This window comes from Dreissena polymorpha, chromosome 2 (assembly GCF_020536995.1).
Source record: "Dreissena polymorpha isolate Duluth1 chromosome 2, UMN_Dpol_1.0, whole genome shotgun sequence".
NCBI lineage: Eukaryota > Metazoa > Mollusca > Bivalvia > Myida > Dreissenidae > Dreissena > Dreissena polymorpha.
In genome coordinates, this window is record NC_068356.1 from 147324886 (window position 1) to 147396974 (window position 72089).

Here is a 72089-nt window from a genome sequence, read left to right on the forward strand (position 1 = left end):
ACGTTTCTCTGTACATCAGTTGCATACCTCATGATCAAAAATGACGGACAGTAAAGAACAGAAATAACTTTGTTGACCATAATGGCAAATAGTAATAACATTAATATTCTTTCAACGTCTTCTCCTCCTCAAGTGCTTGGCAGATTTGTACATAACATAGTTGGCCCACTTTCACAGTAGATCACCAGAGTTCAGTTTTCAACATTCATCATCAGGTGATTTTTGTTAAGGCCATATATTTTGTTTAACCTTCAACTTTATTTTTTAAACCTAGCGGCTCATCACACAAGCACAAAAACATGTTGTGTACAATCAAATCATTTAATCAATTATAAAAATGGGTGTATTTTTTTAATAATAGAAAAGCATGTAAGGCTTTTGTCTAAATTATTACATGGGAGATGTTTGTTTCAAGACCAATCTCGTGTTTATATATTTTAGTGGTAACTCTCCTTAGACCTTGCTGAAATATTAGCTGTAGCGGTACATGTATTACTTGGTGAGCATGTTTACAATATGAAACAATGCTCCTCTTTTAAGACACTAATTACTGAATCTACCCAGAGCAGCTTTTTTGGCAAACGGGTTTAATGAATGTGTATGAAGTGTTGTCCCCGATTAGCCTGTGCAGTTTTCTTAGAGCGCAACTCATTTCTTTTCAGGAATTCCCAACCACATCTATCCTCAAACAATTCATCATCTATAGATCACCATGGCCTCAGAAATGTAAGACAACCCGATGGGTTGCGCAGACTTGGAGTACACCTCACACAAACAGAACAACAGAACATCCTGGTTTGAGTTGAAGAGCGTTGTCAAGGATACTCGGAAAGTCATCACATCGATTGCAAGTCGGGCACCATCATCATTCACATTCAAGACTCAAGAAACGCCGTCAGGGCCCATAACAAGGTTAGTGCTGTAGTGTTTTCAGCATTTTAGTGGTTAATATTTGTCTGGTAAAAGTTTTATCTGGTAAATAGTAAATGGCATATATAATAAAATGAAAATGTAGTGTTTCTGTTTCTTATCAAATTCGTGTCAACTCTCAGGGCTTTTCACCTTTATATAACAGGAGCCGAAATTTGGCCCCTTCCCAATCGAAAAAAAGGTCATTTTTCCCAAAATTGCTAGAGGAATTTCCCAAATTGTAAAAAAAAATGTTGTGTCTTTTTTTTTACTTGGACATATTGGGCATCTCCCGAATTGAAAGCAATGTGTCTCTTAATACTTCTGCACAATGAAAAGACCCTGTTCCAAAACCTTTTTAGAACACGGTATTCCCAAAATGAGCAGTTATCGCGCATGAAATTCCCAATTTGAAAGGCCCCTGGCCTCTTCCCAATATCCTGATGAAAAGCCCTAACTCTGCTTACTTACGAATAAACATTAAAGAAATTGTAATTAATGATAAGCATATACAATCAAATTAAATTTTAGGGTTTCAGTTTCATTTTTTATATCCATTCAGCCGACTTACGAATTAGCATTGATTATACATGTATACCAAAGAGAATATGTATTGCATGGTTTTGCTACTGATTATTGGAAAACATTCTGGTGAGAACAACTACAATCAAATTCATGGAACAAGTGAAAAATGGAAAACATATCATATACCAAAATTTATCTCATGTGGTTCCTTGTTTCTCACGTAATACAGACATGAAGAATATTATTATCATGAAACATGTTCAACTTTTTAAGCATTTTCATTGGCTGTTATATATAGGACTGACCAATAGCTTGACATTACTCTGACACAATAGTGTCACATCATTGTGTCTGGTCATGGTTTCAGGTCAGTGAACAAATAAAGAATCACCTTGTTTTCATACAAATATTTTGTTGTTGTTCAAAAGTAGGTGATAATAAAATGTGTTGTTTATTGATACAATTATATATAGAAAAGCTCGCCTTGGACATTAATTGACAAATAGGCAGGAAGTTCAAACTTCCAGAGTTCAAAGTCAATGAATGCTCTGAAGTTGAGCCTCATTTTGGAAAAATGGGCTAAATGCATGTGTGTAAAGTGTTGTTCCAGATTAGCATGTGCAGTCTGCACAGGCTTATCAGGGACAACATTTTACGCCTTAACCACATTTTTGCTATAAAGAGTCATTCTTTAAATTTTAACCAAAAATACCCTAACAGTGGACAATGTCTACTCTGATTAGACTCTGCAGACTGCATAGGCTAATCTGAAAGGATACTATACGCATATGCATTACACCCCGCCATCCCAGAGCCTGGTTCAACTGTTACCAATTTCAGACTGTACTTCCTGGGTATACCTGAGAGGCAGCGGGAGTCCACAGTGATGTATGAAAACGTTCCACTGGAGCCATCATCCATCACGCCTCTACTGGAGTGGTGTCCCTTGCTGGAGACGTCAAACGCGAGCCTGGCTGGTAATGCCAACATGTCCAAAGAGGAACAGTTGATGAGGGAGAGGAAGAGGTGGGAAGTGAACCATTATGAACTTAAATTGAGTCAAATGATCTTTAAAATGTTCTTAATATGCCAGTGTTAGAGCACTAGAATATTAAAAACACTTTAAATGTGAGGTGCATGACGAGCATGTTTGCAAAATTTGATAATCACATAAACATGGTTTAACGATTTTCAATATGAAATACAAGGCATACACAATTTGTTTAAGTTCATTTAAGTATTAATGTTTCATTCCTATCCCTGGTATGGAAATGGGTTGTGTGTTCTGTATTACAGGCTGGGTGTATATGGGATCACATCGTTTGAAGTCACAGACGAGAGGCGGTTACTGTTCCCAGCAGGCAATTCCCTCAACACATGCACAGACAGTAACCTGGCTGTAGGTAGATTATAGCACATAGGGGAGACAACCAGGCATAGAGCTTATAGGGGCAGACAACTTTCAAATATAGCACATACAGGAAGACATTTGGAAGAATATAACAAATAGCGGCAGATAACTGTGACATATTGGATATAGGGGCAGACAACTGTAGCATATGTACTAGGGTTTCGTTTATTAATCAACAAACACAAAGTCTTGTGAAATAATTCACATGGGTAAATACACTTTTCTGTATTTACAGGTTATCCAGTAGAATTCAATTGATGTTATAACTGTGAAACTAGATATTGATATAACTGGACAGATTTGATTGCCTGCTGACCTAAAATGGCATAATACAAATGTACACTGTCAAAAAGTGAAACAGCTAGTCCAAAGAAAAACAAGTATTTTTTATGTGATGTGATAGTCTGTAAACTAGATTGAACTCCATATTACAGAAATTTCAGCAGCAAAGATACCCTTAAGTTAAACATTATAGTAATAAAAAACTAACTACAGCTTTGTAAATCTTTCAGATTTAAATTGTCATGGAATAGTATCCACTTCTCATACTAAGGAACTCAAAATAAGCATGTTCTTAATACTGAAATTTGATTTATTCAGCTGTAAAAAGAAAACATTGTTTTTGCACATGACAAAACAGAGAAAAATAATCACACTTTTTTTCTAGCCAACCAAAACATAAAAAACACTGCATTTAGTAAAGCATGTGCTAGTGAAAAAATACTTACGAATCAAAGTACATATAATTTGGTGTCTAAATACAGGACATAAAAAGGACAAAGTACTATTGTTTTTAGGAAATAACTCGTTGTGCCAATGTCCATTTATAGTATCTTTTAGCATATACATGTACACCGTACAATTAAGTGGACAACTTGGGGTTCTATGACTAACAGATCCTATATATAAACTGTAATGTAATCTGCTTTTATCAATAAGTTATCTTGATATTTATATTGTGTAATCTTGACATTGGTAGTAAGTAATCTTGACATTGTATGTAACTAAGAAATTAAAAGTGTCATCCTCTAAAGGGTGTTTATTTGGGATAATGCGACAAGCCCTACCTGATTGATTCTACCAAGAAATTGTGCTTAGTTTAGTTTAAACCTATTTATTTTAGCTTGATTGCATTAAAAGTATTTACTACTTATTTGAAACGCTCTTGATACTGTTTCCTGGTACTAGAACCAGTACTTTGTGTCTATGGGGGAGATCTAAGGAACGATTCCATTGTATCGATTGAACCTGTCGCAAGGCGGACACCATATCCATTACACCATGGCGATCCACTGGTCAGGCTTAAACATTTGTTTTGCAAAGCTCACAAACAAGACATTTTTGTTAAACCTCTCAGTCTGTCTTTTCGGCTACAAACTATTTCATAGATCTGTCTTTTCAGCTACATACTATTTCATAGATAGCTTCTTTCAACCAGCTATTGTAAACAAGTTTATTTTTATCCCCGCCGAACAAAATTTCAGAGGGGATATAGTAATGATCCTGTCCGTCTGTCCGTCCGTCCAGCTGAAACTTTGTCCGGAGCATAACTCCAAATCTATTCAATGGATTTACTTTAAACTTAAAATATAAACAAATGGCAACAAGGAGAGGTGCAGTGACCAAGAACCATTACTCTATCTACCTTAGTTTTTGAATTATCTCCCCTTTTATATAACTTTAAAGTAAATTTTTGTCCGGAGCATAACTCTAAATATACTATAGGGATTAACTTGAGACTTGACATGTAAACATATGGCAACAGGAGAAGTGCAGTGACCAAGAACCACAACTCTATCTACCTTAGTTTTTAAATTATCTCCCCTTTTAAATAATTTTTAAGTAAATTTTTGTCCGGAGCATAACTCTAAATCTACTGAAGGGATTTACTTGAAACTTCAAATTTAAACAGATGGCAATTAGGAAAAGTGCAGTGACTAAGAACCATAACTCTATCTACTTTAGTGTTTGAATAATATCCCTTTATTTAATTTCAAAGTAAATTTTTGTCTAGAGCATAATGAATTATCTCCTTTTATTTGTTTTTACAAATATTATTCTTCTCTCTAAAACAAATGTTGTCATACAAGAAAACACATTTCGGCGGAGATTTGGCACTACTGTAACAAGCTCTTGATTCTCTAATTGTCACTGCTTATAAAGCTATAAGGGTGGTTGTGATGTGTATTGCTCTCATTGGACACAGTATATTGATGTTATCATCATTAATATATATATATATACTAGATCTAAAATCTCAAATATTTAAATAAATAAACCTACTTATCTATTCACACACTCAGATTTGTGATAAATCGAGAGGCAATCAAGCCAAAATAAATAGGTTACACATAGCTTACTATTAATCAGATAGATTTCAACAAGTAGAAGGGGAATTTAAGTTTATGAATATTAAAGCGTCAAAAAGTGACAGATGTTGTTAAATATTTTGATTCAAGGTCTTAATGAAACCTCAGGCTTTAAGCTACACTTACGTCAAAGTCATGTGCTGTGTGTGTCAGGTACACAGGATATTGGTGGGACCCTGTATGTAGAGACGGACGAACATACAGGATACTCTATGAGGAAGTGAATGACTCTGAAGTGGATATTGTACAGGTAAACAGAAAGCATATTGTTTTAAATGATATGTGGAAGATATTTAGACAATTACGTAAGGATGAGCTATTTAGTTTGCCTGTTGCTTATTATTAGCTTGGCTGTTTTCGGAGAAAACCCGAGGTATTGTCATAGCCAGCTCGTCGTCCGACGTCCGCCGTCCGCGTCCTGCTAAAACCTTAACATTTTTGTTAAGGTTTTGAACATTTGCTCTAAAATCAAAGTGCTTCAACCTAAAACTTTAAAAATTCATATGTAGCTGCACCTTGATGAGTTTTACATGCCACATCAATTTTTGGGTCACTAGGTCAAAGGTAAAGGTCACTGTGACCTCTACACACACAAAAATCTGTCAAGCTTTCATTAATTCAAAACTGCATCTGGAGCTGAGCACGGCACCCGTTATGCGTTGCTCTTGTATTATACATGCAATAATATCTGGTATGACATGACAACAAGCCATTTTAATCTCAACTAAATACCTTATATGAAATAATTCTGATAATGATGATCAGGAAGACACGGAAGTGACGATGGATAATTATATACTTTTAATAATTGAAATACTCATTAGATGACCATTCTAATTATTTGAGTAGTGTAAATGGTATTGGCCCGTGTAAAAAGGCATTTTCCATATCAGAATAACGTAAAATATTGATAAATGATAATGCTGTTTTGTTTGCCCCCAGATTTATCTGCCTCTGGATGACAAGGGAGTGGACGAGTACCGGTATCCACGTGCGGGTAAAACCAACGCTGACAGCTGTCTGAAGATGGCACAGTTCACTGTTGGAAATGATGGCAGGGTAGGCGACTTATTATATGTAATATTGTCTGGGAAGACCAGACTTCATGAATGTGCAGAAAGAGGCTAATCCTGGACGATTTATTTTCCCGTCTAGACTGGATTTTTGCTAAGAAAATACTGATATAAAATTATATGTTAAATACAATTAAAGCAGAAAGTGTCGTCCCTGATTAGCATGTGCTGAGTGTACAGGCTAATATTGGAGGACACTTTACACACATGCTTTAAGCCTTATTTTCCCAGTGCTTGGGTCGGTTCTTCTGTGCTGGGTTCACACAGCTGCTATTAAAACCTTAACTTGTGTCAAATACAGTGAGCTCCTTATCCATGTAACTTTGTTGTTTGAGGGACTGTTATGAAATAGTTTTGAGCCTTGCTTTGGGAAAACGGGGCTTAATGCTTCTGCGTAAAGAGTTGTCCCAGATTAGACTGTGCAGTCCCCACAGGCTTATTATAAACGACACTTTCCACCTAGGTTGGATTTTCATCTAAAAGAAATTTTATTTAAACCAAACACTCTATAAAAACGGAAAGTTACGTCCCTGATTAGCCTAAATAGACTGGTTATGTCTTCAGCCCAGAATCCGGCTCCATTGAAGAAAGTGAGTTTTGTGGATACAGACATGCAGCATACTGTAATGTGATCCAGATACCCGATTTATGGGGCATTTGTATGGCTTATTCCATTAAGCATTAAGTTGTTGGTATTCAGGTCTGGACAAATTGTCACAGTTGAGAAAAACGGAAAATTGTCTGCAACAATCCATGAACTTGAATTAAACTGCCTTATTTTCATAAATGTCAACTGATGTGATTTCTATATAAACTTGACAAATAGACCACACCAGGCATATCAAATAGCTGTAGATGACTTTTGCCGAAGAAAAATTAACAATTTCAAATTTGTTTTCTTCAAATCTTATTGTTTCCAATACGATTTATACATCAATGAGATATGTGTGTGCATGTTTACTCAGTGCTGTAGATTTGTTGAAGATATCTCTTGCTTAATGCATGTGCATTAAGGGTGGTCCTTGATTAGCCTGTGCAGTCTGCCAGGCTTATCAGTGACAACACCTTCAGCCTAGACTGAATGTTTGTGTTGTGTAGAATATACTTCTTTTGTACAAAAAAATCCTGAAAGTGGACAAGTGTTGTCTCGTTTTCAAGTGTGCGAACTTCAAAGGCTTATCTGGGAAGACACTTGACGCTCCTACAATTTCGCCCTGTTGTCCCAGACTAAGGCCCATTTACAAACCAGCCTTTGTCAAACATTTCATAATTCTGACTGTTCTGTATGTTTCAGTTTGAAGATGAAGTCATCATGCTGAGGTTGTTTGAGCCTCTGTCAAGTCTTTCAGTGGACACGGAGTACCTTGCCAGGTCAGGATGGACACCAGACTGAAACTTGTAGGTTACTTTGTCATATGAGCTGCGCTCTTGAAAGAAGGGGCTGAATGCATGTACGTAAAGTGTTGTCCCTGTCAAAAGGAAGGGGCTGAATGCATGTACGTAAAGTGTTGTCCCTGTCAAAAGGAAGGGGCTGAATGCATGTACGTAAAGTGTTGTCCCTGTCAAAAGGAAGGGGCTGAATGCATGTACGTAAAGTGTTGTCCCTGCGCTCTTGGAAGAAGGGGCTGAGTGCATGTACGTAAAGTGTTGTCCCTGTCAAAATTAAGGGGCTGAATGCATATACGTAAAGTGTTGTCCCTGCGCTCTTGGAAGAAGGGGCTGAATTCATATACGTAAAGTGTTGTCCCTGTCAAAAGGAAGGGGCTGAATGCATATACATAAAGTGTTGTCCCTGTCAAAAGGAATGGGCTGAATGCATATACGTTAAGTGTTGTCCCTGTCAATAGAAAGGTCTGAATGCATATACGTAAAGTGTTGTCCCTGTCAAAAGGAAGGGTCTGATGGCATATACTTAAAGTGTTGTCCCAGCGCTCTTGGAAGAAGGGGCTGAATGCATATATGTAAAGTGTTGTCCCGGTCAAAAGGAAGGGTCTGAATGCATATACGTAAAGTGTTGTCCCTGTGCTCTTGGAAGAAGGGGCTGAATGCGTATACGTAAAGTGTTGTCCCTATGCTCTTGGAAGAAGGGTCTGAATGCATATACGTAAAGTGTTGTCCCTGTGCTCTTGGAAGAAGGGTCTGAATGCATATACGTAAAGTGTTGTCCCTGTGCTCTTGGAAGAAGGGGCTGAATGCATATACGTAAAGTGTTGTCCCTGCGCTCTTGGAAGAAGGGGCAGAATGCATATACGTAAAGTGTTGTCCCTGCGCTCTTGGAAGAAGGGGCAGAATGCATATACGTAAAGTGTTGTCCCTGCGCTCTTAGAAGAATGGGCAGAATGCATATACGTAAAGTGTTGTCCCTGCGCTCTTGGAAGAAGGGGCTGAATGCATATACATAAAGTGTTGTCCCTGTCAAAAGGAAGGGGCTGAATGCATATACGTAAAGTGTTGTCCCTGTCAAAAGGAAGGGGCTGAATGCATATACGTAAAGTGTTGTCAAAAGGCAAACAGGCGACGACACTACTGTCTACTTTTTTAACGAAAATGTCCATAAAAGAGGAAAGTGTCTGCACAGGCTAATCTGGGAAGACACTTAAGGCACTTGCATTAATCCCTGTTTTCCCAGAGAACTACACTAACATTATTTCAATTTTAATATTAATGATATGACACACAGGTTTTCAATTACACATTTTTATTGACTGGCACCGCTCAGTTTTTGGTAGTTGGAAAACAATGCTTTTGTAAAGGGTTTGCTAAATAATAAGTGATTATTTTCAAACCAGTATACAGCATTAAAAATGAGGTAAATCTAGGCAAAGTATTATTCAACTATATGGTAAACTATTATCTGAAGTTATCAGAGTGAATATTATTGTTCTAACATTGATCAACATATTTCTGTCATGCATATTGCAATGTGCACTGTGTGTCTGCTGATTTCTTAAAAGTATTAATGCTTATATTTTTATCATAACATATGTGCAATAACTTTGCCAACAATTTCCTTCATGCATTTTGCAGTGCTTACTGATTTAAGAGCTTATATTTTTAGAACAATATATATAAAATAACATTGCCAACAATTTCTTCCATGCATTATAAAGTGTTAATAGTTTTTAATTGCATATATTTTGATCATAACATATTTTTAATAGAATTGCCAGAAATTATGGCCATGCATTGTGAAATGTCCACTGTAATGCTTATATTTTGGTCATAACATTTAGAGTTTACCACTGTGAACAATATTCTCCACACATTTTACAGTGTCCACTGTCAGATGTTGAATCGGGTCCAGACCAATCTCACCCTGTACCAGATCCCTCGAGAGTGTTTTGTCACAGACGCCCGGTACCAGCCTAGCTCACAGACACGGACAGACGCCCAGTATGAACCTGTCCCTCTGCCACCTGTACATGTCCTACTGGAGGAAACCTCCGACATCTGGGTCAATTTAGGTGAACTCATTGTAAAATTACAGAAAAGAGAGTGCACAATATTTTTTCAAAAAAATCATAATAAGGTTTTTTGTAGTAAATACTGTCAATTAATTTATATTGTAACAGCATGATAGTACATGAATTTCAAAAAACAGACTTTGTAGTGGACACATTACTTCATGGATTCTGATTTAAAAAAACAAAAGAGGAAATTTTGTTGGAAATATTCCATTCTGTCTGTTTTTAATGCGTGGATTGGTCACCTCACAAAATCCAATGTTTTGAGTTGAAGGCGTCGTCCATGATTAGCCTGTGCATTCCGCAACTGCTAATCAGGGAAAACACTTGCCACCTACTCTAGATTATTGTTAAAAACATTATTATTTTTAATGTAAAATTCCATAAAAGCAGAATTATTTGATTATCAGATTAGCCTGTGTTTAATCGTGAAAAACCCTTTACTCACACCCATATGCACACTGCACAGGCTAATCCGGGATAACACTTTGCACACATGCGTTGAGCCCCGTTTTCCTAAATGTTAAATCTCATACTTTAAATCTTCTGCACTTGTCGCAGATCACAGACATACTGCATTTCCTGCCGGCCAGGCCCGACTCTAGGGATGTAGAGTTTCTGTGGATGTCAGAGAGATCAGGATACCGGCATCTCTATCGGGTCAGTGCATCACTGACTCATCATGGACAGACTCAGCAAACAGGTAACTCAGGTTGGAGTTGTCGTTATTTTAGCCTGCTTTGGTAAAACAGGGCTTAATGTATGTGCCTTAAGTATTGTGCCATTTTTGCCTGTGCAGACAATACTTTCTGTTAATTTTTAGTTGAGACAAGACTTTCTTTACAATTTTTTTTATTCAAACGAAAAGTGTCCTCATTCTGAGAAGTTCACATGCTAATCCACGATGACACTTTAAAAAAGTGCATTAAACCTTCACAAGTGAGATGAAAAAACAAACATCTGATCAATGTTGTATTAAACAGTATTGATACAAGTACAATATAGTGGTGTCATATTGTCAACATTTCATGATGTCATTTGATATTTTCAGCCATTTGCTTTAGTTAAGTTTTGGATGTTGAAAAATGTCTATGTACCTGAAACATCTGCTGTATTTTTCAGTGTCCAAACATGGGTTGTGTAAGGAATAAATTTCTTTGATTACTTTATGTTTTAACTTGTATAAAAAGAAATATATTAAACGAGGAAACCATATCTGTATGCATGCATACAATTGGTTTATGAATTCAGAGAGTTGGATCAAAGACCGAATCAAATGTGTAAACACTACAATATGAAAAACTTGGTTATTTCACTAAAAAGTATAAACAGAATATTTAGAAGATGCATAACAATCTGAAATGCAGATTTTATGGAAAAAAAACAAGCATACTGATTCTGTCACAGCTGTAACTATGTATTTCCATGTTTTAAGTAACTTTCCCTGAAACACCGTGCTTTCACTGACTGTCACTTTAACTCTTATTTCCATGTTATCACTGATTGTCCCTTTAACAAGTATTTTATGTTTACACTGACTCTCCCTTTAACACTCATTTCTATGTAATAACTGACCTACCCTTATTCCCATGTTTTCACTGACTGTTCCTTTTACATGTTTTTCCATTCTATCACATACTTTGCCATTAACGCTTATTTCAATGTTATCCATGACTATCCTTTTAACCCACATTTCCCTTTTATTATCGATGACTATCCCTTTAACCAATATTTCCATGTTCTCACTGACAGTCCCCTAGACATTTTTTTCCATGTTTTAACTGTCTGTCCCTTTGACACTTATTTCCATGTTTTAACTGTCTGTCCTTTTGGCACTTATTTCCATGTTTTTACTCCCTGTCCCTTGACACTTGTTTCCATGTGCTTACTCAATGTCCATTTAACACCTATATCCATATTTTTAGTGACCGACCCTTTAACCCATATTTCCATATTTTCATTAACTGTCCTATTGCCATGTTTTCAGTGACCAACACTTCATACCATTTTCCATGTTTTTAGTGACTGACTCTTTAACCCATATTTCCATATTTTCAGTTACTGTTACTGTAACACTTATTTCCATGTTTTCATTGACCGACCCTTTAACCCATATTTCCATGTTTTCAGTTACTGTCCCTGAAACACGTATTTCCATGTTTTCACTGACTGACCCTTTAACCCATATTTTCCTGTTTTCGGTGACTGCCCCTTAAACCCTTATTTCCATGTTTTCGGTGACTGCCCCTTTAACCCATATTTCGATGTTTTCACTCACCGACCCTTTAACCCATATTTCCCTGATTTCAGTGATGTCCTGTGAGATTGAGGTCACACAGATCACCACTGGGGACTGGGAGGTGTCCTCTAAAGAGGTAGCAGTGTCTTAAAACTGTATATATTTGAACCTGTCTTATTATTGGGTTATACTGTTAATCATTATTTTTCTTGGGAAATTGATTTTTCGTTGATTTTATGGGTTGAAAGATGTTTAAATTTCACCCAAACAAAATGGGAAAATCGCCAATGCAAATTTCTCATTTTTGTCCGAAATCCAAGAATTTACAGGAACAAAATTGTACATGTCCACAAAAAAGTTATTTTTGAACAACCAGGAAATTTCAAGCCGAAAGATGTAAATCATTTTACAGTGTCTAGTTAACTAATATATTCAAGTTGTGTTTTTATTTTGTAAACTCAAATCGACTACTTGTTCACCTGTTTTTTTTCTTCCTAGTGACTATTTTGAACATGTTAATTTGAAAAAAGTCACCAATATTTGTTTACAAATCTTTTTCTGAAGAAGCTTTAAATTTGCTTCTGTTTTCATCTGCATGAGCGGTTTAATAATGCTCATTGGATCATTGTCGATCTGAACTGGCTTGAAGTCACCCAGGGGTGCCTAGAAGCCGATTCTTGTCACCCTAGGGTGACTTCAAGCAGATTCATGTAACCCTGGGGTGACATGAAGCCAATTTTAGTCACCCTGTCGGCTTGAAGTCACCCCAGGGTGACATGAATCGGCTTCTAGTCACCCCCGGATGACTTCAAGCCATTTCAGGTCGACAATGACCCGATGAGCTTTAATTATCCCTCCTCTCTGCTTTCAGATATGGGTGGACGAAACACGAGGTCTGGTCTACTTTCTTGCACTAAAGGACACTCCACTTGAAACACATCTGTATGTATTAGAATATAAACAACCCAGTATAATATTTACAGCGTTGGAGTTACTTTCTTTGATTTTTAAAAAATGCAAAAAGAAAGTCAAAAAAGAGATCCTACTGGCCCTTTGTTTAGCACAATGCTTTACCTTTAGTGATCCAAGGTCTCACTTGTTATCTCCACTAGGACTGATATTCCAAAGAGAAATCTGAGTTTCTATTTGGAACCACATGTTGTCAGCTTTTAAATTTATACAATATAAACCGTTATTATTATTTTTAACAATAATTGTGTTCAATGCATGTTTATTTCAATGGACATAAACACAACATAGCCACAAGAGTTTTGTTCAGATGCTCAGATTTAATTTTGAAAATAATAAATGAAATATGTTGATTTCAATTTACTGATATTTTAAGAATTGTAAATATTATCCCCACTATTGGAAAACAGAGCTTACTGCATGTGCATAAAAGTAGGACCCACATAAGCCTGTGCAGTCCACCCTGGCTTTTCAGGGATGATACCTTCCATTTTTGTGGTATTTTTTGCTTTTAGGAAATCTTTTCTGAGTGTAGGCAGACAGTGTTGTCCCAGATTTACCTGTGCAGTCTGCACAGGCTGATTTGGGACAACTTTTTACACACAAGCATTTAATCCCGTTTTCCCAGAACGAGTCTTATATGAAATTCAATGTGTCGTGTTCTGTGAAAGCTGATCATAATGCATGTCCGTATAGTGTCGTCCCAGATTAGCCTGTGCAGCCCGCACAGGCTAATCAGGGACGACACTTTCCGCCTAAACTTCATTTTCGGTAAGGAGGGACTTCCTTCAAACTAAAAATACCATTAAAGCGGAAAGTGTCTTCCCTGATTAGCCTGTGCAGACTGCACAGGCTAATCTTTGACGACACTTTACGCACATGAATTAAGCCCAGTTTTCTCAGAACAAGACACCAATAATCATTGTATTATTCCTTGCCAGGTATGTAGTATCCTACCAGACTCCAGGTCCTGTCTACAGACTCACAGAGCTGGGGTACACTCACAACGTCACACTGGATAAGGTGAGACAACACTTGCAAACATCAGGAGTTATATGAGTCATGCGCTGGAAAAAACTGTCATCCCAGATTAGCCTGTGCAGTTCTCAAAGGCTTATCCGCATTTATGGAAATCCAGTTGAGTCGAAAGTGTGGCCCCTGATAAGCCTAATCCGAGGATGACATTTTATGTACATGTATTAAGCCAAGTTTTCCCATGAGTTTTTAATACCTTGAGATATATTAAAATAATCCACATCTGGGTTCAAACACTAGACCTCCTGATCACATGCCAATTCCATAGCTAACCAACTATGCCATCCTTACCTTCTTAGATAATGCAGCATAATTGGTGGCATAGAAATATGTACAGTACAATAGAAAGTGAAGCACTTGTTGATATTGAGCTTTATCATATATAACATCATTAGCTCACCTGATTGCTCAGGTGAGCTTTTGTGATCGGTCTTTGTCCGTCGTATGTCCGCCCGTCCGTCCGTAAACATTTGCTTGTGAACACTCTAGAGGTCACATTTCTTGTCCCATCTTCATGAAACTTGGTCAGAAGCTTTGTCCCAATAAAATCTCGGCCAAGTTCGAAACTGGGTTGTGCCTGGTCAAAAACTAGGTCACTAGGTCAAAAAAACAAACTTTGTAAACACTGTAGAAGTCACATATCATGCCCAATCTTCATGTTACTTTGTAAAAAGGTTTGGCTTTATGATATCTTGGTTGAGTTCAAAAGTGGTTCCGATTCGTTGAAAAACATGGCCGCCAGTGGGCGGGGCAGTTTTCCTTATTTGGGTATAGAGAAACCCTGTAGACACTCTAGAAGTCACAATTTTTGCCCAATCATCATGAAAGTTGGTCAAAACATTGGTTCAATTGATGTCTCGGACGAGTTCGAAAATGGTCGAGATCGGTGAAAAAACATGGCCGCCAGTGGGCGGGGCATTTTTCTCTATATGTATATTGTGGCAGTTCTCCCTATTTGGCTATAGAGAAACCTTGTAAACACTCTAGAAGTCACAATTTTTGCCCAATCATCATGAAAGTTGGTCAAAACATTGATTTTATTGATATCTCGGACGAGTTTGAAAATGGTCGGGATCTGTGAAAAAACATGGCCGCCAGTGGGCGGGGCATTTTTCTCTATATGTATATAGTGAAAACATGTGAACACAGTAGAAGTCACATTTTTGGCCCAATATTCATGAAATTTGCTCAGAACATTTGTTTCCTTGAATGAGAGTTGAGTTCAAAAATGGTTCCGGTCATGATCATGACTCGAAGATGACCTCTATTGATTTTCAGGTCACTAGGTCAAAGGTCAAGGTCACGGTGACCTGAAATAGTAAAATGGTTTCTGGATAATAACTCAAGAACGCTTATGCCTAGGTTCATGAAACTTCATAGGTATATTGATCATGACTCGCAGATGACCCCTATTGATTATCAGGTCACTAGGTCAAAGGTCAAGGTCACAGTGCCAAAAAACGTATTTACACAATGGCTGTCAAGGTCATGGTGACTCAACTTAGAAAAATGGTTTCCGGATGATAACTCAAGAATGCTTACGCCTAGGATCAGGAAACTTCATAGGTACATTAATCATGACTCGCAGATGAAATAATGATGAAACTTGACCAGGATGTTTTTTCTGGACAATATCTAGATCAAGTTTGACATTTTGTAAAGATTGAATGAACCGACTCCTCTCAGGTGAGCGAAGTAGGGCCATCTTTGCCCTCTTGTTTATTATTCCTGCTTGAATGAATTAGAATGGGGTTTACTAGATTCATCATAGCTGTCTGTCAGTCCGTCTGCCCTTGTTGCAGTTCCCCCAGCCGTGTGCACGCCCAGCCGTTCATCTGTCTATCAGTCTGTAAAGTCAAACTTGTCTGACCAAGTACTCCGACACATTTCAATGTTTATTTTTCCTTTTTTTATAAAGTTGTTCAATTTTTATTAGCCTTCTTTAAACTTTTAAATAATATAAAATGTGTATAACAGTACAGTTACAATTCACTTCTTACTACATCAAGTTGTTCCTCACTGCTTTAGTTATTGTTGCTGCTTATTGTCCCTTTCAGGCGTGCTCCATGTTTGTGACAGTGTTCAGCGCTGTGTGCTTATTGTCCCTTTCAGGTGTGCTCCATGTTTGTGACAGTGTTCAGCGCTGTGTGCTTATTGTCCCTTTCAGGCGTGCTCCATGTTTGTGACGGTGTTCAGCGCTGTGAACTCAGCTCCACAGTCTGCTCTGTACAGAATAGAGATCTCAACCCAGTCTGTACAGACTCAACCCCTGGTCATTATCATGTCATCCACAGGTAAGAAGTCAGGGGCCTATAATTCAATGTATTGTTGTGTTTATTATTTGAAACAATTTTATTTTGATTTCAAAAAGCACACAGGCTTATCAGGGCCAACCGTTTTTTCCTTAACTTGATTTTTGCTTAAAAGAGAATGGTTTTGACAAAAACTTCCATGCATGCGGGTTGTGTCGTCCTTGATTAGCCGGTGTGTATTTCGCAGGCTAAAGTGGGACAACAATTTATACACATGCATTAAGCCCCATTTATCCAGAGCAAGGCTTATTTTCATTATTGTTGTTAATTGCCTTCAGATGAAAGAAATTTTAATTATTAACGTTAATTGCCTTCAAACAAAAACTTAAATGGTTATTGCTAATTTGATTTCAGACTTTCCTGTCTATAGCTACCCAGAGATGTTCAACTACAAGAGCAAGTCAGGCCACACAATGTATGGGATGTACTACCGGCCCGACAATTACCAGCAAGGAGTCAAGTACCCCACAGTGATGTTTTTGTATGGGGGACCGCATGTACAGCTGGTGACCAACTCCTTCAAAGGGCTCAAGTAAGGAAACAGTTTGACTTATATCGTATATAATATGAAAACAAGGGTCTAAAGTAAGGAAACAGTTTGACTTGTACAGTATTTAATATGAAAACAAGGGTCTAAAGTAAGGAAACTGTTTGACTTGTACAGTATTTAATATCAAACAAGGGATTCTAGTGAGGAAAGAGATTGACTTGAACAGTATTTAATATGAAAACAATGCACTCAAGTGAAGAAACAGATTGACTTACATAGTATTTAATGTGAAAACAAGGGTAACAAAACACTTTGCCTTGTACAGTATTTAATATGAAAACAAGGCACTCAAATCAGGAAACAGTTTGAATTGTATCATATATAATATGAAAACAAGATGCTCAAGTGAGGAAACAGTTTGACTTGTATAGTATTTTATATGAAAACAAGGGTCTAAAGTAAGGAAACAGTTTGACTTGTATAGTATTTAATATGAAAACAAGGGACTCTAGTGAGGAAACAGTTTGACTTGTACAGTATTTAATATGAAAACAAGGGTAAGAAAACAGTGTGCCTTGTGCAGTATTTAATATGAAAACAAGGGGCTCAAATCAGGAAACAGTTTCACTTATATCGTATTTAATATGAAAACAAGGGACTCAAGTGAGGAAACAGTTTGACTTGTATAGTATTTAATATGAAAACAAGGGTCTAAAGTAAGGAAACTGTTTGACTTGTACAGTATTTAATATCAAACAAGGGACTCTAGTGAGGAAAGAGATTGACTTGTACAGTATTTAATATGAAAACAATGCACTCAAGTGAGGAAACAATTTGACTTGTATATTATTTAATATCAGAACAAAACAGAACAGATAGTTTATTTGCGACTAAAGCATATACAGCTCATCGTCAAAAACAATAAATCAATCATAAATACATATACATACACATGCGTCAAACTAACAACAAATGTTTATGCATTTTTACTCATAGATGATTTTTGTGAGAATGCAATATGAATAAGAAGTCTCTTAATTGTTAAACAAAGTTAAGTAAATGATTATGATCCGTTAGTGATTGAGAAAAAAAAATAAAGACATTATGCAGTTATAAATTATTTACAAAATCACAATTTTGGGGAAAAAACTATTCTCTCATAAGACTATACATTTTCGGCTCTAAGTTTAAATGCTTTTATACAAAAATTAGCTAGACGTATCAATACAGATGTTCTAGTCTCATTCAACAATTGTACAAATTTAAACATACTTGGTCTTCTTTTGTACAAAACAGGTATACATAATATTATCATATAAAGGACATATAAGAACAAAATGGTACTCATCTTCAATTTCATTCATTGAACAAAATGTACATGTTCTTTCATTTCTTTGAATATTTTGGTGCCTATCAGTTTCTATAAATAGAACATGGGAAGACAATCTCAATTTTGCGATTATGTTTCTAAATTTCGAATTTTCAATTTTGTCTGAATAAATGGATCTTTCAAAAATGGGTTTCAATTCTTTGTACAAATATAGTGATGGAGAGTCATTTACATCAATTCGCCATTTTGAAATAAACAAATCTTTTAATCTATTGCGAAACATTACAATAAAGCTGTTAACATTAACAGATTCTGGATATAACCATACGTCATTAAAACCTGACTCTTGCAAGAGTTTCCGAACGTTTGATGTCCATGACTTGGAGTCAGGATTATCACATGCTTCTTTAAATTGTTTATGAATAATATTACTTAAAATACAGTTAGAACATTTTTCGTTGAACAATTTTAAGAAATATTAAACTACTCGCAAATATCGACATATATAGATCGGGTATCTCCCTACTTCGGCATACAAAGCATTTTAATTAGTAGAAGCTTTTACACTTGAAAACAAGGGTCTAAAGTAAGGAAACTGTTTGACTTGTACAGTATTCAATATGAAAACAAGGGTCTAAAGTAAGGAAACAGTTTGACTTGTACATGATTTAATATGAAAACAAGGGTTACAAAACAGTTTGCCTTGTGCAGTATTTAATATGTTAACAAGGGTCTTTAGTAAGGAAACAGTTTGACTTGTATAGTATTTAATATGAAACAAAGGGGCCTAAATAAGGAAACAGTTTGACTGGTATAGTATTTAATATGAAAACAAGAGGCTAAAGTAAGGAAACAGTTTGACTTGTACATTATTTTATATGAAACAAAGGTGCTTAAGCGAGGAAACAGATTGACTTGTATAGTATTTAATATGAAAACAAGGGACTGAAGTAAAGAAACAGTTGTACTTGTATAGTATAAGCCGTGTAATAAAATAATAGCTATGCGCTCCATTTTGTTTTCCCTGTAACTGCACAGGCTAATCTAGCAGGACACTTTATTCATAAGCATTCAGCCCATTTTACAAGAGCAAAGTTCAAAAAATTTTCTATTTCAGGCATGTACGACTGCACACACTGGCTGCGGAAGGTTTTGCTGTTGTCATTATTGATGGAAGAGGGTCGTGTAGTCGAGGGATCACGTTTGAAAGCCATATTAAAAACAGGCTGGTATGTTACCAATTCGATTAGAGGTACTGGAAACTCATTATTCTTGGGACATACATTTTTGTTGGTTTGGTGGGTTGACCAATCAATGAATTTAACCAAATCACATGAATTTAACACAATCACATAAATTAAACACAATCACATGAATTTCACACAATCAAATGAATTAAACACAATCACATGAAACACAACACATTAGGTTAACACAATCACATTGGAAAATACCATATATGCAATCACATGAATTTAAAATAATCACATGAATTAAACACAACACATGAATTTAACACAAACACATTGGAAAATAACTTATACGCATTTTGTTGTTGTTTTTTCTCAACATAAAAAATACGCAAATGTATGTGTGCACCAAAAAGTCAATTTAAAAAAAAAATCTCAAAATTTCATGCAAAGGAATATAAATTATGTTACTGTATTTGTAGTTATTTTCAGAGTCTCTGGTTAACAAGGGCATGGTACCGGATTTGTCAAAGTGAACATAAGTCCCCCATCTTCCCACATTTAGATATAATAAATATGTTTGCCTCGAAGTTTTAACTTGCATTGTCATTTATGTTGATGTGGTTTTAATTGAATATAATTATTCATTGGTTTTTGCCCACTGTAAGTATACATGATTGCTATTTTATATAATGATAAGTATAGTAATCAAATTACTCTTGAAAAGTGTAAAAGTGTAGATTTTGATATGTCTAACTATGGATGTCTCAAAATCATTTGTTCAGTGAGACAACAACATGAAGCTGGGGACGTGGATTTTGAGATAGTTACGCTGGAGTTTTGGATTTTGTAATAATTAAGTTCCACTCAAGTGATAGACTATTAAGATAACACATTTTTGCTAACATCTTGCACTTTGAGATAATGAAGTTCAGTTGGAGTCTTAGACTCTTAGATAATGAAGTTCACCTGGAGTCTAGGACTGAGATAATGAAGTGCAGTTGGAGTCTTAGACTTTGAGATTATGAAGTTCAGCTGGAGTCTTAGACTCTTAGATAATGAAGTTCAGCTGGAGTCTTAGACTGAGATAATGAAGTGCAGTTGGAGTCTTGGACTTTGAGATAATGAAGTTCAGCTGGAGTCTTGGACTTTGAGATAATGAAGTTCAGCTGGAGTCTTGGACTTTGAGATAACGAAGTGCATCTGGAGTCGTAGACTCTTAGATTATGAAGTTCAGCTGGAGTCTTGGACTGAGATAGTGAAGTGCAGCTGCAGTCTTGGACTTTGAGATAATGAAGTTCAGCTGGAGTCGTGTACTTTGAGATAACGAAGTTCAGCTGGAGTGTGGGACTGATCTAACAAAGGGCAGTAAGAGTCTTGGACTTTGAGATAATGAAGTTTAGCTGGAGTCTTGGACTTTGAGATAACGAAGTGCAGCTGGAGTGTTGGGCTTAGAGATTACAAATTTCAGTTAGAGTCTTGGGATTTGTAGAGCAGCTTGTGTCGTGCGTATACTTAAGTGCATCTGCAATTTAGAAGCCTAACGACTACCAGCCTGTAACTGTTTGTTGGATTTCAATGCCTAACATAGATAAAATACAGATGAAAGGCCAACAATTTCTCATGGCTTATTAAGACTGAAGTTCATCTTAAGTTAAGATTTAAGTATGATCATTATGAATCCTAGCCCCAGTCTGGTGTCTGACCTCATAGTACTACAGAAACTCAGCTAAATGGCTTGCATATAATACAGACTGAAGTCAACTTGAGGTTGCATAATCAAGATCATGATTACTTTGTGTTGCCATGGTCACCATGTTTGTTACCATGGTCACTGTGTGTTAATTGTTTCAGGGCACTACAGAGATAGAGGATCAAGTGGAGGGTTTACAGTGGCTGGCATCACGTGTAGATTTTATAGACGAAGATAGGATAGCAATACACGGATGGTCTTATGGTATGTTGCCTCACTGTAAGCAATTCACGGATGGTTTTATGTTTTGTTGCCTCACTGTTAGCAATACACGAATGGTCTTACGTTATATTGACTCACTGTTAGCAATACACGAGATGGTCTTACGGTATGTTGACGAGCTGTTCTTATGTCTTGACTTGATTGGTTTTCATCTATATATAGGACTAAAAATATGTTTGTTTCCTTTTACTGGACTTCCCTATGTCATTGGCTTGAATATATTGCACTTATATTTTATTTCTTTGTACAAAATGCAACTATTGAAAAGCTATAAGCAAACTTAATAATAAAAAATGGTCAAACTCATTAAGTACCAGAATTTGGTCATTTTGAATTGTACGTTGGTTAAATTAAAAACATTAATATGTTCGGCAGAAGTGTCTTTATACAGTTAATACTTTCATCCGGATACCCCCGAAACATGTTTGAATGATCAATAATCATGGTACTGATTGATGCACAATCCCCCCTCTAAAATATGTTACATTGAACCAGAATGTATAGAGTTTTGTTTAAGCTGCTTAGTCCTGTTTGAATTTTCCAAGTTTTGGGGTTGAAATAAAAACTGTATCATAAGTAAAGCAAGCGTTACTAATACAATATGGATTAACAATACAAAGAAAATGTAATTATAAGGCACAAATGGCCATAAACCCTTCCTACAAAATTAATTTACTCTGTGATCTTATTGTTTGCGTTTTTAGAATTACATCTATTTCGATAGTGTCTGGATTTAGGAACTCTACTGTTGTTATTAAAGACATGGTACAGGACTTTGTTAAATGGATTGTTCATTTATTCTAAGTTGGCAGTTTTCACAAATATTTTGACAAAAGCTTAGCAATAAACACAACTTCTCTTGTCTTACTTCTTTAATGTTTTGTTTGATTCAGTGATCTGCAGAAATTTTTTACAAAACAGCAACCTTATCTTCATGTTGGTACTTTTCTAGTGTTGAAATCTTACTTACTGGGAATGTCTTGTTTCCGATTATTTTTTTCAATATGAGTCTTGCTATGGGAAAATGGGGCTTAATGCATGTGCATAAATTGTCTGCTATATAAACCTGCCCAGAGGCTTATAAGGGACGACACTTTCTGCCGACGCTGATTTTTGTTGTTAAGAAGCGACTTCCTTTACTTACTTGGACATTCTTGTTTCAGATTTTTTTTACAATATGAGTCTTGCTATGGGACAATGGGGCTTAATGGATATGCGAAATTTTCCTGCCCATTTAAACCTGCCCAGAGGCTTATAAGGGACGACACTTTCTGCCAACACTGTTTTTTGTTGTTTAGAAGCGACTTCCTTTAAATAAAAAATTATACAAACGCAGAAAGTGTCTTCCCTTATTAGTCAATGCAGAATTTTAGTTGGCCAATAAACGAAGATGATATCTTCTTATATCAGTCATTGCCTTACACAATAAAAGTGTTGCTTACATTCCTTCTAGGTGGCTACCTCTCCTTAATGGGCCTGGCTCAGAGGCCTGATATATTCAAGGTGAGTACCCTAAATCAATGTCACCTCTTCATACATCACTTTATAAATCATTGAATACGAATGCATCAATTTCTATATAACTGCATATCAGTTTATACATCCCTTTATTTATCATTGAATACATCTCTATATACGGCAATTTGTATAACACTCTAAAATCCCTGTGTACAAACCTTAATACATCACTTTGTGAATCACTTTATATACTGACGGAAAAAAGTTTAGCTACATGGTTAATGTTACGGTATAAGAAATATCAAAAAACCTTGGGCTTTGTTTATCTTTTCGTTAAGGTGTTGATCCTTAAATCGGTTAAATATGTTTTCGTGTGTAATACTGTTCCTTGAAAGCATACGGGCGGAAAAACACAAAACCACGACGTGCACGTGCACAGCAATTTATGCTTTATAGAAACAAAAACGATTTGAATGTGTAGATTGGTAGAGGAGTGACATAAAGAATGCCGGAAAAAAAAATAATTCGATATTCCAAATGGGACATGTTCCAGGACTGACCTTGGAAAGACGTCAACAAGCGCTTGGAATGCTTGTTGCTGGCATGCCCGTAAATAACGTCGCCAATCACTTTGGTGTCCATAAATGTACTGTTAGTCGCCTAAGGACACGGTATCAGCAAACTGGAAGCGCTAAAGACCGACCTCGCTCCGGTAGGCCTAAAAAGACCACCCAACGTGAAAACAATTACATCATGACGTCATCGAGGCGTCATCGATTTTGGACGAGTGGTAAGATTGCCGCTAGGCTGTACAACACTACAGGGACGCTTGTTTGCAATAGGACTGTGCACAACCGATTGCGAGCGTCAGGATTACGTGCCTACAGACCCTACGTTGTCACAACGCCACCGCCAGGAAAGGCTCAACTGGACGATACTTCATCAGCGATGGACACGTGCCAACTTGAACGATGTTTTATTCACGGACGAATCGAGATTCACCGTTGATTTTGCCAATGGAAGAGTGAGGGTTTGGCGGGTCGTGGCGAACAGATTTATGACGCCTATAAGGAGCACGACATATACGGAGGTGGCAGTGTTATGATGTGGGGTGGCATCAGTCACCAGCCAAGAACAGATCTTGTTCTCGTCCCCTGGACACTCACATCCGTTCGATATTGCGACGAGATCATCAGACCTGTTGTCGTACCTTTCATACGCCAAGGACACGCCCGCATATTTCAACAGGATAATGCCCGTCCTCACACTGCACGTCATACACGGACTGTATTACAACAAAACCATATTGTAACACTGGATTGGCCTGCCAACCTCCAGATCTTTCTCCAATTGAACACATGTTAGACGTGTTAGGCCGAAGAGTAAATAAATGTCATGACGTCGACAACGTTAACGACCTTGAGCTAGCCCTTCAGAGAGGGTGGGCTGGGATCCCTCTAGGAGTCATACGTGACCTTATTGGCAGCATAAGACGAAGATGCATGGCAGTTATTGCTAAAGCGGGAGGCCATAAAAGATATTGACAGTATGTGACATTGGATTATGATATGCCGAAATTCACGTAACATTTTCGACCAGATGAACTTGACGAAATGAATTGTTTTGATACAGAAATGTGGCTTTATGGTTAATCTTTCAATATTAAAAAATAAATTGGAAACAATTTTAATGTGCCAATATTCATATGCATGTGAACACATGTAGCTAAACTTTTTTGCGTCAGTATACATCATTTGATACCTTTTTTTATACACCACTTTATGCATAACTTCATACAACAATTTATAGATCACTTTATGTATCACTTTATACATTACTTGATGATCACTCTATGTATCACTTTATACATTACTTAATGATCACTTTATGTAACACTTTATACATCACTTGATGATCACTCTATGTATCACTTCATAACATCACTAAATACATCACTAAGAACATCACTTTATAATCACTTTATGTTGTGATAATTCTTTATGTTTATAATAATATTTTTGTTTCATGTCATCTTGCCTGAGATTGGAAATTCTTGAAAATAGTGGTAGCCATTGCTTTATTATAAGTATTATGATTGAGTTGTTTCTCTGTTTATGAAGCATATTTGAATACTGAATAATTATATACATATGAGCCTCATTCTGGGAAAATGTGGCTTAATACATGTGAGTAAATTGTCGTCTTAGCATAGCCTGTACAGTCCACACAGGCTTATCAAGGACAATTTCTGCTTGTATATTTTTTTGTTTTAAAGGAAGTCTCTTCTTAGCGAAAATCCAATTTAGGCGGACTGCATAGGCTAATCTGGGACGACACTTTACACACATGCATTGAGCCCTTTTTTATTAGAGTGACGCTATATTATATACATATAAGACCAATCGGCTGTTCAATTTGATGTTTGTATGCCACAGGTGTCTATAGCGGGCGCCCCGGTTGTAGACTGGCACCTGTACGACACTGGGTACACGGAGCGGTACATGGACCTGCCCACTAACAACCTGTACGGGTATCACCTTGGCAACGTGCTCATATGTTTGGACAGCTCACCGGAAGAGTATGTACTGCTTTGATTAAGATGGACATAAAAACTGCACACACACAGAAATATGTTTGCGTTTTCATGACAATTCGACCCAAATTAAGAAGTGAACATTATGAAAATGGAAGACATTTGTATCTGTTAAGCTCGACTATTATATATCAAATATTTATTTACTTTATTTTTAAAGGATTGTCCAACCATCCCAACTAAGCTATTGCTATCAAACTTGAAATAAAATCTTATTAGTTTGATTTATGGCATTCCAAATGTTCAGGAGATTGTGGAAAATATACCTGAACTCAGAATCGCTTATAAGCGATCAATATGTTTCAATTATGGGCCTCTTCCACTTAGAATATGACTATATTACATTGACCTTATTGAATATGAACAATTTCCCTATGATGGCTTTCGTTATACCGTCAAGCACTCGAATAGTCGAGCACGCTGTTCTCTGACAGCTCTTGTTATACCTCCCGACTTATGAGCCGGTAGAAGAATGACAAAATTATTACATAAGTGTAAACTCTTGATAAGGTTGTAGGATGTTTGTCCGTTTCTTTACCAGTAAAGTGCGGAGGATGGTCATATTACTCGGAATGAAGAATAAAGTAATGATTTGTAGTAAAATCGAATCAGATTCAACATAGCAATTTGATACCAAGATGTAATATATTTTAAACACAAAATGCAACACAAACAGCAAAAAAACATTTTTTACAAATATTAAGCGCGCGCTCCTGACGTCATTATTAACATGTCAAACGACAAAAGTCACATTCTTTCCCGCTAAAACTGCAGTTTTTTTAGCAATCTTCAATCCCCCCCCCCCCGTAGAGTGGCATAAAGCAGTTGAACTGTCCATCAGTCTGTCCGTCCGTCCTTCCGTCCGAAAACTTTAACATTGGCCATTACTTTAGCAATATTGAAGATAGCAACTTGATATTTGGCATGCATGTGTATCTCATGAAGCTGCACATTTTGAGTGATGAAAGGTCAAGGTCTTCCTTCAAGGTCAAAAGTCAACAAATTCAATCCAAGGGAAGTACTAAGCTTTAAAAGGGAGATAATTTCTTAACCTGCCAAATTATATATTGAAATTTTATTTCAAAGTGGTGCAATAGGGGGCATTGTGTTTCTAACAAACACATCTCTTGTTTCATTATTTCTTCATAATTTGGGACGCTGAGATATGATAAACAGAAAAAAGGTAACTGCCTGATCTTTTTGAAATATGTCAGGCTCGGCAAGCCTCGCCATTATATTATTCTAAACCTTGGAAGATATATAACAAAAAGATCAGGCAGTAACCTGTTATTCTCTATACATCACACCTCTTTGTTGATACCGGCCTGATACAAAGGTGTCTGTTATAATTTTGTATATCAGGTCAGTAGTGGGTTATATCTGTCAATGTGTTGAGGTACTTTACTTGAAATCAACTATACAGTCTTTGTGTTTTGGTGGAAATAAATTGGTTTCAACAAGGGAAACAATTTCATTCTAAGATGTAGTATATTTTATACTCAAACGTCATGAAACATAGTCATGACTGCCAAAACTGCAGAGTCGTAGCGATCATATTTTATTATTTCTTCATAATTTTATGAATAGAGGTATGATAAACAGGAAAGCAGGTTACTTCCCTTTTCTTGTGTGATATAATAGGATAAGAATTAATTCTAAGCCCCACCTGATGTATTACACAACGATAGCCTATTATTCTCTATATCTTGTACTAAGGGACTCAATTTCTGACATTATTTCATAAAATAGAAATCCAACTGCATCCCATTTGCCATCTTATGTATCTTTGATAACATACTAGTGCATGTTTTCAGTGAGAATCGTCTACTGATCGTTCATACTTTCAGTGAGAACCGTCTACTGATCGTTCATGTTTTCACTGAGAACCGTCTACTGAGCGTTCATATTTTCCGTGAGAACCGTCTACTGATTGTTCATGTTTTCAGTGAGAACTGTCTACGGATCGTTCATATTTTCAGTGAGAACTGTCTACTATCGTCATGTTTTCAGCGAGAATCGTCTACTGATGGTTCATGTTTTCAGCGAGAATCGTATACTGATCGTTTATGTTTTTGAAGTGAAAACTGTCTACTGATCATTCATGTTTTCAGCGAGAATCATCTACTGATCATTCATGTTTTCAGTATGAATCATATACTAATTGTTAATATTTTCAGTGAGAATCGTCTACTGATCGTTTATGTTTCCAGTGAGAATTGTCTGCTGATAATTCATGTTTTTTCAGTGAGAATCGTCTACTGATCATTTATGTTTTCAGTGAGAATCGTATACTGATCATTCATGTTTTCAGTGAGAATCGTCTACTGATCGTTCATGTTTTCAGTGAGAACTGTCTGCTGATAATTCATGTTTTTAGTGAGACTCATCTACTGATCATTCATGTTTTCAGGGGGAATCGTCTACTGCACGTTCATGTTTTTAGTGAGAATCGTTTACTGCTCGTTCATGTTTTCAAAGAGAATTGTCTGCTGATAATTCATGTTTTCAGTGAGAATCGTCTACTGATCATTCATGTTTTCAGTGAGAATCGTCTACTTCTCGTTCATGTTTTCAGTGAGAATCTTCTACCGATCGTTCATGTTTTCAGAGAGAATCGTCTATTGATCAATCATGGTTTGATGGGTGAGAATGTCCACTTCTTACACACGAGCAAACTGGTGAACGCTCTCGTGAAGGCCTGCAAACCACACACTCTACAGGTGAGTGACGGGGGCCAGTTGTCATGAAGGAGTAAAAATGGTCTTTAGGTGTATTGCTCGGGCTAGTTGTCATATACATGTAGCTCACAAGAACAGTCATAAGTGGTCATGTAGCTCACAAGTACAGTCTTAAGTTGTCATATAGCTCACAAGCACTGTTATGTTTTGTAAGCACTCAACAAGTTTAGTGGTCAGAAATTAAAGAGTTACAACAGAAGCATTCTGAAGTATTATGTCGTTAAGTGGTACAAAAGCTTTATATTTTTCTCATGTTAAACTATTAATTTCTCATTAACAACTCCGTAGCATTATTTTATGTTTGTTGTGTTACTTTGCTCTTTATAAACATTAGTCTTTTAAGTTTGTTATCTCCGATAATAGTTTAAAAAACACAATTCAATTTATACATTTATGAACAGTTGGTTGTCATAAAAACAAATGAGAAAGATTTATAGGTGTGAGACAACATCAATGTTGATTATAAGTTTAGACTTGAGTTGTAGGAACCAAGAAAGTCATGATTTTGTTATGTTTTCAATGGCACTGTCCGTATATATTATGCCATTTTTTTGCAAAAACAGGTCAAAATGTATTTAACCAACTTCATTTCATGTCAGTCAAATATGTGTGCCGCAATCTGTTCAAACAGAGCTTAATACACATCCGTAAAGTATTCCCAAGAATAACCTGTGCAGTACACAAAAGCTTATCTGGAACAATAATTTCAGCTGTTATGGATTTTTTTGATAAATGACTCTATTCAAAACAAAAATACAGTCTATGTGGATAGTGGATAGTGTCTTACCTGATTAGCCTGTGCATACTGAACAGGCTAATCTGGGACAACACTTTACCCGCATACATTAAGTGAGGCTTTCCCAGCGCTAGGCACATTGTATATTTCAGTTGTATCCCAATGAGAGACATGGCATCAGAAGTCATGAGGCGTCTGAACACTACCGCGTCCTGGTGCTTAACTTCCTAAAACACAACCTGTGATATGTTCACATAAATTAGAAGAGTAGTCTTGGATATACAGTACAAAACACTCAGGGTGGTGATTGAAACCTTTGATACAACATGAAACAAGAAACAATTCAAGTTGTAATGGAAACACAGTTCAGAAAACTTCATAAACAGGACAGAGTGTGCTAAACAGAGAAGTTAATGAAACTCTTTCAGTTGTTTGGTTAATGTAACAGTAGATCTGAAAAGTTTTTACCGCAGAAACACTTTGTTTCAAATGGGATCTGTACTATGCAGCCATCGTGTGTCACTGATACACCAACATTAAAACCAGTACAATTCACACTGTCTCACATTCAGCTTTAGAATGTTAACTGATTTGTACTGTTCATTAATAATTAGGCCGTGCTCTGTAAAGTGGGTTTAATGCATGTGCGTAAATTAACGTCCCAGATTAGCCTGTGCAGTCTGCACAGGCTAATCAGGGACGACACTTCCCGACTAAACTTGATTATTGATAAGGAGAAACTTTCTTTAAACGAAAAATATAAAAGCAGAAAGTTCCTTCCCTGATTAGCCTGTGCAGACTAAAAGACTTGGACATCACTTTACACACATGCATTTAACCCCTTTGTCACAGAGCACAGTCATGTATATTGGGTAAACACATGCTAATTAATTTATTCAATGCAACAATGATATATTGAATGCATGTACTTATAAATAAGACACAATTTTGTTGGTTTTTATGTTGATTTGGTAAAATCAAGATATTTATCTATGATCATACATTGATGTTGATTATACCAACTTATTGTATCTATTGTTGGCCCCTTTTTTAGCAATGAGATTTTTAGTTGAATATGTTATAAGTTGTAAATATGTCTGAGAGATTGGTTTAGTTTTACTTGTTCAGTACCGTAGTGGCGTACATAAATAAATAAAAACTATCAACTTGATGGTGGATACATATGTTTGTGCTAGTGGTAATGGAATATAGCCGTCGCTTTGTCCAATTGCCTGAAAACCGGTACTATTTTGTCTGCTTGTTTGTCTGATAAAATATGATATGAAATGAAAAGGTGACAACCATACATTTTCTATTAATACTTCTGCATGTACAAATAGAGGATGTACGGTTGATACTACGATATCTAAGAAACCACGATTGCTGCATGTATAGATAGTGAATGTTAGGTTGATACTACGATATCTAAGAAACCACGATTGCTGGATGTATAAATAGAGAATGCAAGGTTGATATTGCGATGAATCTCGGACAATCGCTCCTACGAACAATCCCTCCTACGCTTAATTTGACAGGGCAGACAGGCGCTCCTACAATGTTTTTACAGGGCGGACAGTCGCTCCTATATTATTTGGCCAACCGGACAATCGCTCCTACATTATTTAATATCTAAGAACCCACGATTGCTGGATGTATAAATTGAGGATGTAAGGTTGCTGAATGTATGACTACAGAATGTAATGTTGATAGTGGGATATCTAAGAACCCACGATTTATGGATGTATAAATAAATAATGTACGGCTGATATTTCGATATCTAGGAACACACATTTACTGGATGTATAAATAGAGAATGTAAGATTGATATTACGATATCTATAAAACCACGACTGCTTGATGTATATAAAGAGAATGTAAGGTTGAAGAACCAAAGATTGGTGGTTGTATAAATAGAAAATTTAAGGTTGATAATGTGATATCTAAGAACCTACTTGATAAGTCAAAACTGTTAAAAAGCAACGAACCCGCTACCGAGAAAGCCATATGGTTTGACCATCATGATTAAAGGCTTGACTAAACATTTGAGGATCGTGGGCTCGATTCCCGTCCCGGTGTGTTGTGATTGTCATTGACATTATTTGTACGTCCATTCTTCCCTGACCTGTGATTTATGTAGGGCAGTGTTCAATTTCTGGCGTAAGTATTTGCACTTGGAAGTAATAAACCAACTTACACAGGACACGTGTAAACAGTTTAACAGACCGCTGTGATAGGAATGAAATATTTTTGAACACGGCGGAAAATCCTTACAAACAAAAACAAACTAACAAACAAATCCACGGTATGCTTATGACCATGTTTTGACCTTCGACCTTGTGGCATGTGTCTTTAACGCAATTCTACGAACAAAAGTATGACCAGAACCTCTACATGATGTTTTCAAGATTATTTTCTCAGATGTACAATATGTGTTGGGGTCATCGCCTTGGACGGTAAATACACAACGTAGAGAAACTGTCACAGCATACACTAAAGTAAATAAACATTTAACTCCAATATCTAGCATCGCAATTCATATAAAAGGATTAAACGACATCTATTAAATTAATGCAATTGAATTACTCAAAGGTTGAATATTCATCATAACGACAGAAATGCACGGAACATCATGTATTAAATATAGGGATGCAAGCGGTTACACAAATCATTAACCGGTTAACCTGTTGCCGTAACCGGTTAGTTACCGGTTAACCGAAACTCCTTAAGTGGTTCAAATGTTAAAGTTTACGTAAATAATGTCATACCGCTCGTACCTCTACTCTGTATAGAACGGAAGTAATTTGAGATAGCTTGTGTTGATAACATGTCAGTTCCTTAATAACATGTATTGTTACATTTATTTTAAAAATTTTGTAAATGTTTGTTATATATTGTATTTATTTTTCCTACGTGAAAGAATATGAGTATTTTATTAAAGAATTACACAATATTCTTTTACGTGTCATAACCTTATTTTTAGTTGGGTCGCTTACATTACGTTCGCGTCGTTTCGTTCACAAATGGTATGTTTATTTGTGTATTTTGTTTTAATATTAATATTTATTTATTAAATTAGTTTAATTAATTGCTTTCTTAAATAAAACTTGCATCAGACGGTAGTGGAGGCATCGTGGATCACGTACATTACTAACAATGATTTTAATTTCTGATAGAACAAATAAGACGTTAACTCGCCAAGATTTTAACTACGAATGCAATTCTTGATAAGACTGTTACTTATAAATACTTTATTTTTGCTGGCAATCAGTGTTGGATATTGGTTAACAAAACATCAAAATAAGCCATCCAATGTCTCAATTGAAATTGATCGCGAGTTCTACAAATGTGTCAATTGCCTCTTCGCTAATAGCCCCCACTCCACGCAGTTCGCTAGTTAAATTTTCGTGAGTTAAACACAACAGTGCAAATTATCAAAACGTACCCCTGCTTGTTACCACAAAGGTTCTGCTTTATTGCCTTTTTTATTGACACGTTATTTACTACCGTCGATGGTGCGGCATGTTATTTTTACTAGTTGCCAGCGCAAATTGGCAGTATGTCACGTGCAAAACGTAAAATCGTACAAATTGTATTATGAAAATGAGAAAAGATTATTCCAATAAAAAAGCATACTGAAATTTGTTTTTTCATGTTAACCTTTTCCCGAAAATGTTACCGGTTAAATGGTCGTTTCGGTAAGTTAACCGGTTAACCTCTTGCATTCCTATTCAAATATGAATTTCAAACAACAGGAATGCTCGTTTAAAGTATCAAATTTACAAAGACATACACATTGAACAAGAAATGCATACATTCAGATGTTTTAGATATGTTAAAAGTATGAACAATTGCATAACTGTCACTTTCGCGAGTATCGCATAATACGGACATAACATTATCTTCTTTGTCCGAGTGACAAGAATCGGCTTCAAGTCACACGTGTATTTTTTTTTATCAAACGGCGCATTTAGATGTTGTAAAAAGCGCACGCGCGTTCGACCAGAAAGCGACTTATTCCGAAAACATTAACGACAGAATGTAAGTAAAAATAGAAAAATAGAAAATTTTAAAATCAGAGTATGTATGATAAAATGTAAGGAATACAATAAAATTGTTGCTGAGGGTGACTTTATGCTGATTTAAAGGTTGACTAGAATCGGTTTTAAGTCATCCCCGGTTGACAAGAATCGTCTTCATGTCACCCCCGGGTGACTACAATCGGCTTCATGTCACCCGGGGGGTGACTAGCGTCGGCTTTAAGTCAATCCCGGGTGACTTGTAGGCCATATCAGGTCGACAATGACCCATTGAGCATTTTGCTTTTATCTAATATAATCTGTATGCGAATCAAGAAATCTGGGGCCGTTATGTGCCTTAAAACCTAGACGCAGCTTCATTATGCAGGATAATTCAAATGACATACTTTACCAATGAAAGTAACGTCAAATCGTACCAGTAGGTTCGATAAACAAAGGAAGATATATGAATGCTTCACGTGTCGTTAATAATGTATTAAGATGTAATTTATATCAACTAACACACATTTATATTCGATACTCTGCATTTAACGATCCACATAACATGTGCATATTTATATGTATAGCTTAATGGTTTAACGGACATACGCACCAAATTTCTCTGTTACATCATCAAGGACGTTTGTGAACGGAAAAAGAAGCACAACATATAAACGCATGTCAAACAAATGTGCGTACAACAAAAAACAACGCATGACAGAGATTCTATAAGTATGCACACTTGTTGGATTAAATCAGAGCACTCCAAATAAGATTGGGTGACAATTAATAGTTATTATTAACAAATTTGATCTGAAATAAAGCATGATTTTATAAAGTTACCGATTTATACATTTACCCCGTACGTAATGACTGTTAACACTTTTAAGTGTACGGACCGTTTTTTAAGTTAACAAACAAAACTTAACAATCCAATAATACACGTCCAAACAATTAAATGAATGTCGAAGGGAAAACTCAACACTATAGATATTACCAAATATCAAACCACGCATGAGCACATAATATATATGCTATGTTAAGACGCCCTAAATTAACTTCATTCTGTAGTGCCTTGTTGGAAATATGCATTGCATGGAATAACTGGCATTTACAACACAATTATATAAGCATCATTTCACGTATCTCTGTCAGATCATTCAAACGACTTCCTTCCCTATTCATCCTCGTATGGACCTCTATCACTAACTCAGCTGTACGACTCGATATCGCCTGCAGCATAGGATCCGACCCATTGACCACATCATTTTCCTCATTGCACTGTCTTGCTCTGTTCCAGAACTTCAAGTGCAGCAGTTCCATCTCAATTCTCTTCTTGTTATACCACACCAGTGGCTCTGGATGCGATATTATTGCCTTCCGTATCCTCGGCAATCTTAGTAATGTATTTGAACCTTCGTTCATCATGTCCGTGATAGTATTTACCCATGTACATTTTTGTCCTTCATCCAGTCCGCATGCTTCCATTAGATTCCTTTCTGGAATCATATAATATGGCAGTTCGATCTTTAATATTGCCGTTCTTAATTTCTCCAATCCGTCCCGAAGCCAATAAAACAAACTGCTTTCATTGAACTGTGCCTGTGGATTGTTCTCCGCAATCCACAATATAATGTTTTTCACTGTGTATGATGTAATTTCTTTCTTTACTGGCTTTAACACATCCTTAACAACCATTTTCAATAAAACATAAATGTAGACCTGGGTGTTATTAAGACTGCTCATAAGTTCATTCTCCCCAGTATTAAAACAAATCCTCCATTCTAAATGTTGATATTCACTACCCCTAAAACCAACAGGTGTTACAAATGATCCCATAGTTACGACTTTGTGAACGATATCCGGTGGTGGCCAATGGCGAGTTCGCTCTGCCCATCTCGATAGTATACCAGGACAGCGACAGCGTAAAGAAATGACATTGTCTGTATGCAATGGCCCTTTTGAAGTCGGCATTGATGGCCCTGCACGTTCATGGCGAATCTCGTTTGGCGTAGATGCCCATTCACTGTTCACAGCATCAACAACTAAAGCACTGCTCAGGAGGAAACGCCCGTTTTCATCTTCACACAGAGAATCAAGCATTTTTGATGGAATCATGACGCCACGTCGTTCGAGTAAATTAAGCCTAGAGTGTCCGTGGTAGCACACGCCGGTGTTCAATGTAAACGCAATAGTCTCCCTTGGTAATTTGTCAGAATCAACACCATTTTCTAAACACATGATGCCTTTTAGAACATACATCATATCTACGTCACTTTCATACACGCCTGTCAGCCCCTCTGCCTTGCTACCCGTAGTGATCTGCATTATGTTAAAAGGCTTTCGAGCATTATACAGCCTATCCAATTCCCTGTAGGCGTCACTCCGTGCCTGTCTGATGTGAGGCCCATAACCGAGACAGTTCATCAGAGTGCACATCTCTAGTGAGGCATTTTCACACTGAACCTGATAGTGATGAAAACATTCAAATTGCAGGAAATCATAATATGCTCCTTAAACAATATGAAACGGTCCATAGCAATCCAAGCCTACGCGTCCTATACGGACCCATACATGTTATAACACAATATGTTCTTAAGACATTAAACTCATCTAAAATTGGCTGAATATGTTAAATCTGTTCAAGCTTAAACAAATAAGTAATGAGTGTGTTTATCACGAAGTTAAAATGTGACTCGTATACAGGATAATCAGATAATCAATGCAAAAAAACATCAACGCATAGAGCTTGATTAATGCAAACATTTATTACTGAGGAAATTCACAACGTAAAAAAGAACTCATTATCAATTTTCTGCAATGTTATTTTCACATCAAATACTGATATATGTATTTGAAATATGTATGTATAATAGTATTTTACGAAACCGACTTGTGATAGAACTGCACGTACACCATTACTTACAGCTTCTACGTGAACTGCACATACATCAGTACTTACAGCTTCTACGTGAACTGCACATACATCAGTACTTACAGCTTCTACGTGAACTGCACATACACCATTACTTACAGCTTCTACGTGAACTGCACATACATCAGTACTTACTTTACACTTGCATGTGAACTGTACATACAACTGTACATGCAACGTGTATGAACTGCAGATAAACCAGTACTAACAACTTCTATGTGCACTTCTTAAACACCAGTACTTTCAACTATCGCTGCAACTTCAACGAGCACTGCACATACACCAAAACATACAACTTATATGTGCCCTGCACATACACCAGTAATTACAATGTCTATGTGCATTGTATATACATCAGTACTTAAAACTTCTACGAGCACTGCACATCCATCAGTTCTTTCAACTTCTACGAGCACTGCACATATGCCAGTACTTTCAACTTCTACGAGCACTGCACATACATCAGTACTTTCAACTTCTACGAGCACTGCACATATGCCAGTACTTTCAACTTCTACGAGCACTGCACATACATCAGTACTTTCAACTTCTACGAGCATTGCACATACATCAGTACTTTCACCTTCTACGAGCACTGCACATACATCAGTACTTTAAACTTCTACGATCACTGCACATACATCAGTTCTTCCAACTCCTACGAGCACTGCACATATGCCAGTACTTACAACTTCTACGAGCACTGCCCATATATCAGTACTTACAACTTCTACGTTTACTGCACATATGCCAGTACTTTCAACTTCTACGAGCACTGCACATACATCAGTACTTTCAACTTCTACGAGCACTGCACATATGCCAGTACTTTCAACTTCTAGGAGCACTGCACATATGCCAGTACTTACAACTTCTACGAGCACTGCGCATACATCAGTACTTACAACTTCTACGTTTACTGCACATATGCCAGTACTTTCAACTTCTACGAGCACTGCACATACATCAGTACTTTCAACTTCTACGAGCACTGCACATATGCCAGTACTTTCAACTTCTACGAGCACTGCACATATGCCAGTACTTTCAACTTCTACGAGCACTGCACATACATCAGTACTTTCAACTTCTACGAGCACTGCACATACACCAGTACTTACAACTTCTACGAGCACTGCACATATGCCAGTACTTACAACTTCTACGAGCACTGCACATACACCAGTACTTACAACTTGTACGAGCACTGCACATATGCCAGTACTTCCAACTTCTACGAGCACTGCACATACATCAGTACTTTCAACTTCTACGAGCACTGCACATATGCCAGTACTTTCAACTTCTACGAGCACTGCACATATGCAAGTACTTACAACTTCTACGAGCACTGCACATACATCAGTACTTACAACTTCTACGAGCACTGCAAATATGCCAGTACTTTCACCTTCTACGAGCACTGCACATACATCAGTACTTTCAACTTGTACGTTTACTGCACAAACACGTGTTTGTTTATTTTTCAATATCTAAGTAAACTGTAAATACACCACATCTTGAAACTTTTACATGAACTGCACACACACACCAGTACTTACAACTTATATGTAAACATCACATACCTTAATTCTTACAACTTCTATGTTAACTTCATATATACACCAGTAATTACAACTTCTACATGAATTGCTTATTCACAAGTACTAGCAAATTCTAAGTGAACCACACATAAACCAGAACTGACAACTTCTATGTGAACTGCACATGCACCAGTACTAGCAACTTCTACGTGAACTGCACATACACCGGAACTGACAACTTCTACGTGAACTGCACATACACCGGAACTGACAACTTCTATGTGAACTGCACAAACATCAGTACTAACAACTTTTACGTGAACTGCACACACACCGGAACTGACAACTTCTATGTGAACTGCACATACACCAGTACTAGCAACTTCTACGTGAACTGCACATACACCGGAACTGACAATCTCTACGTAAATTGCACATACACCGGAACTGACAACTTCTACGTGAACTGCACATACACCGGAACTGACAACTTCTTCGTGAACTGCACATACACCGGGACTGACAACTTCTACGTGAACTGCACATACACCGGAACTGACAACTTCTACGTGAACTGCACATAAACCAGAACTGACAACTTCTACGTGAACTGAACATACACCGAAACTGACAACTTCTACTTGAACTGCACATACACCAGTTCTAACAACTTCTACGTGAACTGCACATACACCGGAACTGACAACTTATACGTGAACTGCATATACACCGGAACTGACAACTTCTACGTGAACTGCACATACACCAGTACGAGCAACTTTTACGTGAACTGCACATACACCGGAACTGACAACTTCTACGTGAACTGCGCATACACCAGTTTAACAACTTCTACGTGAACTGCACATACACCGGAACTGACAACTTCTACGTGATCTGCACATACACAGGAACTGACAACTTTTACGTGAACTGCACATACACCGGAACTGACAACTTCTACGTGAACTGCACATACACCAGTACTAGCAACTTCTACGTGAACTGCACATACACCGGAACTGACAACTTCTACTTGAACTGCACATACACCAGTACTAGCAACTTTTACGTGAACTGCACATACACCGGAACTGACAACTTCTACGTGAACTGCACATACACCAGTACTAGCAACTTCTACGTGAACTGCACATACACCGGAACTGACAACTTCTACTTGAACTGCACATACACCAGTTCTAACAACTTCTACGTGAAATGCACATACACCAGTACTAGCAACTTTTACGTGAACTGCACATACACCGGAACTGCCAACTTCTACGTGAACCGCCCATACACCTGAACTGACAAGTTCTACGTGATCTGCACATACGCCGAAACTGCCAACTTCTACGTGAACTGCACATACACCGGAACTGACAACTTCTACGTGAACTGCACATACACCACTTCTTACTATGGAGTGACGACTGTAAAGGCCGCTGTTACGTGGGATACCTTCATGCTCCGCCTTATCACGCCATGGATCACCTTCCGCCATCTGTACAATTATGTTAGTAAAATGCGCATTGATTATAAACAAGCTTAGTTGTGTATTTATTTCGAACATAATTGATTACATACATACAACATAGCATCGAACGTCATTATGTTGTTTTAATCACTTAATATTCATCATGTCCTACCATACGATAACGATTACTTTTTTATCTACTAAAATACACACACACAGTTATTTAGGCAATTGATTTTATGGAATAATATTGTTGTATTGATAATCCATTACAGGTATTGTATACAAACTTTAAATAATTATATGTGCATAACTAATTGGATGATCTGCAAACATGTGACCAGCATACTCATTTAATAATATAAGACTACGTGTCAATTGCAAATTGCATGCTCCTACATCATTTTGATTCGATTCGTATATAGTAATTGTTTAAATTAAGCCACGTGTATAACTAACACTACACGCATTATGTGGGTGATGTACTTATTTGAACGTTCCCATGTGTTGGGAAATTAAACAATACCGTACCCAACGGTTATAGCGTTGATATCTTCCTGAATGTAAGTTATGCTAATGGAACTCCATCAAAACAAAAAACTTGCTAAACCTTTTTCTAAAAGGGCATTACTTTAATATTGTCTAAACCAAAAACTCATAGCTTTCAGTGCATGTCAATTTTGTTACAAATACAAACAACGAAATAGTAAAATTTAAATATAATGTTTTATTATATAAATACCTTACCGGGTTTTCAATGCGATAAGTTACATTTTTCATAAATTTTCGTGTATTTATCATTGGATGCCGTCACCATTTGAAAACTTAACAAGTGCATGATAGTTCTAGAACTTATATTTAAATTGATATATGATTCGATTAATTATAACTAAACAAGTCACATCAGAACACATTAACGTTACACAATGGCAAATCTAACAAATGCCTCCCCCCACAAAAAAGGGCATTGATAAAGGATTTTATGCAACAAAACTGACAATAAGAGTTAATCTTATCACATACGTGTGACTTAGCCACTTATATAAAGGTTTAGTTGACACATAATAATGCACTATTGTTAAATCATTGTTATAGTAATTGGGGTGAGAATATTATAATAATATAACTAGGTGTCATCTACAGTCCACGGCCAGTGCATATGTGGAATATCAATTCAATCGGTCAATTAGTTGACGAGTTATTAATCAGAATAGATTTTGACACTTATTACGACATTGACCTTGAGCTTTGCCATAGTGACACCAATTTAAATATGGTCATCTACTGTCTAATGCAAATGCACACGTAAAGTACCAAGCCAATCAGTCAATTGTTTGACGAGTTATTGATCGGAAACCATTTTCTCACTTCTTGTGACAGTGACCTTGCCCTTTGACCTACCTAATCGAATTTCGATAGGGTTCATCTACTGTCCAAGGCCAATGCACAATGCACAAGGCGAATGTATATTTTAAAATGAAAATGAGTGAAAATATTATCTGTAGCCTAAACATAATCGCATGTGATGATAAGAAGTTTGTAGTGAAACCTATATCCATCCATCTTCAAAAGACATGCATCATATATCGTAGGTATTCTTAATTATGAATGTTGAATATTCCCCGTGTTGAATGTTATTCGCCTGATATAAGCTGCTGAAACGATATGCTTTTGTTTGGGAGGGATATTAAAGCGAGTATATAGGGTATTTAAAAAACAACATATACGAACTTAAACTTGTTGTTTAACAACACTAAGTATTTAATATTGTGGCAGCGTAAACGTTTTTGTAAGTAGTTTTATTAAAGAATGAAGTTTTTAATAGAACAATTTCAAGACAGAAAATTAAAATTAGTTAATTTAATAATCCTCGTGCATAATCATGTATTTTGTATTGTTTATATAAACAAACAACACTCTCAAGCTTCATGCATTGTTATTTTTATTAATATTTGTTTACGCATGGATGAATCTATAAATATTTTATAATAGTGATCACGACGAGCTGTTAAATGCTTAAGTGAATAAAATGTGTGCTCTGTTCTGTATTGTTGAAAGATTGCAAAAAATGTTGATATTACACCTGTACACAATCAAACCAATATAATTCGCCGGGATTTTTATTATTATTACTATTATTATAATTATAATAAAAATAAAAATATTTATTATTATTATTATTATTATTATTATTATTATTTTAATTATTATTATTATCATTATTATTATTATTACTATTATTATTATTATCTTTACTAATCGTAGTTTACATGATGTTCCGATAAAACATGAAGGTTTTTATTAAATTATAATTCTTCAATTTAAACTTTCTGTAATATTTTTCTAACAATTAAACACAATTTAAACTAGTTAACGTTGATCAAGCTCAAGGTAGACATGTTAAACACAGAATTGGACTTTGGTCTTTTTCAGCCTTATTTCGGAGTCTTTCTGAATGTTTACCCGATAATCTGTTAAAGTGATTGATGATATGTCTCTAAAGCATTTTAGTTTAGGCGAAATTTATTTGGGGCTCGTTTCGATTTCATTTTATCGTGCCTTCGAAATGACGAATCTTGTGTTATAAACTTTATATAACCATTCAGTAATTACATTGTTATTAGATTTAAATGTTATCGCTTGATTTACTATTTGGTTTAATCGTTATGTTATGGGCTTATTTGCATGTTCCAGTGCATGTCAAATCAATAAGTATTGGCAACCTGTGAAGCATGGAACTCCTTAAAATCGTTTAACCCCAAATTATTTTGCATTGACCGTTCCAAGGCGGTGATATCACTTTTCATGTTTGTGCGTGTTTTATGTACGTGAGTCTTCATAGCGAATTTGTTGATAGTCTCACAGTGTGGTAAGTGGTTCCTTATCACATATCACAATGTAGAACAAGGTTTTTGTCTTGCTGGTGCAGTTGAAATGTATCCTCATTTATTTTGGACATGTGTTTAATCTCCTAAAATGAGTTTAGTAATTTCATATGTACGTTACAATATCGAAGAAACTTTCGTTATAAGAACTAGATTCCCAAATAATAAATTTCAATCACAATGGTTAGCGTGTGGCTATGATAATTATTATAAAAATCACCATTTTGAATGAAAAATAATCAAATTACAACGAAAAATTAACTTCTCTGGAAAAAACATGATACTATCAAATATACATAACAAGGTATTCAACTAACAATGAACCGAAAATAGCATGCATCGCTTTGAACGGCCATCACTTCGTCAAGTGTGCAGCGATTATATTGGTATTAACTAATGTTTCTAGAATCATTATCTTTCATCCAGAATGATGGATATGACTGAAACATTGTATTAATGAAATGAAAACAGAATGAGATTATAATGAGCAATACAATATACAGATAGCCATATAGTCATATTCCTATAGCGATTTGCATGAACTCGGTCTTATTAAACGGTATGTATATATTTGATAGTGAATTGTTTTTCAGAGACGGTGATTGTTCGTTATAGTTTGATTATTTATCATTCAAAATTATGTTTTTACTAATTATTATCATAGCCACACGCTAACTACCTGTGTTTTCAATAGGATTCATCACCCGCTTGATATGTAAATAATTTGCAATTATAATTGACAATTTATGTATATTCTGATGACAGCGTCTGCGTGTCTGTCGGTCGGTTAGTCAAACAGTCATTTGTACTACTCAAACAATTGTATTCAATACATCCAATTCAGTTATTTATGATATACCCATGAGGTGATTCCGCATTATGTGAGAAACGGTTATTTGTAGAAATGTATATTCGAATGTAAGACATTGAGAATAGTGTTGAGCTTATTTGATCAACTCATTTATCTGTACACAGTTTACACAATAATTAAAAGTATAATCTGATTACTCGAAAAATAAGCTTTAAACCTAAATTATATCAACACATCTTGTATGTTATTGTATGTTCTTTTTTACAATGAAGGAAGTCACTTTCAATATCAAAATAAAAATTGAGTTCATCAATGATATATTTTCACTAATAACTACCCTTCTCGTTTCACAAAGAATTCTTTCCCTTAAACAATAAACAACATAATTTGGGAGGAAATTATAAAATAAAACCACCCTAATTGTTCTTTTCACCTATGAATTTCGAAACTAGACGAATCGGTCCAAGTTGTTACCTCCCATATCGATCAAACAAAGGTTATACACTACTACAAATCAGTCTCTGTAATATTTAACCGTCAGCGTAGCTCGTGTCAAATCGATGCGGTGATTACATATCACTGCATGTTGGATTATTCGAGTATTATAAATAGGACATGAGAAGATAATCTTAATTTTGCTATTATGATTCTACATTTAGAATTTTCTATTTTGTCCAAGTAGATGATTATTTCAAAAATGGGCTTCAATTCCTTGTAAAGAAATAGTAATGAAGTGTCATTAACATCAGGTCTCCATTTTGAAATAAACAGATCCTGTACTCTATTGTGAAACATAAAAATAAAGCTAAAGATATCATAAGCTGTTAATATAAACAGATTCAATGCGTAATGTTCCTAGATATGTTGCAACCGTGGCGAATGGTAAACCCGTTAAGTTTATTCGTATGTGTCTAAAATGTTATAAATTATAATTAAACAAGATGTAATCCGATAAAATAAAGTCACAAAATGAAACAATATACACATATTTACTATCACTGAAAATAAGTTTAATCGAATTGTGTCGATTCGACATTATTTAAATGTATTTGTGATGAATATTTTATACATTCACCAATGTAGTTATCTTACCTGGTATTTGTTCTTATTTTTATCCAATTTATTGATAACAAGTAAATTTGAATTATTTGCTGTCTAGCATAGATGAACAGTTAATAATTATTTTCTAATAAACATGCCGCATGACTCTGATTATGTTCCCTAAACAAGTGTGTATATGACATGGCGATTTATCAGCTAGAAGTTCGATAAGGATAGCAGTGTTTACTTTGTAATGCGTCAGCACACTTACTTTTTAAAGTCTTTTTAAGAGCCATAATTTTGACCGATAAGATTAAATATGTTCTTCCTTGATCTTTACAGAACATGACAACGACAAAACGTATGAAAAATATACTCCATATAGTAAACCACCGATTACCATCTGATCCATCTAGATGAATTACAAAATATAATTTATATATGTAATTATATCCGCAGCATACTGATACTCATATTGTATTATGCTATTAATGTACAGCTTAAATTAAACATAACTTATGTATGTTATCCTTGTATGCTAGTAATGTAATAGATTTGAACAAAGTATAATTACATATATAAATCAAAACGCACATGCATTACCCGCTTAATGAAAAGAAACACATCTCGATTTAAATTTGCATTACGACTCAACTTCGATTATAAAAAAGGCTAGCTAGTCCATATCTTGTGTACTTCTGACATTTAAGCGATATAAATCAGTGTGTATCTAATCAAATGCAAACATTTACATAGCATGAATAAGAGTCCTAATAAAGAACAGTTCATTGTTCGGTTCCTAAATGTCTGACACTCTGGAATATTTAAATTAGGATTAATGTGCAAATGCATAAAACAAACCCGAACTGAGATAAACTTATCGATGTATTGGTAAAGAAAAGCAATGCTACATTTATACTAACGCGGTATTATAATATATCCGAGTTTATTTGTGTAAACGTCGCCTTTGAAATCCTCGATTATAATTACGGTTCGCTACTCTGCATCGTGGCAAACAAATGAAGTAAAAACGCGGCGTTCAGCAATATTAGACGTGTACAAAAACATACCTGTCATATGTGGGACATTTAAATAAAGATCAGGACAAACATGATGTCATTAGATAAAGTTGAAAAGATGACAACGCTGTACATGAATCCGTGTGATCGATTCGGTCTATTCAAAAATTCCTACCAACAGATATACTCCCGGTCCTTCGAACTTTGAGCGGTTTCAACTACGAGTGTACTGGAACATACCAATCGGTGACACCTTCGGTTGCATTTAACAGGCACATATTGTATCCGACAGGCACATATCAGTCTGCTTGCAGTGTTTCCATTCGTTGCTCACAACATAACCTCTGCAGAGGCTCGATGAGCATTACATAACAATAGAAAGAGGCTCAGCAAGGGTATTTGTTTAAGTGACCATAATTATATCAAGAGCGGCAATATAAAATAAAAACCGTCAAACTGTATTTAAAATTATAATCAATGAAATCCAATAGAGTGTGATACAAAACGATCCAACTATTCACAACATATAAATACGCTTCGCAAAACATTACTTGAACAATGTTTACCGCCGTTGGACGAACGGTGTGTGATGTTTAAAACGAAATTTATTAGCTCAAACAGCATGACACTTTGCCATGCTGTTGTACACAAATCATTTCAATGTACATTTCATCACTCATGCTTATATTTTACTGATGTACTTCCTTTATAACTCTAGCATGACACTCGCGGATCTTACTTAGTATAGACGTATACCACATTTCCACAAAACTCGGGTACAACATTATAAATGATACATCTCAGATAGTTTGATTGTCTCATATATTTATTTGATATTTATAGAATCAAACGTTTAATCCAATTATCATAATTACTTGGTCAATATAAGCAAACAATTTATAATTGCGTTGAGGCTTAAGTCTGTTGTCGCAAATACAAGACATGGGACAAAACTACGGTTTTTGTTCTGCCTAAGCAACTGAAGTTTCACATTGTTTATATGTTAATACCTTAACATAAAAATGTCGAAATCGTATTTGATTGCTCAATTAATCAAGTTCAATATACAATTATTTATTAGACATGAAATGAAATTTGGAGGTTCTCACAACATTTTGTAACTTGAAACGAGAACTACATTTCTTCGTAACATATACACTGCAGCAAATGTATAAATATTGTTCTGAAATATGGTCAACATCACTGCTGAACAATGAGACACAAACGACTCACGATCCAATATTGATAATACATGTATGCTACCAATTAATTCGTCCGAACATTGATCGCGTTTACATTCCAAATAATAAGATGCAATATACTTTGTGTAGTTATCTTTAATTGTTAGATTTGGATTATACATTATTATTTATCTATTTCCATAATACAAATTCACAGTATTTATTTTTATTTATGATAAGCAGTTTTATTTACCTCAACGCTTTTCAATTAAAATAAACACATTCGTATTAAAACACATATACAGTGCAACTTACCTGTATGAGTTATTTCCACTAAAAACACTAATACCAATGCTTTCCGCTATATATAGAGTGTTATACACTGTTTAAGAAATGTTTTAAAGTTGTGTTAAGATTGTTTTACTTTGCTGTAAATCTGCGGATACATTTAACGAGGTGGACTTGGCATTCAAGACTCGTCGCGTAGTTTAAAATTATAGTAATTATACACTACAATAGCAAAGACGCATGTATTTGTTTCTTTTCAAAACCGATTGAATGATCCTTAATGGCAGCCATTAAATTACTGCGGTTTTAAATTACAATGCATTGAGGATCTCAATATTTTTATCGCATTTAAACAATATCGGTTTGATCAATTGACTGTTTAAAGAATGTCTCCCGCTAACATTCTTCAGCATTGACGCGTTCATTTAATTCAGGTATAACTATATGGTTTCTTTTTCAAGGGATAGGTAAGCTTTGTTATATACTTGCTTCATCATTGAATTGTATAATGGTACATATCAGAGTAAAGTGAATTATATGTATTATATACTATATGTACATGCTACAGATTTTGCCAACAAGATCCAGCAGAGCTGAGTACGCTGTCGTCGTTATCACAAAAAAGACACGCACGTTTCACGTGTGTATTAATAAAGCTGTATTAAAGATTTGTATATGAGTACTTAACTAATGTCATGACTGATTCCGAACAAGTTTGATAAAACACAAGCACAATATACATGAAAATAAATTTTAACAGCACCCTTGCGGCCCTTTATCTATGACAAGAAACCATTTACCACACCGAGCGACACAACACAAATGAGCTTTGCAAGACAAACACGTACACAACATACACAGACACACGAAAGAAACTGTGGTTATCGCCTTAGAACGTTCAGGGCAAAATAGCATGGGATTTAAACCAATTTAAGGAGCTCCATACCTCGAATTTGCATAAGAAAGGTAAGGTTATATGAAGTGGTTTCAATACGTTGCGCTTTACACTTTGGTTCATGTTATAGATATGAGAATCAATACCATGTATTCATAGCTTTTCTTATCGTTGGCGCCATTAAAGACAATTGAAACAAATGGGATTTCTTAGGCGCGACGATTAAGAACCCGATTACACGGCAATATACTTCAGGTAATGTTCGACGTCCGTTTATTTCATTTAACATGATAAATAACCATTTAACAATTCTATAGATCGAATGTAATACTGATATTGATATGAGTTAATATTGGCAAATATTGCAGCGTATTTGACTTTTTTAAAGTACATGTTATTCCTGAAAGCCCCCACGACCATTCCGATTTACAATATTTCTATAATACACGAGATTACGGCGCGACACTAATTTGAGCAGTCACAAAAAGACGATTCCGTTAATGAACTCTGGATGTCTTTTTGAAGTAGCACACAGGATTCATTGGACATAAGAGACAGAAATACAAAGTTATATTTAATGACTCAATGCTTAAATTGCATTTAACTTTATCAGCATATAAACAAAGTGCTTTTATCCGATTCGCAATACAATGTGTACCTGAACACCAATCGCGACTGTGATTAGAACAGTTTTTAAATTATACGTATCTGTGGTAATAAGATCCCGATAGCGTGTACTGTTTGGCCATAATAGTCGCATTTCCCAAGTTAAGGTTATAGTTGCAGCGCATACATTTCTTTGCACCAAAATTTGGTATACAAATGATAATACCGGTAAGACAAAACATACTTATGAATTTTGTAGAGTGTCGATAGGTTGTAGTAAGCATTAATTATACAGTGTGCGCTTTATTTCAAATTTAAATTATTTAAATCAATTAATTATACCAAAAATATAAGCAGATACTATGTTGTAAATTAAAAAAAGGTGTTACATTTTTATTGACAATTCACTGAACAAAAAAGTAAAGGTCCAAGCAGGGGAGTCATGTAAACATAACACAAACAGTACGGCACTCATGTTCGTGGGTTGTCTCCACGTAACTGTACTACTCAAGTATGTATTATTTCATACATGAAGCCCATACCTATAGAATCATGATGAATACAAAGTACATAATGGCATTACTACCAAATTATTTATATTATGCACTAGTAGTTATCTTCTTTTATCGTACAATATACTAGTTATTCAAAGTATCATAACATATTCAGTCATTTGTGCACGTTAAGTGTAACACGTCTGAAATGTCTTGACATAAAATTAAACTCTATCGATGGAAAAGATAGCAATGATATACGTTGTGGTCGCCTGAATCGTAATGCGCGTCTTTGGGCTAGTTGAAGGTCATATAAACCATCCAGGAAGAACTGACTTAAGGACCACACATTCAGGTAACTATATTGTTCACTCGGCTACCGGGGGGTCGACTTTCAGTGAACCCGCATTGAAGGGGCTGAATAATGGATCAAACATTCAGGTAAGTATACACTGAATTAGAATACTAGTGGTTGAAAGCCATTTACATCATTCAGTTCAACTCGTGTCATCTCAAAAGATATCCTGTGGAGAAGCACACCAAACAGCTAAACACACTATCTAGGAATGAAGAGACAACCGACAACTTAGGAAGAGTGTATTGCTAGAACTTGTGGGTATGCAGGATAATCGGCACGGACAAGTGAAGTCTGTACAGAACATATCTCACTTTACCCTTTTGCTTCGGACTCCATATACAACGGCGATCGAGATGAAAAAGAAATAGGGCTGAATAATGGATCAACTGCAATGGTTACTTTAATGTGAACTATAGTAACGTGCTTACAGACGAGGAAATTACATCGAGTATGATGAGTCATGGATTGCACACAGGTTTGCCTATCCGTTGTGTTCACAACAATACGAGTCGGTAGGGAATGTCAAGGCTTTATGTTCAGACATTGGGGCTTTCTAATTCAACTGTTGTATGCACGTTATATTTTTGGTATCGGCAATACAAGTGTCTTACATACTTGATATTGAAAATCATGCATTCAAAATGATACTGTTTTTCTACATAATCACATTAACAAGAACACAATTTCAATAAAAGCTGATATACTTAATATAATACTATATTTTTGTTTTCACGTAGGACAATGTTAACTTTTAAGGAACGTAGCTGTATGTGAATTGATATATACGAAGTGACTGTCTCATGTTTTCAGAATCCTGTCCATTTCTATAAAGAATAACATGTGCGATGACTACGGATGACCAAACACATGAACAGTTGTCTTCCATAATGTGGTACTGGTTCACAAAGTGTCAAAGTATGCACACATATGACTGGTTATCAGTGTGACATAAATCAGATGAGAATCATTCTGTTGTACACACTGAAGAAAGGACTATTGTTGATTGCGATATAACAAGGTCTACTAGAAATGGCGCGGCAGAGGACGACGCGTATCCTCATATTTGACCAAGGGGCGCCTTAGGGTTGGTAATGGGGCCATGCATAGTTGAGATTGACCGTATTGTCATAAGAGAAGTTCAGTATCATTTAGAAGTGAATCGGTGTAGAAATGAAGTAATTATAGTAAAAGGCAATTTTGGGTGGGCGTGGCCTATGTGGGCGGGGCGCCCCAGGGTTGGTAATTGGGCCATGTATAGTTGAGATTGACTGTATTGTAATAAGAGAGATTCAGTATCAATTTGAAGTGAATCGGTGGGTGTATAAATAAGGAAATATAGTAAAAGGCAATTTTGGGTGGGCGTGGCCTATGTGGGCGGGGCGCCCCAGGGTTGGTAATGGAGCCATGCATAGTTGAGATTAACCGTATTGCCATAAGAGATGTTCAGTATCAATTTGAAATGAATCGGTGCAGAAATAAAGAAGTTATAGTTAAAGGCAATTTTGATTGGGCGACGCCTATGTGGGCGGGGCGCCTCAGGGTTGGTAATGGGGCCATGCATAGCTGAGATTGACCATATTGTCATAAGAGAGGTTCAGTATCAATTTGAAGTGAATCGGTGTAGAAATGAAGAAATTATAGTAAAAGGCAATTTTGGGTGGGCGTGGCATATGTGGGCGGGGCGCCTCAGGGTTAATAATGGGGCCATGCATAGTTGAGATTGACCGTATAGTCATAAGAGATGTTCAGTATCAATTTGAAGACAATCGGTGTAGAAGTGAACAAATTATAGCAAAATAACATTACAAAAGGAGTAAAAATCTCTGACCCGGCCCCACCCCAACCCCCATATCTTTTGACCCAGGGTTAGGTCAAAAATCCAAATAGTGCAGGGTCGCTCATATGCTTATAGCTACCATGTGTGTAAGTTTCAAGGTTCTAGTGCTAATAGTGTAGGAGGAGATAGTGGCCAGGACGGACGGACGGACAGACAGACGGACGGCGGAGATAACCACAATATCCCCACGCTTTTCAAAAAGCCTGGAAATAAAGACAATTTTGGATGGATGTGGCCTTATATGGGCGGGGTGCCCCGGGGTTGGTATTGGGGCCAAACATAGTTGAGATTGACCGTATTGTCATTAGAGATGTTCAGTATCAATTTGAAGTAAATCGGTGTAGAAATGAAGAAATTATAGTAAAAGGCAATTTTGGGTGGGCGTGGCCTATGTGGCCGGAGCGCCCCAGGGTTGGTAATGGGGCCATGCATAGTTGAGATTGACTGTATTGTCATAAAAGAGGCTCAGTATCAATTTGAAGTGAAGCGGTGTAGAAATGAAGAAATTATAGTAAGAGGTTGGGCGTGGCCTATGTGGGCGGGGCGCCCCAGGGTTGGTAATTGGGCATGCATAGTTGAGATTAACTGTATTGTCGTAAGAGAGGTTCAGAATCAATTTGAAGTAAATCGGTGAAGAAATAAAGATATTATAGTAAAAGGCAATTTAAGGTGGACGTGGCCTATGTGGGCATGGCCTATGTGGGCGGGGCGCCCCAGGGCTGGTAATGGGGCAATGCATAGTTGAGATTGACCGTATTGTCATAAGAGAGGTTCAGTATCAGTGTGAAGTGAATCGGTGTAGAAATGAAGAAATTATAACAAAAGGCAGTTTTGGGTGGGCGTGGCCTATGTGGGCGGGGTGCCCTAGGGTTGGTAATGGAATGCTTAGCTGAGATTGACCGTATTGTCATAAGAGATGTTCAATATCAATTTGAAGTAAATCGGTGTAGAAATGAAGAAATTATAGTAAAAGGCAATTTTGGGTGGGCGTGGCCTATGTGACCTTGGCGCCCCAGGATTGGTAATGGAGCCACGCATAGTTGAGATTGACAGTATTGTCATATGAGAGGCTCAGTATTAATTTGAAGTAAATCGGTGCAGAAATGAAGAAGTTAATGTAAAATAACATAAAAAAAATGAGTGAAAATCGTTGACCCGGCCCCGCCCCAACACCCATAACTTTTGACCCAGGGGTCAGATCAAAATTCCGTCACTGTCACCGTCGCACATATGCTCATAGCTACCATGTATGTAAGTTTCAAGGTTCTAGTGCTAATAGTGTAGGAGGAGCAAGTGGCCAGGTCGGACGGACGGACAGACGCACATCACCACAGTATCCCCACTTTTTCTCCGAAAAACGTGGGGATAATAACATTTCCATTTAATAGTTGATAAAGTGAATGCGCCAAAACTGCAGGGTCAAATAAACCATTTGTTGACAGAAACTTTCAGCTCGCTTAAAATATCAAACAAAGATGTATGGCAACTAGCAACAGAGAAGGCAAGCTAGACAAGAAGGATTCAAATAAAATATCAGAAGCAACAATAAGTTCAACATAAAAATCTTACAAAATCTTTGAACATAACCATTTGAATTGTAATCCAATATGTGAAAAAACCTGTCAGTTAATTTGATAGATTATTTGATTTTGTATTCATGGCAACTGCAGTAAAACAGAGAGCAGCAGCAGCTGCTGTCATGGTAAAAGGCAGTCGGGGCTTTGCAGGATTGGGTAACACTGCTGCGGAGATCTCACGTCCACCATTTTGCGAAATTTTGCGAAGACACACTGGATTACCTATCTTTGTTTTGACAGCTGCTGTTAGTATAGAATGAAATATTTCGGCATGTTTATGCGCGTTGCTTGTGTTTATCTATGATTTAAATGTGTGTTTTGTTGTTGTAAACTTTGTTGTTGGTAACCAAAATCAACAAAATTATCTTGATGAACGGTCTCTTATCGCTATCGGTGGTGTAAGTATGTTGTTCATTAGTTAACTAGTGCGTACCAGTTTTAGCAGAATTCTTTATTTTAATTTTAATTTTTTGTATTCACTGAATTATAAAAGCGGTTCATGTTTACTTTGCAAACTATACAACTCATTGTTTATCAAATAGCTCATCATGTTGTTTTTTTACAATATAAGACAAGTGAAACTTTAGTTGTATCAATTGGGTACAATACTTAAAGGTCCTTAATTGCAGATTACTGACCAATTGTCATACATTAAGGCTAAGCAAAACACGCTAACCTTTAATAAAAACATATACAATAGGCGTATCTGCATCGGAACTGTCGATACAAGTCAAATTTGTCTGGTTTGAAAAAAGGTAGCAGACGACGAGTATCATAAGCAGCTAGAGTGCCGCTGGCAGTTGTACGATAATTTCCAGTGTGTAGACTTGCGGTTTGTGTGTTTGCGTGCATATGATGATCGTGTGAGTGTGTATTCCGAAGCTGCATGGTGCGATGACTGGTTTTGAACTAACATCAACGATTATTTTATTTTAGCTGTTGACATGTTAATGAAATAGCTTCATTCTTCACGAGATGGGAACCGTGAAGGGATGCAACATTTGTGTATCTAGCCAATTAATCAAGCACTACTTTACCTGGATAGTCACACAATTATCAACTCTATCATGATAAAGGGATAAATAGAGGATATTTGTTGGATTCGATGGAATATCGATTTTATTTCACGAGTGATCATATAAAAAATATTTTCACGAGTGGTTCATGAACAACACACCAGTACTAATATACCAGTCCTTACAATTTCTAAGTGAACTACTAACAAACCAGAACTTATAACTTCGACGTAAACTGCATATTTACCAGTAGGTATAATTTTCACGTGTCTACATAAACTGCACATAAACCAATACTTACGACTTCTTCTTCAACAGCATATTAACCGATACATACAACTGCTTAGCGTACTGCACATAAACCAGTACTTTGTACTTCTACGTGAACTGCATATACACCACTACTTACAACTTCTAAGTGAACTGCACATACACCACTACTTACAATTTCTACGTGCAATGCACATACACCAGTGCGTTCAACTTTTAAGTGAACTGCACATACACCAGTACTTACAACTTCTACGTGAACTTCACATACACCACTACTTACAACTTCTAAGTGAACTGCACATACACCACTACTTACAACTTCTAAGTGAACTGCACATACACGAGTACGCACAACTTCTACGTTTACGGAATATACACCAGAACTTACAACTTCTACGTGAACAGCACATACACCAGTACTTACAAAGTCTTCGTGAACTGCACATGCAACACTATTTACAAATTCTACGTGAACTGAAAATACAACAATATTTACAAATTACGTGTACTGCACATACCACATCTACGTGAACCATAACCTACAACTTGTGCATGAACTGCACATCCACCAGTACTTACTTGAGAGTGACGACTCAAAAGGCCACTGACACAGGGGATGCGTTCATGATCTGACTTATCATGCCAGCTGCCACCTTCCGCCATCTGTAAAATTATATGATTTTACACTAACTTATTGGAGTATTGATATAGAAAATGTGTGATTCAATACACAGTTTGTATCATCCAAGTGAATTATGTTTCTTATTTTCTCCAAAATTTCATCCAGTGTTCGATGACGAAACTCTCTACATATAATTAACGTTTCGGCAGTACGCCTTTATCTAAACTATGAACATAGGAAACAAATTGTGAACAACACATTTTTTGACAACAAATTTCAAATAATAAAGTAAGTTTATTTAAATGTAAATGTATTAACCAATAATTCGATTGAGTGTTCATCCATTCCAATATTTCATTCAAGAGCCTGTATGCTACTAATACTATCGTTGTATAATTATATGCTGCGATATGCTTATTGGAGGAGCAAAATATCGTTATATGTGATGTGCTACTTTTGTTAAGCACATGTTTCACGAACAGTTCAAGTATGTGTTCAATTACTACTTTTACGATCCAATGTTCTACTATGTATTTTTGCACTATCATACTTTTAAACAAAATACCATAACACACAGGATTTTGTTCATATACTTCTGAGACAAGAATTACATGCACAAGAAAATGTGTATTAATCGCATTGTTCCATTTGCAAGTATAACACAATAACACCATAAACATACGTGTCAACGTGCTATGGATGAATGATTTTATGAACGTTTTTCTTTTTTCGTTAACATTGACCCGTCGTAATGTGAATGCACTTACGTATATAAACAAGACACGCAACAGACAATTTGAATATTGACACTACGGCATCTTATGCGAATCTTGGTCTAATTAAGATGTGTTCTTTTTAGTATTACTTAAACTTCAATGATTTAAAAACTGTAATTGTCATGCCTGGTCTTTTTTCTATAAGATGAGATTTGTCAGTTTGTCTTTGAAACTGATATCACACACTCATTACATATTATCATGTAAAAAATAAGATTTGTGTTCATGTTCAAACATTGATTAAGATTATCATGATGATCAGGGGGTAACCGCTATGTTGAACCTGATCTGATCGGATCTTAAACTTATTTATATCCCTAATTCAATCAGATGCGATTCATGATGTTAAACATTCTATAAAGTATAATAATTCATTTCTTACAAACGTTTTAAAATAAGCTTTATGACTCGAGAATAGCTTCAATTAATTTTGACTGCACCATCATCTAGAATCATACATGCGTTTTAAACAATTTGCAGTTGAAATTGCTATTTGTTTTTACACAACCAGTTGGACAAAATCAGTGCTTCATGAAAGCTGCGTGTACAAGCTATATTAATGGCACGAACATTTTGTCAAACAGTTTTGTGGATCCAATAAAGAAAGAAGACCGCAATAAATATCTTAAATGTATTTAAAATAATCCTTTATTACATTTAAATAAAAACTCTTACCATACGATACGGATGCACTTTTAGATAGAATATGTTCAAAACTCAAAGAAGAAGGCCAGTATTAGTCTCGATATCTAATTATACTGACAACGACTTATAGAACGGTTCTAACAAAAACGAAGAGTAGAAAATGCAAACGATAAGCATAGCGTTGGAAAAATGGCAGACAATATGGAAAAAAATGAAAACGCAAACGGCGATCGCAATATTTTCATATAGTGTTGTATGTACTTGTTTTGTTGAATATTTAGTTATAAACGTAAAAATAAATTTAAATAATCACACATTAATGTTGTGTTACATATATTTCGCTTTGGTATGAAGTAGAATATGAAAAAACGAAGGAACAAGCAGACGGCGACCAATTTATGTTTATGTTTTTTAATGAGTTTTATTTTGTATTTGTAACACAATATTAAAAGAATGTTCAGCGCTGTTGAACAAACAGTACAAATCATTGGATGTTTAAAACAGTGTTAAGGAACTCAAACTTTCCATGAGTTACACACAAACATGTAAGTGTACAGTTTATCATTCAGGCTTATTGTTGTTTATTTTATCGATGCAATAGATGTTTAATTCTAGCATGATACTCGTGGATCTTAGTATAGACTTTAAACACATTTATGCACAAAACTTTGGTACAAGGTTTTAAATTGTACTTCTAAGTTTGATATATATATTCGATATTTATATAATGCCACACGTAGAAGACCACAGGCATTGCTAAGGTTTCTCCTCTGCAGGTGCTATTGAAGTTTCACTATGTTGCTCAATATCCAAGCATTAACAACCTTAAACGAATTAATGAAAAAAAATGAATAATTATTTACCAATTCTGAATACATTTTCAATTTCAGAGTATTTGAAGTTTTTCACATACTTTTGTTACTCTATTAAAAACCAGAAGACGTATTGAGTCGCAAAAAATCAACTGCACCAAAAGAATAAATATTGTTTTAAAATAATCACTGCTGAACGATGCACGATTCACGATAATATATTCAAACACACAATTCTAAAAACATATATTTATCATATTAACATTAAAACAATACGTAAGTCGGCAATAATTTATGTGTATTTGTATATACTTGTTAAACCATTATAATTAATCCATTTGCTAAATTTAAATTCCATTTGATTTATTAAGTTTCCTTCACAATACACATCTTTAATAATTCCAACTGTATTAAATTAAATATTTATAAAACGAAAATAAGTGAAGCTTACCTTTCCGAGTTGTTTCCTCTAATATCACTTATACCAAGTCTTTCCGATACAATGCACGGTTAAATACTGTTTGACAATTGTTTAAAACCTATATTGACTGTGCCGTACATGGTAGTAATTAGAATAGGTGTGCTCGATATTGAAGAGCCGTCGAGTAGTTTATAATTACAGTAATAAAACCTCTTATTGGATTCCGATTCGAAACAGGAATAATGAACCTAAAGACACAAGTCCCATTGAGACGGTTATATTATAAAATTTATATAGGATTAAATATTCAAGTGTCATTCAATATCTCCGTTTTATCTTTGGCAGTTTAACAAATGTCTCCCGCCAAGATTATTTGACATTAGAGCGTATATTTAATCAATTATATATATCTTTTCTTATTAAAGGGATATGTAAGCTCGTTTATGCCCTAAGTTATTTTATATGACTTTTAACAAATTGCATCAGAGGAAATAAAATGGTATGTATTATATACTATATGTACTATTTACATTTTGTCCAACAAGATCAGGCAGATATGACAACACTGTCTTGGTTATCAGTTATGTCATAGTTAAACATAGTTTTTACTTTATTTATTCATAACTCTGTAGTTATGAACTATGTACAAATACTTATTCTTATATAATGATTGATTCACATATTGAGGACATAAAATACATGTCCTATATACACGAAGAGAAAGTTTAGCTGCCCAAGCCGAAAAAAGCACCGTTTTACAACGCGATCCTTTATGGACGCGAATCAATTGGTTAACCTTGAAACACAAAACAAATTATCAACGTAAGATACACACGCGTTTGAAACACGCACAAAAATGTAACGGCCAATGCTTAGTCAAATTTCGTTGCAAGAAAATATCATACATTTCAATTGTATTGCCATTTAATGTATCGATTGTTCTGTACAGTGTAAATCAATAGAGACATATCTTTCTGAGGCACGATTTTATGAAACCATACCGATTACCACAACGTATCGCCTTACTTAAAATCTTAAACACATTTCATCATATAAAGTCCGATTCAGATCATCCTTATATACCTCAGAAAGAAGCTGTCAAATGGTCATAAATGGCCAATTTACAATTATTTAACCCTAAATATCATGCGAATGAAACTCTTTAATGTTCACTTACGCACATTGCTTTGTCAGGTACAACAAATTATTGATTTTTTTAATATTTAAAGATAAATTGAGGCTGTTGGAATGTTGATTGTTCTGGATTTATTTTTTGTATCTAAAACATTATTATTTTCTATTATCATGCATCATGAATGATTTTGTTCTAACCTTTTGCTCACGTTGTCGTTCTATGTATTAATTTAACATTAAAATCAAATAAAATTGTTAATGTATTACATATTTAACTAATATATCCTTTCACGCTCATTATGAAATACACTTTTTCATTAATATCAATATAATATTAAGAAGAGATCTAATAGTTTCACCTGTTGTCCCTTTAACTAACTTTTCATCCCGTTATAAAGCGTATTCTATGTTTGTATCAACAATGCCGATATTCGTGTCAATATCTTATAGATTCTCTAAGTTTTGGCGCCATTAAGCATATTTGTACAAAGACAATACCTCAAGCTCGTCGATCTTGAAGGCGATGGCACGCAAAGCAATAATTTTCAGGTCAGGTTCAACGTCAATTTATATAACATAATATAATGACGAAATTAAACCATTTTATAGATAGCATGTAACCATATTGAGATAACTAAAAATTGGCATGTTTTCATAATTTTTGACGTTTTTAGTACATTTGATACTTAAAATCCCCTCGATCATTCCTATCAACACATAACACATGAACGAACGCCGCGACACTACTGTTTACAGTCCCAAAAAAAGAACACCCCGTTAAAGAAAACTACATGATTGTTATGTATCTAACATAATTCTTTGGCAATACTGATGTATTAAATCGTGTTTATAAAGATCGCTTATCTGGCAAAGTTATGAAAATGTTAAATAGCATGACACTATGCACCTCCTGAATGTCTGCTATAATAAGACCAATATATCGTGTCCAATTAGGTTATTATGGTCGCTTTTATCGTGTTGACGATATCGTTACAACGCATACATATTTTTTTGTCATATGTACTACTAAGCTTTCGTTTTAGAATTCAATTTGGTATTAAGATACAATATAAACAAAGCTAGTTTACAATAAAAAAGCTGAATATCGTTAATTACACCAAAACGTTGATGTACCAAGAGATACTATTATATTATATAACAATGATAAATTAATAAACTATAATGTTCATTGTATTCAGTGAATAACAACAACGTACATATACAAGAAAACTTCTCTTTAGCGCACAGTAACAAAGAACCCGCATGTTCACGAATACAGCAGAGTGCAGTAATCGTGTCTATGTATACCGCACAATACCCCAATCATTGTCTCGAATACCGAACTGTATGGCAGTCCTGTTCACTTATTCCGCACAATGTGGCAGTCATGTCATGTATACCACACAGTATGGCAGTCATGTTCACGTATACCACACAAAATGGCAGTCATGTTCATGTATACTACACAGTATACCACTTTGTGGTATAATAGAATATTAATGCGGCATTGTGCGGTATATGTGAAAGCTTGGCTGCCGTTCTTTGCGGTATATATGACATGACAGCCATACTGTACAGTATACGTGAACAAGGCTGCCATTCCGTGTAGCATAAGTGAACATGACAGCCGTACTGTGCGGTATACGTGAACATGACAGCCGCACTGTGTGGTATACGTGACCATGATTGCTACACTGTGTGGTATGCGTGAACATGACTACCATACTGTGTGGTATACGTGAACATGACTTTTATATGGTGTGGTATACGTGAATATGACTGCCGTACTGTGTGGTATACGTAAACATGACTGCTACACTGTGTGGTATACGTTAACATGACTGCTACACTGTGTGGTATACGTGAACATGACTGCTACACTGTGTGGTATACGTGAACATGACTGCTACACTGTGTGGTTTACGTGAACATGACTAGCATACTGTGTGGTATACGTGAACATGACTGCCGTACTGAGTGGTAAACGTAAACATGACTGCTACACAGATGTTCATGCAAAACGACATCGGCTTATTAGTCCCCTACCGGTTTCACCGGAGGGGACTAATGGTTTTGTCTCCGTCTGTCCGTCCTTCACACTTTTCTGGGTCCTGCGATAACTTTAAAAGTTCTTAATATTTTTCATGAAATTTGAAATCTGAATAGATGGCAATATGGAAATTATGCACGTCATTTCATTGTGTTCTTACGTGAAAAATTCTGGTTGCTATGGCAACAAATAGACAAGAAATACTGCTGAAAATGTTGTTTTTTCTGGATCCTGCGATAACTTTAAAAGTTCTTAATATTTTTCATGAAGCTTTACACAAGGATAGATGGCAATATGGACATTATGCACGTCATTTCATGTTGTTGATACGTCAAAAAATTCTTGTTGCTATGGCAACAAATAGACAAGAAAAACTGCTGAAAATGGTGGTTTTCTGGATCCTGCGATAACTTAAAAAGTTCTTAATATTTTTTCCTGAAACTTTGAACATGGATAGATGGATATATGGGCATTATGCACGCTATTTCATGTTGTTCCTACGTCTAAATTTCTGGTTGCTATGGCAACAAATAGGCTAGAAATACTGCTGAAAACGGTGGTTTTCTGGATCTTGCGATAACTTTAAAAATTCATAATATTTTTTTATGAAACTTGGAACAAGGATAGATGGCAATATGGAAAGTATGCAAGTCGTAACGTTTTGTTCCTACTTCAAAAATTCTGGTTGCTTTGGCAACAAAGTAAAAAAATATTCTGACAATGGTGGAATTTCTGACAATGGTGGAGCCGGTTGGGGACTTTTATTGCTTGGCAATAGTCTTGTTGATATAGAAATAAGACACAATTTGTGTCAATAAGATTAGCCCGGATTTAAAAACTGTGTGATAGCTGACAATATCAACAAAAATACCAACGCTCTGGGCGATCGCAGTTTTTGTATTGTGTTTTGCCGTGTAATTGCTAATGCAAATATACATAATAAATAATAACATATTTATTATAAGAAAGTCTTTATACATAACTTTGCATACAGCCTGAACCCAGATGAAAGTCTTAATACAAAAAATGTGTATCGTTTTTTCTATTTTTATATTAATATATCCTTCCCGTTGAAAAAAATGATCTTTTAAATCCTACTATGTCTAATAATACCTTGAGATATTTATTCCAAGAATTTTGTCTGGATATTTATCGTGATAATATAATCACATATTATAAACTGTGTTATGTACTTGACATCATCCTGTTGTAATATTTTAAACCAGTATTTTACAACACAGATGATACGTTTATTTATTAAACGTCCCTGTTTAACATGAAGGAAATTGTTTTGTGTTCGCAACCTCACACCTAACCCTTGTTTACAGTATCGAATATGTATGCGATCTGAACACTTTAATTTAAACCACACACGTCACAGCCATAACTTACAATAAGTTTATTAAAACGCTTAATTATATGATTAACTGATATATCTGGGTATTTTACTAAATATGCTTTCAGCTTGTATATTGCTTTAAGAGCATTCCCTGAGAGTGCGTCATATGTTGATGAAATAGAACCACGAGTTTAAAATACTATATACATGTATGTTAAACAATTCAATATTTATCCAATGTAACCTTTTAATAAAAAAAAAATAATTTCGTCTATTCTGTCAACCTTTATTAAAAATCAGTATTTTTTTATTTATTCACATAGCTTCTATTTAGTACAATACCGATCTAATAAATCTAAACCACTTTGTAGTCTAGCTTCCGATTCAGCAACTATACAAATATCATCAGCAAAAAACAATAAAAACACTTTTAACATAAAACAGTTTAACTCCTTCAAACTTATCAAGCATACAATTGTCCTCAACATAATTTAAATGTATCGAAAAGAAAAATTTATATGATATTTATATAATACCACATTGTATTTCATTAACATAACTAATGTTTCAATGCAAGCAAACACTTTCTAGAGGCTTTAGACCATTGGTACAAATAAAATACCGCAAGCAATAAGGTTTTCCTTTTTCCGGTTCAACTGAAGTTTTGCGGTTATTTATTTTTGTACATATTATATTTTCCAAGTAACTGTTGATGGTCCATGAAACAAGTAAAATTAACAAATATTTATAATTTCTAAAATGAAATTAAAAAGTATATGGATGTTTCACAGCAATGTGTTGCTTAAAAAAGATAAATATATTGCTTCGCAACAAATACACTGCACCAAATATATAACTATTGTTCTGAAATATGGTCAACATTACTGCTGAAGATTGCGATACATAAGACCCATGACAAAAGATTCAACATACACTGCTTACGATTTGGTCTGACCATATATTAACCATGTTTACATTCCGAAATAATTACTAAGAACGTAACATACTTGATGTCGTTATGTTTACTTGTTCGAGTATTATTATACATTATAATTATTCATTTTACTAATTGTCAAATTCATATTGTTTATTTATATCTTCTTTCTATAACCATATTCCTTTACTTGAACAGTGTATGATCACATTACCCAATTTGTCTTAAAACACATATAATGTGCAGCTTACCTGTACACATTACTTCCACTCAAATCACTAATACCAACTATTTCCGATATAATAACTTGTTTGAAAATGTTTTAACATCGTATACAAATCTTGTTAAGTGTGTTTTACTTTTTTGTAAATTTGAGCGTAAATTAAACGGTGTGCGTGGTTGTGAAGACACGGCGCGCAGATAAAATTACAGTAATAATAATCTACAAGCGCTAAAGCTCATTTGTGCGTTTTTATTCAAAACCGGTTAAATGAACCTCAATGGCACCAATTAAATAAATATGAAATACAATACCATTTATATGTGGTCTATCAATTTAAGTGTCATTCAATACCTCGGTTCGATAAATCGACTGTTTACACTATATCTCCCGCTGACATGATTTACAAGTGTCGCGTTTAATGAATAAATGGAATGCATATAATTTTGGTTTCTTATTGAGAGGAAATTTAAGCTTGGTGATATCCTACATAAAATGTTTCATGTATTATAAACCATAGGTACATGTTACAGAATAACTAACAAGATCAGACAGTGGCATCACTGTCTTCGTTATATGTCATATTTACACACGTTTAACTCTTGTATTCATGACGCAGTATATATTACCCAAATATATACGTATATAGAGAATACTAGGTCGGTGCTGAATAAAGCGAAGTTTATTTTGCGAGGATTAGAAAATCTGAACCACGAGCCTTGGCGAGTGGTTCCGATTTTCGAGCCAAGCAAACTTAACGTCGCCACATTTGGCACCGATCTAGTATTCAATTTATCCAATCAATTTTCTTAGTCGTCAAATATTTATTTTTTAAAGAATAGGAACATACAAATACACGAAACATCCCAGTTATTTCAAGCAAACATTGTGCTATTATTTTATTCGTGCCGAGACTAATATATTACAAAAAGATCAGGCACTAAACTGTTTTTCTGTTCATCAAACATCTACGTCCCCAATTTTAAAGAAAGCATGAACAAAATGCAGTTTTTACAGGGAAAGAATATGACTTTTGTCGCTTGACGTGATAATAATGACGTCATGAGTATTAGCACTTAATATCTGTAAATGATGTTGTGTTTTTCTTTTTGTGTTGCATTTTGTGTTTAAAATATATTACATCATAGTATCAAATTGTTTATTTTGTTGAATCTGATTCGATAGATTTTACTAAAAATGATTATTTTATAGTTGATTCCAATTAATACGACCATCCTCCACATATGACTGATATAAGAGTCCGCCGCGCGTGACAGCTATATTTTAGCATTGCCGAAATAAAGGAAAATATATTCCACAGTGGTTTATTTCGAAATTGCACGCCTGATGATGGGATAAATAACAATAATGATAGTTATATATTTTTTAGGCAATGACACATGAAACAAAGCTACATCTACACCAGCAGGAGAGAAACCTACGTAAACAGCGCAATCTTTATTTATGGCAAGAAACACATTACCAAACCACAACACACAAAACAATTGCAGTATGCAAGACACCAATGTACATAAGACAAACACACACACATAAACAAAACTGTGGCCAATGCCTTCAAACGGTCACTGCAAAAGCACTGAAATTTTAAAGGAGCTCCAAACATTGCATTTGGCCCATACTTAATAAGTAAACCTTCCAGGCAACGTACAAATAACCTTATGAGATAGCGATTTCAATTAAATTGCAATACAAAAAAATTTATTTCTAATTAAGTACCTTTTAATTACTGAACGGTTATTTACAGACCAGAGAACCACAAGTGTTCCTTTTTTAGGCATGATGCGATTAAGCGAGTATCAACTACATCTCGTATTGACAAAATAACTTTAAAGGCATAGCATCCTGGCGCATTCTTACGTACGTGTTATGTATGTCTTTCTTAAGCTACATCAAAATGGTACACGTTAAATAGTTTCTTATTATGTAATTGATTAAAACAAATAAAATTATTTCGGAACGTAATCATTAAATTATTGTCATTTAACAAAACCCGATATGTTTAGTCTGAAAAGCATTATAACCAGAAATATTAACTATAGATTTCCAACGCGCATCAGCACGCAAAAGCCCTATTGCAAACAGATAGTTCAAATAAATATCATGCACTGAAACATAATACTGTTAACTTACGCACAATTGTTGTATCACGTGAACCAACTATATATGATTTACTTGTACAAATCAACTGAGACTGTTTGAATGCACCTTAGTTCGCACTGAAGTTTGTTTCGTAAATTTGAATAATTATCTTCTTTAAGACTGCTTAATAAAATGGAAAGCATATTTTCATCATGCATCATAAAAGATGCTGTATTTAGTTTGTTCACTTGTACTTGTATTTATTACTTCAGCTGCCTAAAATCAAATAGCTGTGTTTGCTCAGTACATGCTTTTAAAGCGTGTCCTTACACGCAATATATGTGAAACACGTATACCAGTTATACCAACCCGCTCTTGTATTCATTGGTTTCTATACGTTGTACCTTTAACTTTTTTTGGTTCACGTTACTTATCCAATCTCTTGAAGTACGGATAATCAATACAGCTATACACGCAATATATGTGAAACACGTATACCAGTTATACCAACCCGCTCATGTATTCATTGGTTTCTATACGTTGTACCTTTAACTTTCTTTGGTTCACGTTACTTATCCAATCTCTTGAAGTACGGATAATCAATACAGCTATGCGGGTCTATAGCGCGAATTCATAGCTTTACTTATTGTGTGGCGCCATTAGACAACATAAGATCAAAGACGATACCTACGACTCGCAAATGTAAATCGAGCTAATAGGAATGAAAATATACTACAAGTTAGGTGTTACGTCAGTTAATATGATTTAACACTATATGAGTATACCAATAAACAATTGTATAGATAGCACGTAAAACAGATTTTAATATTATTATTTATTGGAATATATTTCATCATATTTGACACTTTGATAAGTTCATTTGATTCTTTAAAGCCTATAGCAATCTTTGCTAACCACTAAAACACATTCAGGAACGATGCGACATTACTGTTCGCAGTCACAAAAAGAAAATCCCGTTCATGAAAACGGCATTGCTTGTTTAGTATAAAACATGATTTGTTGGAAAGCAAATATTCATTTACAAAGTTATATTTCTCCACGTAATGCTTAAAATGCGACTTATTGTAATAAAAATATATGAAATAAGTTTGTATCTGAATCCGTAATACATCGTGTTCCTGTCTTGTTCTTGAACAACAATCTGATCGTTGAACTGTTCTCAACGTCTTTCATAGTAAAATCCCGATAGCGCGTCCAGTTCAGACATCATGGACGCATATCTTTATCAACAATTTTTAACATATGAATTAAGAATTTTATAGCAGATGGATCTTGTGAAGTACACTGTCATTGAACAGTAATGTGTGATTTTTTTTAATTAAGTTATGCTTTGCAAACATAACGAATACTTCCTCATGCAACATAACAACACCAACGCAGCCATTATAAATTTCTTCGAAACGGATACACACTAACAGGTGTAACAACTTGTAAATTGATCAACTTTTTTGTTTGAACAAAAACATAAATGTAACGGCAGTCATGTTTGTGTGTGTACTGCACACAACGGCATTCATGTTCGTGTTGTTTTATCGACTGCATCGGTTCCGAAATTTTAAAACGGTGTGCTCTTTAATAAAGCAATTCGATACCTTCTCCAACGTCATGATAAAACGTAAGTTCGGTCAGTTACAGCACATATTTTATTTCATACAATTATCTCAATTCTCTTTTTTAATTATACTAAGATCGAATTAACATTAGTGTACTAGTAATTTACAGAAACTTTGTTATGGACATGTGTGAACGATTGGTCTTCGCATGTATTAATGTTCACCTGTACGTCATATACACTTTTTATGCATAAACCACGCCTTTCAGTTTAAGCTTTATGATTTTAAGATTAGAAATGCAAACAAGTAAGCTCGCTAAATCGTTCCAAGTTGAAATGTCGCGTAGCGCAGTATAAGTTTATAAAAAAACAACATGTGAATGCAGAAATGAAATGATCAGTCTATGTAAGTTGTACTGGATTGGGATGAGTTTTACATTACATGTCGGATGAATGTACCGATGGACATTATCATCCCAAAGTTTGATGTAAATGAAGCTACACAGCTGGATAACCAGTTGTCCAGTGGTTCATTAACACGAAAGTCGAGATTATTGTGCGTAGATATTTTCTTAGTATTAGTAAATATTTTACTTACGGCTCTTTAGCAAAAAGAATCAATTAATCACAGTATGTTATAAATTTATATTATGGCTACTTTGTTCTTTATTAATCAAATACAAATCCAGTTAAGCTTCTTTCTACCTACTTAATAGTATTATGATCCACCTCTTGATTATCCTATCTACAATTAAATGTAATTTTGCCCTACGCAAAAAAGCCCTTGTAACTGACAATAACACATTTCTCATGGAAATCGGTGTTCATCTGTTTCCATAAATTCTAATGTATGGTTTTCCAGTGTATAGTGCCTTTTTAGATTGATGTACAGAAGTTCAAGAACATCATGGTAACCCTCTATGACAATATGCAGTACTTATGTCTGATTAAATCCATCACGGTGAGCCTGGGTATTAAAATATTTTTACAAGTACTCGAGATTCCACATATTGTCATTCGTGTATTTTTCTTAGTAAATGATGCTTCATTTTATTAAAGTGATTATGAAGTCATTTTTTAATAAAACAAACTCTGGAACATTTTAAATAAACTTTTTTTCTTATGAGCACAACCAATCTGGGATGGGTATACTCCCTAAAACGGTCTGCTCATGTGGTTTGAACTTCGCTTAAAACGTCATTTGTCGGGGTATATTAACAATCATATGTACGATTCGGTTTAAAATATAACACTAAAACTTAATTTATTAGTCATTGTACACTTTCATTACATTGTGATTTTATGAAGAGTAATGTTGTAGCTTTTTTGCCACAATTATGATTCTGAAAATGCGCCATGAACAACGTTACCAGAAAAACAATGTATTAAAGCTAGTGTGTTACGCACTCAGGAATTATCCCATCTTGTGTGTACAGTACAGGCTAACGATACAAGCATTGTGTATAATTACTTTAATTCATTTTAGAACAATTTATTGTATTTCTATATACAGGCCCTACAGTTCCGTCTACAGCCCTGCTAAATCGACATACATATCTGGTTTGCTCAGAACGGTTGTCATGGCAATATAGTAAACGTGTTCGTATCGCCGAGGAACCTAGCTATGGTTACTTTGAAAGTAGTTTGAAAAATAAAAAGTCCATTCCATATACTGGTCACTTGTATGTATCAATATATTACTGTGGTAGGGCCTTGTTGACTGTACGCCTTTCAATTAAACAACCTAGTTACTCAAACACAAGATACGTGTCCTTACTATACAATGTTACTGTAATGAAAGAGCTTTGTTGTAAATAAAATTACATTATTTTATTTCGTGGCATTGTCTAGCCATTGTATATGTTAAAATATACAATTAACATGAATTATATCATCGTCGAAACGTACGGTATACATGTACATCCGTTGTCAATGCATTTTTATACTGTTGTAGAGGGGGCTGACAAAATTCCTTATCATGAATAAGTATGAGTTAAAGTATGACCCATACTACAAAATCTGCGTCAATACTAAATGGGAATCAAAGAAAAGATAATGCAAGCGATGAGCATGCATGTGTACGTTTAAAGGATCTATGGTTACGCAAACGTATGATTACTTATGTTTTGTACGGTTAAACTGATTAATCAAATGCATCCGTTTTACAAAGAAATATGCATTGACTAAAAATGCATAAATAGTTATGCTGTTAATTGAGGAAATTAAAAAGGCATAACTCTCATTTACTATGTTTTTTGCATAATACGGATATTACATCATCATCATATTTCTTATATTTATTGGCTCGCCAACCAGACTGTCCTCCTCATGCATCCTCTGTAAAACCTCGTTCAATGTCTCGATCTGTCGTCCGGTTATCAATGTCAGCACAGAATCTGACGTATTTACCACTCGATTCTCACCCATACATTGCATGCATCTGATCCAACCCTTCATTAGCAGCAGTTCAAGATCCAGTTTCCTTTTGATGTACCATATCAGTGGCTCTGGATACGAGATTATTGCCTTCCTTATCTTCGGCAATCTAAGTAGTATCTTTGGACCTTCGTCCATCATGTCTGTGATAGTTTTTGCCCAGGTACGCTTTTGTTCTGCATCCAGTCCGCAAGCTTCCATTAGATTCCTTTCTGGTATCATATAATATGGTAGATGGATCTTTAATATTGCTGTTCTTAGTTGTTCCAGTCCTTTCCGAAGCCAATAAAACAAACTACAATTTTCATCGAACTGTGCAATTGGATTATTCTCTGCCAGCCAAAATACAATATTTTTGACCGCGTATGATGTAATTTCTTTCTTAATTGGCTTTAAGACATCCTTAATCACCATTTTCAATATAACGTATATGTATATCTGTATGTCATTAAGACTACTCACAAGTTCAATCTCCGCCGTATTAAAACATATCCTCCATTCGACATGTTTATATTCACTACCCTTAAAACCAACAGGCGTCACAAATGCTCCCATTGTTACGACTTTTTGAACTATATCCGGTGGTGGCCAATGGCGACTACGTTCTGCCCATCGCGATAGTATACAAGGACATTGACAGCGAACAGAAAATACAATGTCAGTATGCATAGGCCCATATGAGCTCGGCGTTGATGGCCCTGCGCGTTCATGGCGCACCTCGTCGTCCTCAAGTTGTATTTGATCGCGCATATTAACAATTAAGTCGCTGCTCAGGAGGATATGTCCTTTTTCATCCAAACACATAACATCGCGCAACTTTGGTGAAAATATTGACCCACGCTCTAGTAGATTAAGCCTACAGTGTCCGTGGTAGCACACGCTGGTGTCTAATGTAAACACAATTGTATCCATTGGTAATGTGTCCGTATTGACACAATCTTCTAAACAAATGAGTCCTTCTAGTACAAACATTTGATCCAAGTCATTTTCATATATGGATGTCAGTCCCTCTGCCTTGCTACCAGTAGTTATCACTATTGCTCCACGCGACCGTAAATTAACCACTTCATCCATCTCCCTGTATACGTCTCTCCTTGCCTGTCGGATGTGCGACCCATACCCCAGGCAGTTCATCAGAGTGCAAGTTTCCACAGAGGCAATTTCACAAAAAACCTGAAAGGTCTGAAACATTCAAATTGCAGGAAGTATTAAAGTGCTGCTACAACATTATGAAACCACTCATATCAATCATAATCTGTACGCGTCCAATACAAAATCAGGGAGTTATAATCTCAGTTTGCGTTACAAAATAAAAATCATTTACTCTTTATTTGTTAAAACCGTTCAGGTTCAATGAATGAGCAAATGAATGTGTTGATATGTTATTGAGATGTATGTTTTCATCGTATCAAGGATTATCAAATAACCACAATACAAAGCGAAGACATCAACGGATAATGCGGTATAATTACATGTATTTATTTCTACACAATTGGTAAACAAGGGACGAAAAATTCAAAGTTAATCAATGTTCGTAAATGCTATATGCACATCAAATAATTAGGAAATAAGTCTAAAATGAGAATTTTGAACAATATATTTTTAGATCTACTTCTGTGTGAACCGTACCTACACCAGTACATATAAATTCAACGCCAAATCAAAATACACCAGTGGATTAAACTCGCACGTGAACTACCCATACACTAGTACCAACAACTTCTATGTGAACTGCACAATCACCGCTACTTAAAACTTCTACATACACTGTACAATATGCAGTTCTAACGTCTACGTTAACTACACATAGACCAGTACTTATGGTGTCTTATGACGTCTTATGACGTCTACGTAATCTGCATATACACCAGTACTTATAGCTTCTAAGTGAACAACTGTACATCGAACTAGTACTTACAACTTTTACCTTTACAGGATAAACACCCATACGAACAACTTTAACGTGCACTGTACAGTCATCATTACTTACAGCTTCAACGTGAATAGCACATACACAAGTTCTCAGAAACTTCTTCGTATACTTTACACACACCAGTATGTACATATTCTACATAAACCTCACATGCGCCAGTACTTTACATCTTCTACGTGAACTACATATACACAAGTTCTAACAACCTTCTTCGTGAATTTACACACAGCATTATTAACATATTCTACGTGACTACACATACACAAGTACTTTAAACTTGTTCGTGAACGACACTTACACTGTACCTTCAGCACTTACGTTCACTTCATATACATCACTACTTACAACTTACAACTTCTATGTTAACTGCACATTCATCAGAACTTACTCGAGAGCGATAACTGTAAAAGCTGATGTCACGTGGGACAGGTTCATGATCTGACGTAGCACACCATGGACCGCACTCCGCCATCTGTATAATTATATAAGTCAAATCCGCTGTTTATTATCAAACTTTTTCAAACTTGTTTTGGCCGTACTACACTATGTACGTTGCGCGAGACAGAGAGTGTGATGTGTGTAAGCTCAAAAATACTATAAAAACGTTGTTTGTAACCGCACAAATTAAATCGTTCAACAGTGACATGTATGAATAATCCGTCCGTAGATACATGTAGTCGCTTCCTTTTGCCAAAATTGTTGCCTCTCTTTAACTGCCAACATATATTTGACGATTTTGAAATAAATGGGAATGCATGTTTACCATTATGATAATATGGGTCACATGAACAAATCGATGTAAAACTATTAAACCAATGTAACCAAAAACCACTTTATCAAATAGCTATTGTCCCTCATATAACTTCCATAAAGTAATGATGAATTCAAAAAGACGGTATATATTTTTCTAAGCTATGTATTTGTTCAAGTCAACCATGTATGGACACTAATTCCCTATAAGCGTAAATCCGTTTTTTAACACATTATCCACCTACACAATTATATAAACAGAGTAAAACTTCCGCTTCAATTGCAGAAGATATCGTTGATTGATATTAATGAATGTCAAAACAGTGTGACACAAAGTAATCAACTATTCACAGAGCATAAATACGCTGCTCAAAACATTACTAAAGAATGTTCACCGCCGCCGTTTGACGAACGATTCAGAACATTGGATGTTTGTACCGATATTAATTAGCTCAAGCATCATCACACTTTGCCACGAGGTTTTACACAAAACATGTCAGTGTACATTTCATCACTAATGCGTATTATTGTTTACCGATGGAGTACCTTTATAACTCTAGCATGACACTCGCGGATCTTAGTATAGACGAAAACACGCTTTCCACATAACTCGGGTACAACATTATAAATTATACATCTCAGTTAGTTTGATGGTTAATATATTTATATGACATTTATATAATCATACGTTTTACCCAATTATCATAATTAATGGTCAATATAACCAACAATTTATAATTGCGTTGAGGCTTTAGTCTGTTGTCGCAAATACAAGACCACGGACACTAATACGGTTTCTCTTCTGCCGGTTCAACTGAAGTTTCCAATCTTATATGTTAATACCCAAACATTAGAATGTCAAAATAGTATTTGATTGATCAATGAACAAAATTAAATATACCATTAGTTCGTAGACATAAAACGAATTTCGAGGTTCTCACAGCATTTTGTAACTTGAAACGAGAACTAAATTTCTTCGCAACATATACCCTGTATAAATAAAGGTTCTGAAATATGGTCAACATCACTGCTGATCAATGAGACACAAACGACTCACGATCCGATATTGATTATACATGTATGCCGTCAATTAATGCGTCCGAACATATATTGATCGCGTTTACATTCTAAATAAAAAGATACAAGATTTTGTGTAGTTATTTTAATTGTTACATCTGGATTATACATTATTAATTCATTTCCATAATACGAATTCACTGTGTTTGTTGTTTTCATTTATGATAAGCAGTTTCATTTTCTTCAACGCTTTTC

General features: G+C 35.5%; 3 protein-coding genes across 5 annotated transcripts in view; 1 reads left to right on the forward strand and 2 right to left on the reverse strand.

The window, feature by feature from the left end:
• Positions 1 to 739: 739 nt before the first annotated feature.
• On the forward strand, positions 740 to 29987 carry LOC127870172 (dipeptidyl peptidase 9-like). Its single transcript, XM_052412829.1, has 19 exons — positions 740 to 912; positions 2275 to 2460; positions 2731 to 2837; positions 5331 to 5464; positions 6157 to 6273; positions 7582 to 7679; positions 9561 to 9762; positions 10313 to 10454; positions 12062 to 12126; positions 12862 to 12932; positions 13901 to 13982; positions 16162 to 16288; positions 16661 to 16838; positions 19244 to 19355; positions 21171 to 21273; positions 22745 to 22794; positions 25185 to 25327; positions 27951 to 28062; positions 28969 to 29987. The coding sequence occupies exons 1-19, from the start codon at positions 740 to 742 to the stop codon at positions 29059 to 29061; spliced, it is 2295 nt and encodes a 764-aa protein (XP_052268789.1). The 3' UTR covers positions 29062 to 29987.
• Positions 29988 to 33330: 3343 nt separating this feature from the next.
• On the reverse strand, positions 33331 to 56618 carry LOC127869363 (uncharacterized). 3 transcript variants are annotated; one of them, XM_052411865.1, is made up of 4 exons: positions 56379 to 56618; positions 53652 to 53735; positions 38735 to 38818; positions 33331 to 35298 (listed from the first exon to the last, which is right to left on the reverse strand). In XM_052411865.1, the coding sequence occupies exons 2-4, from the start codon at positions 53733 to 53735 to the stop codon at positions 33955 to 33957; spliced, it is 1512 nt and encodes a 503-aa protein (XP_052267825.1). In that variant the 5' UTR covers positions 56379 to 56618; the 3' UTR covers positions 33331 to 33954. The 3 variants fall into 3 exon arrangements, with proteins under 3 accessions (XP_052267825.1, XP_052267827.1, XP_052267826.1); XM_052411867.1 differs by lacking the exon at positions 38735 to 38818; XM_052411866.1 differs by lacking the exons at positions 53652 to 53735; positions 56379 to 56618 and adding an exon at positions 43580 to 43770 and having other exon boundaries at positions 33332 to 35298.
• An 11351-nt stretch (positions 56619 to 67969) lies between these two features.
• Positions 67970 to 72089, reverse strand: part of LOC127870173 (uncharacterized) — a 4292-nt gene continuing 172 nt past the window's right edge. The window contains exons 2-3 of the mRNA XM_052412830.1: positions 70456 to 70539; positions 67970 to 69316 (exon numbers count right to left, since the gene is read on the reverse strand). Of these exons, the coding sequence (XP_052268790.1) occupies positions 67970 to 69316; positions 70456 to 70539 (1431 nt within the window). The remainder of the gene's footprint in view (positions 69317 to 70455; positions 70540 to 72089) is intronic.

Excerpts from the sequence above, each read along its gene's own strand:
- LOC127870172 (XM_052412829.1), top strand. The coding sequence starts at position 740 with ATGGGTTGCGCAGACTTGGAGTACACCTCACACAAACAGAACAACAGA. Across the intron at positions 7,680-9,560 it reads TCAGGATGGACACCAGACTG|TGTCCACTGTCAGATGTTGA; the intron begins AAACTTGTAGGT and ends CACATTTTACAG. Across the intron at positions 28,063-28,968 it reads GCAAACCACACACTCTACAG|TTGTATCCCAATGAGAGACA; the intron begins GTGAGTGACGGG and ends TGTATATTTCAG.
- LOC127869363 (XM_052411865.1), bottom strand. The coding sequence starts at position 53,735 with ATGGCGGAAGGTGGCAGCTGGCATGATAAGTCAGATCATGAACGCATC. Across the intron at positions 38,819-53,651 it reads TTTTGAGTCGTCACTCTCAA|ATGGCGGAAGGTGATCCATG; the intron begins GTAAGTACTGGT and ends ATAATTGTACAG. Across the intron at positions 35,299-38,734 it reads TTTACAGTCGTCACTCCATA|GTTCAGTGTGAAAATGCCTC; the intron begins GTAAGAAGTGGT and ends CATCACTATCAG.